General features: G+C 44.1%; 1 protein-coding gene across 1 annotated transcript; it reads left to right on the top strand.

Moving 5' to 3' along the window:
• Positions 1-31,094: 31,094 nt before the first annotated feature.
• Positions 31,095-57,191, top strand: LOC134499852 (cytochrome P450 2J4-like). The gene is made up of 9 exons (XM_063306720.1): positions 31,095-31,268; positions 35,369-35,531; positions 38,613-38,762; positions 41,672-41,832; positions 42,914-43,090; positions 46,754-46,895; positions 48,552-48,739; positions 50,651-50,792; positions 56,704-57,191. Exons 1-9 carry the CDS (start codon positions 31,095-31,097, stop codon positions 56,880-56,882), a joined length of 1,476 nt encoding a protein of 491 aa, XP_063162790.1. The 3' UTR covers positions 56,883-57,191.
• The last annotated feature ends 14,898 nt before the right edge of the window (positions 57,192-72,089 follow it).

Raw genomic sequence — 72,089 nt, 5'->3', positions numbered from 1 at the left:
TTATTTTTCCCTCATTATTTTTTTCCACCTGAAGTCAATGGCCCATTAAATAGGAATGTGAGTTGATGTTATATCTGGGACTGCTTTTAATGCATTTCTTTACTGCTCTAAATGGAAATCTTAATGCATCTGATCATTTCAAATATTGAACCAGAGTATTTTATAAAGGGGGAGCAGAGGAACTATCCTGGATAAAAATGGTTTAGGGAGTTTCTTTCATTTTATTCTCACAACCCCCCTGCAAGGTAGGTTGGGCTGAGAGAGTGAGTGATTAGCTTTCTATATTTTGGGATGTCCATTCTGCAGCACTGAGACAAAAGACTTAGCCGCCATGCCTCCTGGTTAACTCATCACAATTTCCCCAAATTTGCATAATGACTGATGAAAGTAAACCCAGCTCTGCCCTGTTAAATGTTCAACAGAGCACCTTGCCAAGTCACTTGCTTAACATCAGCAGCTAATTCTGACTTTTGGTAGCAAGGCTAAGACTGAAACAACTGGCCAGTAGAGTGGAGGCGGGCCTCCTTCTGGGTACAGTTGGGGAAGTGGCTTAAAACATTTATTTTCCCCAGGATTTTTAGAGTTCTTCAGAGTTTTCTTTTTAAAACTGTGTTTCAGTAATTTGATTTCCTGGGATTATTTGTAAGTGACCCAGAATCATCCTGCTGGGAAGCACGGCTTAAAACATTTATTTTCCCCAGGATTTTTAGAGTTCTTCAGAGTTTTCTGTTTAAAACTGTGTTTCAGTAATTTGATTTCCTGGGATTATTTGTAAGTGACCCAGAATCATCCTGCTGGGAAGCATGGCTTAAAACATTTATTTTCCCCAGGATTTTTAGAGTTCTTCAGAGTTTTCTTTTTAAAACTGTGTTTCAGTAATTTGATTTCCTGGGATTATTTGTAAGTGACCCAGAATCATCCTGCTGGGAAGCATATCAGTGCTTAAAGTCCATTTATGCACATCCACATCCATTCCAATGGTTTATTTTTATGCCTTTCTTTGTTTAATGGAGTATAAGTGGCCATATTCTTGCAAATTAGGCAATTTTTTCAGTAATTAATGAGGGAAGTAACCATGCAGGGGTGAGTATCCAGAACCTGGTCACAATTCCCCCAAAGTGATGCTAACATTTTGCCCCATTTTGTGTCAAGAAATTCATCAGAACTGCCCTGGGACCTTTGAAACAGGCTGTTCTTATGGTCAAGTCAACCCTGATTCCTGGCCACTGCCTGGATACATCTCTGCAGTTTTCTTGCCAAGATTTTCAGAAGTGATTTGTCTGCTTCTTCCAGGGGCTGAGAGACAGGGGCTGGCCCTAGGTCATCCAGCTGGCTTCGTGTCTAAGGAAGGACTCAAACTCAGGGACTCCTGGTTTCTAGTCTGGTGCCTCAACCACTGCACTAAATGGGCTTTCTGTAAGCCAGTTTGTTGTTATTGTTTATTCATTTATTCGTTTCCGACTCTTCGTGACTTCATGGACCAGCCCATGCCAGAGCTTCCTGTCGGTCGTCAGCACCCCCAGCTCCCCCAAGGACGAGTCCGTCACCTCTAGAATATCATCCACCCACCTTGCCCTTGGTCGGCCCCTCTTCCTTTTGCCCTCCACTCTCCCTAGCATCAGCATCTTCTCCAGGGTGTCCTGTCTTCTCATTATGTGGCCAAAGTATTTCAGTTTGGCCTTTAATATCATTCCCTCAAGTGAGCAGTCTGGCTTAATTTCCTGGAGGATGGACCGGTTTGATCTTCTTGCAGTCCAAGGCACTCTCAGAATTTTCCTCCAACACCACAGTTCCAAAGCATCGATCTTCCTTCTCTCAGCCTTCCTTATGGTCCAGCTCTCGCAGCCATATGTTACTACAGGGAACACCATTGCTTTAACTATGCGAACCTTTGTTGTCAGTGTGATGTCTCTGCTCTTAACTATTTTATCGAGATTGGTCATTGCTCTTCTCCCAAGGATTAAGCGTCTTCTGATTTCCTGACTGCAGTCAGCATCTGCAGTAATCTTCGCCCCTAGAAATACAAAGTCTTTCACTGCTTCTACATTTTCTCCCTCTATTTGCCAGTTGTCAATCAAGCTGGCTGCCATAATCTTGGTTTTTTTGAGGTTTTGCACTTTCTTCTTTCACCTTCATCATAAGGCTCCTCAGTTCCTCTTTGCATTCAGCCATCAAAGTGGTATCATCTGCATATCTGAGATTGTTAATGTTTCTTCCAGCGATTTTAACTCCAGCCTTGGATTCCTCAAGCCCAGCATGTTGCATGATGTGTTCTGCGTACAAGTTGAATAGGTAGGGTGAGAGGATACAGCCCTGCCGTACTCCTTTCCCAATCTTAAACCAGTCCGTTGTTCTGTGGTCTGTTCTTACTGTTGCTACTTGGTCGTTATACAGATTCTTCAGGAGGCAGACAAGATGACTTGGTATCCCCATACCGCTAAGAACTTGCCACAACTTCTTATGGTCCACACAGTCAAAGGCTTTAGAATAGTCAATAAAACAGAAATAGATGTTTTTCTGAAACTCCCTGGCTTTTTCCATTATCCAGCGGATATTGGCAATTTGGTCCCTAGTTCCTCTGCCTTTTCTAAACCCAGCTTGTACATCTGGCAATTCTCGCTCCATGAATTGCTGAAGTCTACCTTGCAGGATCTTGAGCATTACCTTAGTGGCATGTGAAATGAGTGCCACTGTTCGATAGTTTGAACATTCTTTAGTGTTCCCCTTTTTTGGTACAGGGATATAAGTTGATTTTTTCCAGTCTGATGGCCATTCTTGTGTTTTCCAAATTTGCTGGCATATAGCATGCATTACCTTGACAGCATCATCTTGCAAGATTTTGAACAGTTCAGCTGGGATGCCGTCGTCTCCTGCTGCCTTGTTATTAGCAATGCTTCTTAAGGCCCACTCAACCTCACTCTTCAGGATGTCTGGCTCTAGCTCACTGACCACACCGTCAAAGCTATCCCCGATACTGTTATCCTTCCTATACAGGTCTTCTGTATATTCTTGCCACCTTTTCTTGATCTCTTCTTCTTCTGTTAGATCCTTGCCATCTTTGTTTTTGATCATACCCATTTTTGCCTGGAATTTACCTCCAATGTTTCTAATTTTCTGGAAGAGGTCTCTTGTCCTTCCTATTCTATTGTCTTCTTCCACTTCCGCGCATTGCTTGTTTAAAAATAATTCCTTATCTCTTCTGGCTAACCTCTGGAATTTTGCATTTAATTGGGCATATCTCCCCCTATCACTGTTGCCTTTTGCTTTCCTTCTTTCTTGGGCTACTTCTAGTGTCTCAGCAGACAGCCATTTTGCCTTCTTGGTTTTCTCTTTCTTTGGGATGTATTTTGTTGCTGCCTCCTGAACAATGCTGCGAACTTCTGTCCAGAGTTCTTCCGGGACCCTATCTACTAAGTCCAGTCCCTTAAATCTATTCTTCACCTCCACTGCATATTCCTTAGGAACATTAGTGAGCTCATATCTAGCTGATCTGTGCGTCTTCCCTAATCTCTTTAGTCTGATCCTAAATTGTGCAAGAAGAAGTTCGTGATCTGAACTACAGTCAGCTCCAAGTCTTGTTTTTACTGACTGTATAGATGTCCGCCACCTTTGGCTGCAAAGGATGTAGTCAATCTGATTTCGGTGTTGTCCATCTGGTGAAGTCCATGTATAAAGCCGTCTCTTAGGTTGCTGGAAGAGTGTTTGTTATGCAGAGTGAATTGTCTTGGCAAAATTCTATCAGCCTTGGCAGAATTCTATCATGTCCTGCTTCGTTTTGTTCTCCCAGGCCATGCTTACCTGTAATTCCAGGTGTCATTTGACTGCCACCTTAGCATTCCAGTAATGTAAGCCAGTAGTATACTATATAAGACTTCATAGGTCATTACTAGCACTTTGCAACGGGCCTACTGGAATTAGAGCCCACCCCTTCCCTTCCCTTCCCATCCACCCCTTCCTTTTGTCCCATTTAATCCTGAATTTTCTTTTTTTGTTATTATTACTGCTGGTGGAGGAATTAGGTACGTTTGTGTAGGTATGTAGACTGCCCAGAGTTGCTGGGAGTCAGGCAGCATATACATTTAATACATTATTAATACCTTTCTCTGTATGAGATTGGTTGACATATGTAGGCAGAATGTTCAATATACCCACTTGGGGAATCAGTAAATGTTATAAATGGGGCACCTTATTTTCCAGACTGTTCATTTTAACTAATAGTTACTAATTCAATTTTTTTTCTTTCTCCTGGCCATGCCATGTTTTGGAGTGAGTGCATGTGTCTCTGTGTGTGTGTATGTCACCCAGCTGGCTTTTGAACCTAACTCTCCTGGATCCTCACCCAGCACCTTTAACCCCTACACCCATGTTTCTTAACCTCAGCAAGATGTGTGGACTTCAACTCCCAGAATTCCCCAGCCAGCATGTGTGGACTTCAACTCCCAGAAGTCCACACATCTTAAAGCTCCTGTGCTTGAGAAACACTGCCCTACACCAATCTAGCTATCAAAACTGGTTTAGCATCACTTTAAAAATATCCCCAGGAAAAAAACTTGCACTTTTGAGCCCTGCCCACATGCTGTGTGGTCTGACCACATTGATTAGGGTCCTTCTGCTCTTCAAAAATGTAAAACAGATCTCCGGCCCTCAACGTTGCCCAGTCCACACCAAGTCAAGGGAGGATGATGGAGGATGATAACCCTAACCCTTGATTTGGTTAACTTAAGGAAAAGCAACTGTCATGCGCTGCCTACTACTGAGTAAAACACAGACACTAATTTAGGGAAGATCAGGTTCTGGTTTATTTCAGCATAGTGCATAGCTAGAAAAAGCTGAGAGTGAAGGGAGCGCGCCGGTACGGGGTTTAAATAGCCCGCGCCGGTCAGCGCCCCCCCCCACCTTGGGTTGTGTCATCCCCCCAAGTCCTGTATGCTTCGTTGCCGGTAGGTGAGGGGTCGCGGGGCCCCTGCTGGTGCCCCGGGCTTCTCTCGTAACCGTCTTCTTCCTCCGGCCTGTGATTGCTTTCAACTGGGCGATATCCTTTGCATTCCTGCTGACAGCTCCAGGCGTGCCTCGTGATCCGCCCTGTCTTTGTCGCTCTTTCTTCCCCCTTTGCGTTCTTTTGACTGGATTTTCCGGCCGGGGTCGTTCCCTTCTCCTCGGGGCCTGTGTCTGTTGTTGTGCGTCGCTTTGCTTATCTTTTAATCCCTTGCTCTTGTTTCCGTGGTATTGTTATGTGTGCCGTTGTGCTGATGCATTCAGCTCAACGGTGCTCATGACAGCAACCTTTTTGCAGCAAAAACTTGAGCAGAAGTTTATGGTTTCTCCATTTTTTCGGATTTTTGGCAGGTTGGGTTAAATTAATTAATTAATTAATTAATTTTCTGTCCCTTTATTATTTTTACAAATAACTCAAGGTTGTGAACATACCTAATACTCCTTCCTCCTCCTATTTTCCCCAATTATCCTCCAACTATACCAATTACCTTCCCATTATACCATCTACACCTGCAGCTTTGTAAAGAACGGTTGCAACATCCGCACTGCGTTTATCACTTGCTTTTCACCCATTTTTTCTCCCGGACATTAACATTTACAGCATCTATTTCAATTCTGCTGCCACTCCCATACAAAGCTCTAAAATGCTCCTTCTACCTTTCCTACACTTCAGTTTCATCCCCAATCATTTTATTTTTAGGAAGATTTTTAATTCCATTCATTCTGCTGGATGTGGGTGAAGTGTCAAAGGTTGGTTTACAAACCACAGTCTGGAATTGTGCAGCCTGCTAACCCAGAGTTAAACAACATGCCAACTTTGTGCAATGTGTAAACCAGGCCTGGGAATCTGTGCCCCGTCATATGCAACAAAGGGCCAAAATAAGCCCAAGTTTTAAAATTTAATCCCCAGTTCTTCCCCCACCACTGAACTTCTGATGCCCATCCTAGGAGGAAGTAGAGATGCCGCATTTCCATCTCACCTCCAGTCCTGGGGAAAATACAGACCCAGAGAGGAAGCTGATATTGTAAAAGGAAAAGCGATCACATAAATCTAAGACTTACAAGGAACAGCATTCTGTGACCGTTTATGTTTTAAAAGCCTGCTTAAAACTCTGTGTTTCCCTTGGAACTGTCTTTAATCGGCACCTCCCCAAAGACAGATACTTAATACAGTACTAATAAGGATATTTAATGCCGCTTTTCTCTGAAGAGATACTGAATACTCCGCTAATAAAACCAAGTGTTGCATGAATGGTCCACCAAAGCAATTAAAATGTATTTTTTCCTGTGATTCATATTCACCTGGTGCTCCAGAAACGTTTCTGCCTTTAAAGGATCACACGCTCTGCTTTACTTTTGGGAGCCCACAAAACTTGGCTTCTGCTGCCTTTTCTGGCTCCAATTCTGCACTTGTCCAGATGTAAGACGATGCAATAACCAATCTTTTCTTTTCATAAATAGCTGTGGTGAAAAAGGATTTATGTGTGTTCCTGAGTCATTTCACCCACCCCAGTAGAAAAATCTATCATACTGGGGCCTTTGCCCCCAAACTGGGCATGTCTATATCTTGTTGGCTGTGTCAGGCAATATACTAAATTTGTCAGCTAAAATACAAATGGAGGCATTTGCATAAGATAGTAAGATAGTTAGGATTAATCCCAATGGTGTGTGTCTGATTTTTGCGGCTGTTCAGCTCCATTGTTTTGTTTATGTGTCACTGTTGAACAAAACCCACAAAGCAGGTGAATTCAGTAAACAAATTAAGTGTGCAGAAGACAGATACAGATAGTCCTCACTTAACAACCATTCGTTTAAGGACAGCTCAGACTTACGACAGTGCTGAAAAAATGAACTTGTGACTGGTCCTCACACTTATAGCCTCCACAGCGTCCTTATGGTCACATGAGTGCGATTTAGGTGCTTGGCAATCAGTTTGCATTTATGACCATCGCAGCATCCCGTGGTCGCATGATCGCCATTTTTGACCTTCCTGGCCAGCTTCTGGCAAGCAAAATCGATGGGGAACCACATGATTTGCTTAATGAACATGTGATTCACTTAACACCTGCTGTGATTCACTTAACAACCTCCACAAAAAGGTCATAAAATCAGGTCAGGTTCACTTAATGACCACTTCACTTAGCAACCGAAATTCCGATCCCAATTGTGGTCATTAAGCGAGGACTACCTGTCGTAACAAGATCTTTTAAAAATATTTCTTTTAATCATATACAAAAAGAAAGTAGAGGAAGGAAGGGAATAAAGAAGAGGAAGTAAAGAATGAAGGAACCCTACAAAAATATTTAAAAATTTTAAACCTTCTTTCCCTTTGTAATATGATTGCATTGGCTGCTGGCAGCTGCTTAAGAGTAGCTTTCGCTGAAGCCGTTTATAAATTCATAAATAAATAAACACACTTTTGATCTACTGATTTAAAGTAGTTTCACAGATGTATTCATCCCCCACCTGAAATTCCCAGTGATATATACTAATATCAAAGGAACATCAAGATCTACTATACAAAAACCCCTATGAATTTTGTAAGTGCCCTGTCCACATTATAAAATTTTGGGTGGAATGATACTTTTTCTTTTATAAGGCACCCTGATAGGATACCTATTTTTCTGTCTTGAACTGTTCAGCACTTTTGTCCTTGGGGCTAAATATAGACGCTACTCTCCCTGTGCTACTCTTCCTCGGCTTTCTTTTCCTGGCACACATGAGACTTTCTTCAGGCTGTCTGAACAGGTCAGACAAGATCTCGTTTTCTTCAACCCTCCCCTGCCAACAGCTGAAATCTCTAAGCGCATCACTTTTGGGTTCAGTGTTTTTTAGATAGTCCAGTGTCTTTTTCCATCCCATTGTACTCATTTACCCAAGTGTAAGCAGGAAAGGGTTTTTACTTCTGAAAGCAGGAATAGGGCTGGGGCAGAGAAGTTGAGATGGGGGGCTGTGCTGGCATGACTGAAGCCCCACATGGTTGCTGCTGCCATCTTGACTTTTTTGACCGACCCCCTGCTGAAGCCCCTTCTGGCTGCTGCAAGACCTGTTAAGGTCCGAATCCTGCACGATGGGTTCCAACCCGTATCTTTTTTTGCTTTTCATTACCAGTTCCGTGTTATTGACGTTTCACAGCCTCTCCGCCTTCATCAAGTCCAGCAGTGCCTTGCACGAATGATCCCTTTTTCCAACAGGGATTCTGTCTTTCCTGCAATTTTACCCTTCCTGTGCTTCTACAAACAGCTGAAGCACGGGTACCCAGGCAGAAGGGGACCATGTTAGCAAACTCAGAATAACTTCAATGTTTACTGGGATCAAGGGAAAAATAATCCTTTAGGGTGGGAGAACCGTCCCCCTCCAAACACACTGTTGTTGCAACAGCACAGAAGGCGGACAGATTTTAAGAAATAAGTCACAGAGAAGGCACAGGACGTGAGCAAGAAAGCTCTTCATGGCACGCCATCTGGCACAGTTGGGCAGAGTAGTGTGCTCTGGGTCCCTTCAGTTAAATGTGGCCATCTTGTGGGAATGGAGGAAGTGTGTCTTCTGGGTCATAGTGCCATCGGTTGGTTCTGTTCCCAGGCCGGGGGTGAGGATGTTTGTGAGCCCTGGGCTTTTTTTTTTTTTTTGGATTTTATTCAGGTGTTTTTGTCCAGATGGTTCAGGTTCCTTTAAAATAATAATTGAAAAAAAGTATTGTTTTAAATATTGTAAGCCACCCATACTGGGCTCGGCATCCAATAAATAGACAAACAAGCAGATAAAATAGTTGTCATATTCTTGTTAAATACTGCCTAAAGCAGAACGTGGTGGAGCCATTCTGACTGATCCAGAGACTGATGCAACTGACTCAAAATTAGGTCTGAATCTAGCAAAACCTCTAGGGCAGAGTTTCTCAACCTTGGCAGCTTGAAGATGGGTGGACTTCAACTCCCAGAATTCCCCAGCCAGCAAGGCTGGCTGGGGAATTCTGGGAGTTGAAGTCCACCCTTTTTCAAGCTGCCAAGGTTGAGAAACACTGCCCTAGCTTGTCCTGCTGTAAGTGACCTGCTACCCATCTTTATATGCACTGATTCCTCCCATCTAAATTTAGGTCTTTACAGGTAGTCCTCGCTTAACAACCATTACTTATGACAGTGCTGAAAGAACAACTTACGACCGGTCCTCACACTTATGGCTGTTGCAGCATCCCCACAGTCATGTGATCATGATTTGGGTGCTTTGCAACCAGTTCATATTTATGACCCTTGCAGCTTCCCATGGCTAGGTGATTGCCATTTTCTACCTTCCTGGCCAGCTTCTGGCAAGCAAAATCAATGGGGAACCACATGGTTCACTTAATGACCATGTGGTTTGCTTAACCCCATGGTGATTCACTTAATGCCCGCTGCAAAAGTTGTAAAATAGGGTTGGATTCACTTAATGACCCCTTCGCTTAGCAACTGAAATTCTGGTCCCAATTGTGGTTGTTAAGCGAGGACTACCTGTACTTCTACCTCTCTCAAAACTCATTTGGGTTATCTTTTAGTCTGCCAAGGGAATCTTGAATCATAATTTCCAAGGTGTTTACAGTACGGTTTTGTTGAAAGTGGTTAAACTCTACAGCGCGGAACTGTTCACCCCCCCACAGCCCCCTTTGCAGCCATCAGCAGCTATAAATTTCTCTAACTGCCTCTAACTAGGTTGCCAACAAAAATTTGGGTGGCCTCCTTTCAGCATAAGCTTTGCTGAAATAATAATAATAATGATAATGATAATACTACTACTACTTTATCCACATTTCCCAACATCATCAGACCTGGAGTGTTAAAGGGATGATGGCTTCCAATTGTGAAACCTGTGCTGATCATGCATTTTTGTTCCTGAATTACAAAGGGACTGCTTAATTATCAGTAAAGGAGGAGTCACTGAGCCTGGGAAGAAACGAGAAGTCACAATGTCCTGTATCTCCATTACCAAAACTTTGTGGATCTGTGGCTCAAGCTGAAGAGCAGGAGAAGACTCAGGGAAGCTGGATCCTTTTCACATGTTCATCAGGTAATCGAGAAAAGAGATGTCTGTACAGGTAGTCCTCACTTAATGACCATTCATTTAGTGATGGCTCCGACTTACGACTGTGCTGAAAAAAACAACTTACAACTGATGTTCACACTTACAACCATTGCAGTGTTCCCATGGTCATATGATCACAATTTGGGCTCTTGGCACCCAGTTTGCATTTATGACCATCGCAGCATCCTGTGGTCACGTGTTTGCCATTTTCAACCTTCTCAGCTGGCTTCTGGCAAGCAAAATCAATGGGGAACTGCAAGATTCATTTAACGACCATGTGGTTTGCCTAATGACTGTGGTGATTTGCTTAATGACCACTGCAAAAAAGGTTTTAAATCCGGATCAGATTTGCTTAATGGCCTCTTTGCTTAGTAAGTGAAATTCTGGTCTCAGTTGTGGTCATTAAGCGAAGACTTCCTGTATAAGGACAGCTCCAGCAGCTAATGTCACATCAAAACCAAGCTGTGGGTTAGTAACCTTTCAGATTTTCAGCCTCCGAATGACCCTGTGAGAGAGACCAAGACTTATCACATAGAAAGAAGATCTGCGGGGTTCTGAACCTGCATTTTCCAGCCCAACACAAACTGTAAAAGCTGGCTAAAGAGTTTTCAGATTTGTCTAGTCATCTAAATGGTCTTTTGCAGACACTGCATGAAATGTTTGCCATTGTTATGCCCGCTACCTGAGGAAAAGACCAAATGTTTTCATGGATCAGATGGCAGGGTTGCTCGTCCATTTCAAGGGAATTAAGTTGGGCATCCTTTTGAGTCTGCCAGTAGAAATGCTGCAGTTGCCATGCCTTTCTCTAATCTGCAGTCTATGCCCCGTCCCTCATTATTTTCCCTAACCAGGATCAGCTGGCTTTACCTGTAAAATCTGCAATATAACCCCTTTTACATCAGAAAAATCACAGCCAGGCTTCTGTAGGTCTTCCAGACAAAAAGTTGGTGGTTTTGGGGTTTTATTTATTTCATTTATATTGCCACCCACTCCACACGTGACTCAGGGCAGCATGCACAATTACAGAGAAAACAGTAATAATAAATGGCAACCACCAAAAATAAAAAGTATAATACAATATAATATGACGGAAATGCTTAATTGATATAATTTCAGTTAAGATGGAAAAATCCCAAGGCTGGTCTTTTCTTAAGAACCAGCATTGTTTACCAAAAGCAGTTTTTCAAGACACAGCCCGACTTACCTTGCAGGGTGGTTGTTCCTGTGAGGGAAAATGGGAGGAGGGAGTACCATGTATCCCAACATTGGCTTGAGTCCTGAGTGAAAAGTGGGACATAAATCTAGCCAGTTAATCATTCAATCAATTACATATTGTTTTTGAAATTTTCAATGTATTATAAAAGCAAAGGATTAAAAGGAGCGAGAAAAATCCACATGGGGCAATACCATTGCAGTATCAGGTCGACCTGAAATTACATATGTAAATTTGATGCTCTGTGATGGTGGCTTGGTCCATCGACATGAGTGCCTTTTTCTGGCTTCTTTCCTCTCGATAAACACCCCCTTCAGCAAAACATAGTGGCAAGAGAGTGAGATTTTGCTGGCAGCTGATCTGCTGAAGCAGCAAGTGCTGTGCTTTGCTAAGGAATTCTCACAGTGGAATTTACCTGCTGAGGGGAATCTCATCAGCTTACAATGAGGACTAGTGACCTTTTTTTTTTTTTACGTTACGAGGTTCAATTTTAGGAAATGCTTCTCCAACATTAACTTAGTGGCAACATTTTCAGACTGAACATTCTTTTAGAACAGTCTAATTTCCAGGATATTGGGCTGCAGGTTTTTCTCATCTTCTGTGTTGCATAAGGAACTGTAAGAGGGAACTTCTGAATTTATTTCCATCTCATTTATGACTTGCAAGTTTTCTCTCCCTTCTCAAGATAAGATTTGTTTTGTCTACTCAAGCAGGACGCTAAAGCAGTGTTTCTCATCCTTGGCAAGTTTAAGATGTGTGGGTTTCAACTCCCAGAATTCCCCAGCCAGCATTCTGGCTGGGGAATTCTGGGAGTTGGTCCACACATCTTAAACACTGTTCTAGAATAATTCAGTCTCTAAAATGTATGATGGGTTTACAAAGCCAGGTCAAGCACACATGGGCATGTTCAGTAACTCTACACAGGCAAGACCTTGAAACAGAAAATATGGTATATTTATAATTGAAGAACAAGGAATTACAGGAGTATAACATCATTGGTTACCAAAAGTTTAAGAAGGATTCTTTATGCTGTGTTGCACCTGTTAAATGCCAAGCCACAACTCCCCGCTAGTTCTAATTGTCTGACCAACTTCCTCTTGAAATCTAAGGCAGAGATAAAGCAATGCTAAAAGCTTGCTAATTAGTGTCTGCTGTACTTAAAACTCTTGCTATGCTCAGGAGCTCCATGCTAAATTATTTACTAATATTAAAATTGCTTCCATTCTTCCACTGCAGCAACCTCCCCACCACCCAAACATTTGTGATGAAGACCCATTGCAGGGTTGGAAAATAAAACGGTTGTCCAGCTATATTTTTTCCAATAAGCGTTGTTTTATTTGGCCTATGCGTTGTCTTTGTACGTCATTATACGTATTTTGCAGGGGGTATGCTAATGCAAAGTTTCCTTATAATTCCACCCAGAGTTGTTTTGGATGGTGCTTAATTCTAATTCACGTATTAAGAGAGTCACTCTTTGAGTGAGATGGGCCGTGACGGAATTCGAATATAAATTAATTAAATTTTAAAATAGTAGCTGAAAAACGAGGCATTTTAGATTTTGGAAACTGTCCAGGGCAGATCACGGCACACCTTCTTATCTCCTGCTTCAGGCCTCTAGTTTCAAGGTTCTGGCCATTTCTGAATTTCTAATATGCTAAAATTTTAGAAATAGCATTTGAATGGCTGTTCAGGAAATGTGAATATTCCTTGGCACTTCTCAAGAATTCCTCCGTGTTGATGGGCAGCCTGTCTCTAAAGCTTTCTTCCCGACAGGAAAAGCCCATTTTCCCCAGTGTTCTTAGTCTGCTTGTGCTTCTCAGTGTGGTTGTGGCAAATAAGTCCATGGCTGGGAAACTGTCAAAAGTGGGTCAAGAGATGGAAAAAACGAGAATGCTAACTTTTAAAAAATGTTAATGGGAATAGTTTGCCCCTTGAAGGGATCATCCACAGGCTGGGATGGAATTACTAAATTAAACCTTTCTGAGATTCATTTATGGACTTGCTGGGGATTACATCACAGAAATTCTAGCTTTTCCGTGGCAGGGGGGACCAAAACACATGCCGAGACACACTCCTCCTTTTGTGGCTGAGAGATAAGGTGTTCCAAATGGAGCTACAAAACTGTCACTAGCAAAATGGAAAAAACGATCACTGGAACTATGTCAGAAAATTATTAACCATCCCTGCCTCCCCCTGAAGGAAGTCAATATATAAGGCACCCCACTCTAGAAAAAAACTAGCTGTAATAAAGCAGAGAAAGAGATTGCTAAGAAATAAATTGGCTGCTGAAGTAAGAGACCAATTAGTCAATTTCAATTCTTCTGCTCCACAGGAATAGCTAGTCACAGGGAAGTCCAAGCAGGGAGGGGGCAAAAAAGTCAAGTTGGTGGCTGCAATCATGCCATTGAAGCCCCCCTTTTCGTTACCAACTGCATGTTAAAAAGGGGTAGGGCTTCAATTAGTCATAGCCGCCATCTTGACTTTTTTAATCCCCCCTTCCAGCAGATGCTCCTACCTAGTTGCACAACGCTAGAATATTCTGCCTCCTTTTACCCTCTAGCTGGTTTCTTTGTTCCATGTGGTTTTATCTTGGGGATGCCGAGATGGACGTGGCAGACAAGCCAACCAGGAGATGCCATAGTAGTTGGAAAGCCATGTTAAGTTTATGGGAACAGAACATCAGGAGGAGTCTGATAGCACTTTTTCTGACAAACACGTTTGATTCAAAGGCATGTGTTTACATGAGCTACAGCTTGCCAGAAAATGTGTTTGGCAAAAAAGGTGCTCTCAGACGTCTCCTGATGTTTTGCGGCCTAGAGAAGCCAGCCAGGGTCCTGATGTCCATTCCTACTACAGTGCTAGGGTTGGGGGATGCTTCTTCCTGCTGGTTGGCGACATCATGCTAAAAGGAGCAGGCAGCAATCCATCAGGGCAAGCTCATTCAGGAGTGAATCAGAGCAGCCCCAACAGCAGCCGAATAGGGATGGGCAAGGGGGCACTTACTTTTACACTGTCTGACATTGCTTCATGCTGACTTACGGGTGGATGGAGAACACTTTAATTCAGCAATGTCTCTGCTGCTTGCTATAAGGATGCAATAACCAGTAATACTTTCCCACAGCCTTTCTTCTCTTTTGACTGTCACTCAACTTTCTGTATCTAGGACAGTCAGGATTTGCATTATGAATTTGTTCTTTCTAAAGATCTTGGTCTTTGGAAGTTGGTTGGCACCTTCCTCCAGTTTCTGCTTGCTTTGAATCCAATCCTGTTTTGACATACCCTCTGGGTTCCCATTCAGATGGTCCCACCTGGACATTAAAATAATGCAAAGTGAGATTGTTCACTGGTTTGGCTTAAAAGAACCAGAGTCTTTAAGAGTTTAACTACTTGCAATCTATGATTTATGCAACCGTTTTGCTTCAGCCTTTTGAGCGTTAATTAGTATTTTACCCTGTAGTCTCTTTGGAAAAACCTGCTTGACAACAGATTTGCACTGTTAGTATTTTAACAGTCTCCCTCTTACGTTTTTGTTTAGCTATCATGATGGTTTATATTATTTGGTGAGTTTATCTTCTGGGAAGCACCCCAGGCAACTGATTGCTTCTGATTAAGGCGGAATTAATACCATTTGCACCATATTGTGGATGTAACTTCTTTTCAGATATGTAGTGCACTGTTTCAGACCTTTATTTGGAGAAATTCTCCCCCACTTTTTTCCTTCAACAGACTTCAGTGGTCAGAGATTTCCAGATTAAACTTTATACTCTGAGACATACCTCCTTTCCTAGGTTAATGAATGGCCAATTTTGCCTACATACTTTGACCATCTTGGGCAACTTATTTGACATCCTATGGAGGCTGCATGGCCATGCTATAGCACTAAAATTCTGGTTTCGTTCTCATGATCACACTCGGTTAACTTTCTGGGAAGGTCAGGGTTACATATGGCAAGGCAATCCTTTTATTGGCAGAATATAGACTGTATATCTTAGATTTTCATGCCTAAAATTAGTTCTTGAGTGTTTCTTATGAAGAACTGTTACACAGACTCATTTGCTAATGATGCAGGAGAGTGATGTCTTAAGTACAGTCTTTTTCTGACATCTAGATTGTTGGAATTATCAGGGGTCAACTCAGCATTGTCTCATAAGCATAAGGGGTTTTTTCTAGTAAACGCATCCCTATTGTGCTTGTGAGATGTCACATGGGTCACCTGATTTCCACTTCCTCCTTCTTCTTGGGTTTGGGGATTAACGATCTCCATTACCTCTTGGGCACACCCGCAAGCAGGAGGTGCTGCAGAATGCAGCTCTCGTCCTTTCATCTCGCTTGCACCCAGACATTTCTACAAAGAACCAGTGATGAATAAGTGCTTTCTACTATGAAGCTACTTGTATCCAGATCTACTTTTTTTCCTCTTCATCTAACTACCGTGTGAAGACTGAATTCTTTTCTGAACGCAATTAAGCTTAATGTGCAAGTTTCGTTTTTTGGTTCGCACTTCTACTTTGCAAGTTTGTTGTTAGCTGCTTGGAGTTCTTTTATTAACCTTTAAAACTCCATCATAGATAACCCCAAGCATTTCCCTATTCCTCTAGTACTAGTACAAACTAGTAAGGTTATAATAATTAACTATAGAGAATGATTAAAATGTACCATATTTGTTAAGGAGGCACGGCATAAGGAATTCCAGTGTCTGGTACAGGAATGCCAATAGAAGATCATTTTTATGTCAATATGCCATTTCTGGGGCTAACATGACACACAAATACCATTTACAGGTAGTCCTTGTTTAGTGACCACAATTGGGACTGGCAACTTGGTCATTAAGCAAAGTGGTTGCTAAGTGAAACTGCAACTGTACTTACAATCTGGCTTCAACTTTCTTTTGCTTTATAGACCTGCAAAGGTTGTAAATGCAAGGATTGACGATAAAGTTACTTTTTCATCACCATCATAACTGCGAATGATTGCTAAACGAGGCAGTCGCTAAGTGAGGACTACCTGTAATGTCTGCTGGGCACCTTGGTGTCAAGAAGAAGTTGATAGGTTCAGCCAGTTATGACACAAAATGCAGCTTTGGCTCTTACTTCATTGTCCTTTTGCATATTAATTTTGTTTTGGAAGTCTCATTGGCTTTTGTAGATCCTCATGTTCTTTGAATGATTATACCAACAGTTTAGAATCGAACAGGAAAGCAACAGAAATTGATATGTCACATTTTTATGAACCCTGACGTCACAAAAATGGCTGGACATTTCAATCTCCATCAATTTTTCAGTGACCTGAAAAATTCACCTCTTTTTCTACACATGACAACATCAGATACCACAAACATCTACTATATTTTATGAACTGCTCAATTCTCAGCTGATTCAGTATTGGCAGTGACTGTTGACTTGTCCATGCAACAGTAAAAATCAGTGTCAAATAGGAGAAGAAATATATTGTTGAAAAATCTAGCAGCTTGCGATAACAATCAAATGCAGTAGTGAAAGAGTTGAAAGGACGTGTTCAAGCAGAAATTATCAGATGGTTTCATTGCACTGAATACATTGAACAATGAAAACTTAGTTGAAGCTACCTGCTGTGGTTTTGTGTTTTAATCCTGGTACGCTGCCCAATGTTCCTTCAGCAAAGGATTGTTACCTTCTCGTGGTGCTGGAGCTTGAACACCTCAATGATGCCATGAGCTAAACTGTGAAGGGCCACCCAAGACGGGAAGGTCATGACAGAGAGGTCAGACTAAATGCGATCCCTGGGGAAGGTAATGGCAACCCACCCCAGTATTCTTGCCATGGAAACTAAATGGATCAGTACAACCAGAGATGTGTCAGTATACCATCGGAAGATGAGACCCCCAGGTCGGAAGATGGTCAAAATGCTACTGGGGAGGAACAGAGGATGAGTTCGACTAGCCCCAGACGTGATGACGCAGCTAGCTCAAAGCCGAAAGGACGGCTAGCGGCCGACGGTGCTGGTGGTGAACGGCGAATCCGATGTTCTAAGGATCAACAAACCATTGGAACCTGGAATGTAAGATCTATGAGCCAGGGCAAATTGGATGTGGTTATTGGTGAGATGTCAAGATTAAAGATAGACATTTTGGGCATCAGTGAACTGAAATGGACTGGAATGGGCCACTTCACATCAAATGACCACCAGATCTACTACTGTGGACAAGAGGACCACAGAAGAAATGGAGTAGCCTTCATAATTAATAGTAAAGTGGCTAAAGCAGTGCTTGGATACAATCCAAAAAACGATAGAATGAACTCAATTCGAATTCAAGGCAAGCCATCTAACATCACAGTGATCCAAATATACGCCCCAACCACAGATGCTGAAGAAGCTGAAGTAGAGCAGTTCTATGAGGATCTGCAGCACCTACTGGACAACAGGCCTAAAAGACATGTTATTTTCATCATGGAAGACTGGAATGCTAAGGTGGGCAGTCAAATGACACCTGGAATTACAGGTAAGCATGGCCTGGGAGAACAAAATGAAGCAGGACATAGGCTGGTAGAATTTTGCCAAGACAACTCACTCTGCATAACAAACACTCTCTTCCAACAACCTAAGAGACAGCTTTATACATGGACTTCACCAGATGGACAACACTGAAATCAGATTGACTACATCTTTTGCAGCCAAAGGTGGCGGACATCTGTACAGTCGGTAAAAACAAGACCTGGGGCTGACTGTAGTTCAGATCACAAACTTCTTCTTGCACAATTTAGGATCAGGCGCTGCGGGTTAAACCGCTGAGCTGTCAATCGGAAGGTCGGCGGTTCGAAACCGCGCAGCAGGGTGAGCTCCTGTTGTTAATCCCAGCTCCTGCTCACCTAGCAGTTCGAAAACATGCAAATGTGAGTAGATCAATAGGTACCGCTTCGGCGGGAAGGTAACGGCGTTCCATGTCATCATGCTGGCCACATGACCTGGAAGTGTCCTATGGACAACGCCGGCTCTAAGGCTTAGAAACGGAGATGAGCACCGCCCCCTAGAGTCGGACACGACTGGACTTTACGTCAAGGGAAACCTTTACCTTTACCTTAAAGAGATTAGGGAAGACCCACAGATCAGCTAGATATGAGCTCACTAATATTCCTAAGGAATATGCAGTGGAGGTGAAGAATCAAGTTAAGGGACTAGACTTAGTAGATAGGGTCCCGGAAGAACTCTGGACAGAAGTTCGCAGCATTGTTCAGGAGGCGGCAACAAAATACATCCCAAAGAAAGAGAAAACCAAGAAGGCAAAATGGCTGTCTGCTGAGACACTAGAAGTAGCCCAAGAAAGAAGGAAAGCAAAAGGCAACAGTGATAGGGGGAGATATGCCCAATTAAATGCAAAATTCCAGAGGTTAGCCAGAAGAGATAAGGAATTATTTTTAAACAAACAATGTGCGGAAGTGGAAGAAGACAATAGAATAAGAAGGACAAGAGTCCTCTTCCAGAAAATTAGAAACATTGGAGGTAAATTCCAGGCCAAAATGGGCATGATCAAAAACAAAGATGGCAAGGACCTAACAGAAGAAGAAGAGATCAAGAAAAGGTGGCAAGAATATATGGAAGATCTGTATAGGAAGGATAACAATATCGGGGATAGCTTTGACGGTGTGGTCAGTGAGCTAGAGCCAGACATCCTGAAGAGTGAGGTTGAATGGGCCTTAAGAAGCATTGCTAATAACAAGGCAGCAGGAGACGACGGCATCCCAGCTGAACTGTTCAAAATCTTGCAAGATGATGCTGTCAAGGTAATGCATGCTATGTGCCAGCAAATTTGGAAAACACAAGAATGGCCATCAGACTGGAAAAAAATCAACTTATATCCCCATACCAAAAAAGGGGAACACTAAAGAATGTTCAAACCATCGAACAGTGGCACTCATTTCACATGCCACTAAGGTAATGCTCAAGATCCTGCAAGGTAGACTTCAGCAATTCATGGAGCGAGAATTGCCAGATGTACAAGCTGGGTTTAGAAAAGGCAGAGGAACTAGAGACCATATTGCCAATATCTGCTGGATAATGGAAAAAGCCAGGGAGTTTCAGAAAAACATCTATTTCTGTTTTATTAACTATTCTAAAGCCTTTGACTGTTTGGACCATAACAAATTGTGGCAAGTTCTTAGCGGTATGGGGATACCAAGTCATCTTGTCTGCCTCCTGAAGAATCTGTATAACAACCAAGTAGCAACAGTAAGAACAGACCATGGAACAATGGACTGGTTTAAGATTGGGAAAGGAGTACGTCAGGGCTGTATCCTCTCACCCTACCTATTCAACTTGTACGCAGAACACATCATGCAACATGCTGGGCTTGAGGAATCCAAGGCTGGAGTTAAAATCGCTGGAAGAAAGATGAACAATCTCAGATATGCAGATGATACCACTTTGATGGCTGAAAGCGAAGAGGAACTGAGGAGCCTTATGATGAAGGTGAAAGAAGAAAGTGCAAAAGCTGGCTTGCAGCTAAACCTCAAAAAAACCAAGATTATGGCAACCAGCTTGATTGATAACTGGCAAATAGAGGGAGAAAATGTAGAAGCAGTGAAAGACTTCACATTTCTAGGTGGGAAGATTACTGCAGTCAGGAAATCAGAAATCAGAAGACGCTTAATCCTTGGGAGAAGAGCAATGACCAATCTCGATAAAATAGTCAAGAGCAGAGACATCACACTGACAACAAAGGCCCGCATAGTTAAAGCAATGGTGTTCCCCGTAGTAACATATGGCTGCGAGAGCTGGACCATAAGGAAGGCTGAGAGAAGGAAGATCGATGCTTTGGAACTGTGGTGTTGGAGGAAAATTCTGAGCGTGCCTTGGACTGCAAGAAGATCAAACCAGTCCATCCTCCAGGAAATAAAGCCAGACTGCTCACTTGAGGGAATGATATTAAAGGCAAGACTGAAATACTTTGGCCACATAATGAGAAGACAGGACACCCTGGAGAAGATGCTGATGCTGGGGAGAGTGGAGGGCAAAAGGAAGAGGGGCCGACCAAGGGCAAGGTGGATGGATGATATTCTAGAGGTGACGGACCCGTCCCTGGGGGAGGTGGGGGTGTTGACGACCGACAGGAAGCTCTGGCGTGGGCTGGTCCATGAAGTCCTGAAGAGTCGGAAGCAACTAAATGAATAAACAACAACACGTTGCCCACATGAGTCACGGTTGTCAGATGGACGGTTATGTAAATCATTTAAACAAATCAACAAATAAGTAATTTTGACACTCTGTTATCAGCAGGCACTGTAAATGATGGCACCAAGAAGGACAATCGAGAAGGCAGTGCTGTAAGGACTTTGGTGTCCAGCCATATAAGGCACTAGAGGCCAAAACTAGCACTTTGAATTGCAGCTGGAAACTTATTGGCAACCAATGCATTGGCAGGAGCCATAAAACAGGTGTTAGATGACCATAGAGATGTTGATTTGCTCATATACAGGCCTCCACATTTTGTACCAGTCACAATTTCTGGTACTCTTCAAAGGCTGTCCCATAGAGAGTGCCTTGTAGTAGTCCAAATGGGTAAGAGCATGAGTCATTGTGGCAAGCTGCCCCCCAAAGCCATAAATCCACCTGCCTTCAAGCAATAACTATGGGTCTAAGAGGATCCCTAAGTCATGGACTTGTTCTTTTAGTGGGACTGCCATCCATTCAAGACTTATCACTGGAGATGATGAAGATCCATCCTGCACAAATGGCAACTCCATCTTGACTTGGGTTCAGCTTTGACTTGTTTCATCCCATCCAGATCCAAACAGCCTCCAACTTGTTCAAGACTTCCAGTACACCTCCAGCTCAGCCCTGAGGGGGATGTATAGCTGAATATCATCAGCATACTGTGGGTATCTTACCTCGCACTGAGAGGTGACCTCTCCTAGTAGCTTCACATATAAGAGAATCAAACCTGATGGGACCCCACAAATGAGGCCTCACAAGGCTGACTTTTCCTTCCCCACTGCTACTGACTACCATCAACTACTCAGGTGGGAAAAACACTGCAGCATAGGGCCCCCATCTCCAAGTCTTGTAGTCAGTCCAGGAGGTGGCCCTGATTGATGGAATCAAAAGCTGCTGGGAGGTCTAAAAGGACCAGGAGGGGTGCGCACTTCTTCCATCCATGTCTCAATGGTAGTAATCTACCAGAGCAACCAAGGCTGTTTCTGTCTCATGGCCAGGTCTGAATCCACACTGTAATGGGTCTAGCTAATCCACTTCCTAAAGAGGGTTCTGCAGTTTGCAACACATCATTTTCTTAGCCACCTTTCAAAGAAAGGGGAGGTCGAAGAACTGGCAATAGTTGCCTAAAACTGTCAGGGATGGCTTCGTAAGGAAATAACCTCTTTCAAGGCTGATGGAAACATCCCCTCTCCCAAGGTGGCAATGACTATCCCATAACTCAACTTATCATGTACTTCCTGGCTCCTTGAAGAAGCCAAGAGAAGCATGGATCAAGCGCACATGTGGCAGATGTCATACCTCCACAGATTCCACAGCTGAAAAGAATCCCAGATAATATGGCAATGGATTTCTCCAGGCAATACATCACCTCCCTTTTCCAAGCAGTGACCAGATCCTCAGCAAGATCGCCTACCAGATTGTTGGGAATCTCCCTACAGGAGGTTTGGAAATCATTGGGGCCCCATCCACCCTGAGATGGACTGTATCCATGGGTTTTACTGACCTGGGGAGCTCCTGGGGAGCCTTAAGTCCCATCTGGACTAGAAAGTGATCTAACCACAACAAAGGACTCAGTCTAATGTCCTCCATCTCCAGATCAACAAGGGGTACATTTTAAGGAGGATAGGAAGTGGACTACAATGCTTAAAATGGCAAATTGTCTAAGAACAAATGAAGCTGAAACCCTCAGTTTTAGGTTAATTTTTTAATTTTGGGAAGCTTTTGTAATTAAAAAATGGATATATGGAGGGTCTTCCCTCCTGCCAGTCACCATCTGCAAACTGAAGCAAATACAACAGTCTGTATGCTTGCTGGTAGCAACATTCACAGAATTGAATCAGATGGCCTTTCTGGAGACACTGGAGATGAAGCCTGATGCATCTTCCAAAGAAAACTTTTGCTAAACTCTTGAGCTAGTTTCCATTCCCACGCATAATGATGTATGTCTGAACCTTTTAATCTAGGATTTTCCCACTTACGGCAACGTGGGCTTGTCTGGAATTGATTACTTAAGTGCTTGTAAGGAGCAAATAGCCCCGAAATCTGCTGTGCTAGGATAGATTTCAAACCTTGATGAGATATTATCGTTATGTATGAGCTTATGTCTGAATTAAGTAGCACGTATTATAGCACTGAGTAATTAGGGAGATGGTGTTCCTGGGTTAACTCTAACTCTGAATGTACTGCTGAAAGAAATGATCTCTCTGTTCCCCAGTCATAGGCCAACTAAAAATCTCGCCCCTTCACTGGCTTGAAGTTTTAGGGGAAAAAAATCCCATCGGTGCCAAATTTCCTCTTTGGGTGCGACAAGGAAGTGGAAAGTTAAGGAAAGTGACCAACGTGTGGTCTCGATGGGTAAGATGCCGGTCAGGAAATCTCTAGGTACCTTAGCTGAATTAAAGGTTTGAGGGCCCGTGTGTTCTCAGGAGCCAAAGAAAACCTTGTGTGTAAAAGCCACTACTGCAAATACGGCTGTGGCACCTCTGGAACCTTCTCCAGAATGTAGAACCTTCACCCTACTGTATCCCTCAGAGTATTCTTCATATTAAAAACAGACTTGGAGCAAACAGCTACTGAGAGAAAGGATCTTCAAAATGAAGAATTGCTCATAAAGGAAGACACAGCATTATCTGAACTTTGGTCTGTAATATCTGCTATAAGTGTTAGGGCTTTTTCTCTAAACCCCCACCCCCCATCTCATGGACCTTTAATTAATTCATCATTTTATTATATATTCCCTTTACCTATTATACCCCTCTGTTTTCCATCTAGAGCAGGGGTCCCCAACCCCTGGGCCGCAGACCGGTCCCGGTCCGTGGCCTGTTAGGAACCGGGCCGCACAGCAGGAGGTGAGTGGTGGGCGAGCGAGCAGATTTACAGCCTGAGTGTGTACAGCTGCTCCCCATCACTCGCATCCACCTGAGCTCCGCCTCCTGTCAGAGAAAGCAAGCCCATTGGCTGCTGTCTCCAAACGGCCCGAAGAAAAAAAGAATAAAAGGTTGGGCAAAAGAGGAAGCTCTTGAATCATCCCAAAACCATCCCCCCCTCGGTCTTCCACAAAACCGGTCCCTGGTGCCAAAAAGGTTGGGAACCACTGATCTAGAGGACAATATTAAAGGACAGAACAGCAAAAGAAACAAAGCAACTTCATTAGAATATTAATCGATTGATTATGTGCCATCAAGTTGGTGTCATCTCTTAGTGACCACAGAGATAGATTTTGCCTGTGACATTAGGATATACAACCTGACATTGATGACTGAAAAAATAAAGCACTCAGATCTTTATGGTGTAATAATTTGTAGCATTACGACATAGTAATAATTAAAGTGGAGGAAGATTCCTACCTTCTCTGGTCTGTGGATTGGTGTCTTCACAGCTGTATTTCCCTCTTACTCAGCCACTTGTTCAATCTTGCAAATGCTCTAGCAGCATTTTGAGCAATTAGCGATGAATATGCAATTAAACACACACTAGTACACATCTGAGAAGTAACTTGCCACAACTTGAAGACAAGGCAATGTCTTGCAGAGGAAGATTTAATCAGGAAAAACGGTTTTCTCCTTTTACCTGAATACTTTAGGAACTAAGATTTATTGGATTGATGCAACTTAGATCTTACCTTTCTCTCCTCAAGGCACGCGGAGTAGTAGGTAGAAAAGGAGAGGTAAGAAAATTGGGAGGGGTATGGAGAAGCAGAGACAATGGATCCAGTGGGGTGAAGAGGTTCTGGAGAAGTTATCTGCCCTCCACATTTTGGGACCTCACTCTACTTCTTTCTTTCCCCCATCCCTCTGCCCCTCAGGGAGAAAAGGAAGATCAGGAGGACAGGATCCCTTCTGAAGTTTGAACTGTTGAAACTTACCAAGTGATTAAGAGCAGAAACTCAAGGCCATAAACATGCTTTGTTAGTGACTGAAACTTCCAGCAGATGCCATGCTGGCCATAAATGCTACTGTTCCTGCAGAGCTACTGTTTTTTTTTTTTTATTAAGAACTTTATTCAATTTCAACATATATATAGTTACAAGACAATATAAAAAATATAGAAAAGCAAGCAAAGGTAGCTAAAGAACAAAGAAGAGACTGTAAAAGTGAAGAAACGAAAGATGGTTTCTGATTTCTCCAATACAGGTATAAGTACAATTTGAGATAGAATTCCTTACCCGTAATTAGGCCATATTAATATTGTTCCTTTCAAAGCAAACCATTTAGTCACTAAACCCCACAATTAAAGCTTCATTCTTTTCCATCACACGCAAGTAGTCTAAAAGTGGTTGCCAAGTGGCGATGAATCTGGAGACAGTATTCTGTCTTATTAAAGCTGTTAGCTTCGCCATTTCGGCCAAATCCATTAGTTTAGTAATCCAATCTCCCACTGTAGGCATATGTCGCTCTTTGGCTTGTTTGTTGGCTGTCTTCATGCAACAGGCTTGACCAAGTCTTAGTGGCTGCATTGCTGCATGCTCAGTGATCTCATGGTCATGCCCACCATCTTGAGGTTTCTGGCTTCCCCTGCTGACACCCCTGCTGGTTGGACATCTCAGAGGAACAGTCTGGGAAGTTTGAGGGAAGCGGGAAGAAAATGGAAGAGATGGCACCAGTCACTTGATACATGATCAAACCTTTTATAAGAAAGATCGTGACTGTAGTTAGTTAAAAACTGATTTCTCTTCTGATGTCGCCCTTCGTGGGTTTCTGGAAGGGGACACAGCTCTGGAAGGAGAGGCACCCATGCCATGCAGAAGTCCAGTTTGCAAATCATTCCCGCTTACACCACAAACACGGATATTGGGAAAGGCTTGGAAAGGTCAGAGTGGGCCCTCCCCTGCCTTCGTACTGGTTAGCAAAGCTAGTAGTAACACTGTAGAGCAGCATTTCTCAACCTTGGCAACTTTAAAGTGTGTGGATTTCAACTCCCAGAATTCTGGAAGTTAAAGTCCACACACCTTAAAGCTGCCAAGGTTGAGAAACACTGCTGTGGGGGAACCTTTGATTCCCACCAGAAGGCAAAGAGGGGAAGTTTTGAGCCTTTTTCTGCTGTCATCTATGAAAATAAGCCTGATTGGTTCCATCCAGCAGAGTCCATTCATTGCCAGTTGTTCCCCTGGCTCAGCTGAATCAATTCAGGCTCTGCCTCACTGCTGGGCTTGAAGTTGCCTGTTTCCAAGATGTACTAAATCTTATTTGGGAACCAGGGTGCAATGTCCTTCTCCATTCCTTACCTCAAAACAAGGTTTTGGTTGAGGTGGGACAAGTTTTTTGGGTTTTCTACTGGTAACATTTTTTTAAGCCATAGGAGTATTGATCTCTTGCTCTGGATGATTATGGAAGATCAAGAGATCATGCTTCACTTGGTGAAAGATAGCCCCCCTGTCCATGTACTGGAAGCTTTCAGTATTTAAGAGAGGTCATCAGTAGCATTTTATGAGAGATGTACTCAGGGTTCAATGGAAAAGAGCCCTGGAAGAAAGGCATATGATGGTTCCACGTATATATCAGCCCCCACTGTGAGATATTGATCCCCAGGATTTTGGTATTTGCAAGCCAGATGTTCAGTTTCTCTTGCAGCCAAGATAAAGTGTGAGTAGTGTCCCAGCCACAAGATGCAGAAGTGGGCCTGCCCAGGGCAGAGTGGCTGAGTCAACTGGAGCTGAGTAGATCACTTTCCCCGGCTGGGTCACCCCCACTAGGTTCCTCACCTTCTTACATTGTTGGGACTGCCAGCTTTGCGTAGGGTGAAGAAGGAATACACTATTCCCAAACCAGGACATCTAAGGATGGCCTTAGGCTGCCGTAGCAGTGGGCTGGGAAGGAGATGGAGGTAACTCATGAGGATGGGTCCCTCAAAGCCAGTAAGGCATCTTCATGCCACAGCAAGCAAGATGTCACTTTCATTCATTGATTCCTCAAGCATCCACGGTTCAGGCTCATGTGGAAGACTGAAAAAAATGCGATCGCTTTAATGAAGAGTGGAAAGGGGCTGCATATGCGCTTGTGCAAGCTCCAAGCATTTCCCCTGAAGCATTTTTGAAGTAGGCATAGCCCTATTTTCTACCTTGTTGTTCTTCTCTAAAGTTATTTCCATTTGTCTGATTCCTTCTTAAAGTGTGGTGGCCCAAATGTTCAAGGTAGGATCTGACCAAGCTGTTGCCAGGAATGTCCACAGGGTGTGGTGAAAAAAGTCACATGGCAGCTGCAACAGGGTGATCAAAGTTTTGCTTGTTTTTTTAAGTGCATTGCACATGCGACACACATATCCTACAGATACCCCCACTAGTTCCCATGATTTGGACAGTATACACCTGATGATGCAAAACAGCCTCTGCCATTTCTGCAACCACAGCTTATATTTGATTCGTGAACACCTACACTTCCAAGATCTTTCTCACAAGTCAGCTTATGAAACCAGTCATCTAATTTCTCTTCCTTAAATGAAGAATGTTGCATTCTTCTCTATTAAATTTAATTAGGTTCATCCCATAGATAAGCTATCAAGATCATTTTTAATTTTTATTTCTGTCTTCTGAGGGATTAGCTATCTAACCTTAAGTCAGATGCAAAGACAATAAACTGCTTTCCATTTTGTTTTTATGTTATGCTGCAGTAATTTGGAAAGGGAGAGAGAAAGAAGAGTTTTTTGGATTTATTTATTTATTTTATTTTATTTTATTTATCTAACTTATCCCTGCCCGTCTCCTCCCATCGGAGGCCTCTGGGCGGTTTACAACAATCAATTAAAACCATCACAATAATACAAAAAGTAAAACACAGTAAAAAATACTATAAATAGAAATAAAGAATAAAGAATAAAAAAATCCAAGTGGTGAAGCATCTAAAACAGTCCACGTGTGGGAGGAGTGGTCTATAACAACCATCCCCATGTAACTCTATTCCCCTCTCCACCCCAAGCGAGGTGGCAGAACCAGGTCTTCAGACTCCGCCGAAAGGCCAGGAGCGATGGGGCCAATCTCACCTCTGGGGGCAGCATGTTCCACAGGGTGGGAGCTACTGCGGAGAAGACCCGCTTCCTGGACCCCGCCAGATGAAATTCTTTTACAGACGGGGTCCGTAGCATGCCCTCTCTGCACGATCGGGTGGGACGGGCTGATGTAATGGGGAAGAGGCGGTCCCTCAGGTAACCTGGCCCCATGCCATGTAGGGCTTTAAAGGTGATAACCAACACCTTGAATTGGACCTGGAAGCAAACTGGTACCCAATGCAGCTCGCGCAGCAGTGGTGTTACATGTGCCCTTCTGGGGGCACCAAAAACAGCTCGCGCAGCTGCATTCTGGGCCAGCTGAAGCTTCCAGATACTTTTCAAGGGTAGCCCCATGTAGAGCACATTGCAATAGTCTATCTGAGAGATAACAAGGGCATGAGTGACTGTTCAAAGGGCCTCCTGGCCCAGGAAGGGGCGTAACTGGTGCACAGCACGTAGCTGCACAAAGGCTCTCCTGGCCACGGCTGCCACCTGCTCTTTGAGCAGGAGCCATGAGTCCAGGAGGAACCCCAAGTTACACACAGGTTGCACACGCAGTGCAACCCCATCCAGAACCAGAGATGTTAATGTCCCAGATACAGAAGAACCATTAACCCACAGCCACTCCATCTTACCAGGGTTCAGTTGAAGCCTGTTGTTCCCCATCCAGGCCCCCACAGCCCCCAGACACTCGGAGAGGGTGGTCACGGCATCACTTACTTCACCCAGGATGGAGATATACAATTGAGTATCATCAGCATACTGATGATACCTCATCCCATGGTGACGGATGATCTCACCCAGCAGTTTCATGTAGATGTTAAAAAGGAGAGGGGAGAGTACTGATCCCTGTGGCACCCCACAAAGAAGGGGCCGCGGGGCCGATCTGTCCTCCCCTATCAACACCGACTAGGATCGGCCCTGGAGGAAGGAGGTGAACCAGCGTAAGACTACGCCGCCCACCCCCAACTCCCTGAGCCACCCCAAAAGGATACCATGGTTGATGATATTGAAGGCCGCTGAGAGATCAAGGAGAGCGAGGATGGATGCACTGCCTCCATCCCGCTCCCGCCAGAGATCATCCATAAGTGCGACCAATGCCGTTTCCATCCCATAACCGGGCCTGAAACCTGACTAAAAAGGGTCTAGATAATCCGTTTCTTCCAGGACCCTCTGGAGCTGCAAAGCCACCACTTTCTCAACCACCTTCCCCAGACTGGACGAAAATTGTCCAGGACAGTAGGGTCCAGCGATGGCTTCTTGAGGAGGGGGTGTACCAACGCCTCTTTAAAGGCCGCCGGAAACACCCCCTCTCCCAAGGATGTATTAACCATCACATGGACCCAACCACACGTGACCTCCCGGCCTGCTTTTACTAGCCAGGAGGGACACGGGTCTAGATGGCATGTGGTGGCGTTTACTGTCTGTAGGATCCTGTCCACTTCCTCAGGTCCAACAGGATCAAACTGCTCCCAGATAACTGGGTAAGCCTGTTCCCCTGGTATCTCTCCAGACCACACCTCACGCCTGGAGTCCAACCTGGAGCGGATCCGAGCGATTTTGTCCTGCAGATGCTCAGCAAATTCCTCTGCACGGCCCTGTAGGTGGGTCACTGAACCCACCTTCCCCAAAAGGGATCGAGTGATCTTAAACAGGGCCATCGGGCGGCATTCTGCAGATGCAATAAGAGTGGAGAAATATTGACGCTTCTCCGCTTTTATCACCAAAAGGTAGGGCTTAATGGCGGCTTTTACCTGTGTTCGGTCAAATTCAGTCTTTGTCTTCCTCCAGTGGTGTTCTAGGCAACTCTTAACCCTCTTCAGCACCCTCAGCTCCTCCGTAAACCACGGGAGTGGTGGGTTCGATGAGACAAGAGAGGCCACACAGGCGCAATGCTGTCCAAGGCCCCGGCCGCCTCCCTATTCCAGGCTGCTGCTAGGGCCTCCACTGGACCGTGCAGCAGATCACCGGGTATAACCCCCAGCTCCTTTTGAAACTGCATTGGATCCATCAGTTGCCAGGGGTGGACCGATCAAATAGGTCCTGCCTCCCTGCAGAGGGGGGTGGCATATGAGAATCCCAAGGTCACCAGGGCGTGACCTGACCATGACAAAGGGGAAAGATCTATCTCTCCCCTCAGATCACATTGCCACTGCTCTGACAAGAAAACCAAGTCTGGGGTGTGACCACTGTCTCGAGTCAGGTCCCGAATTATCTGGGACAGGCCCATGGCTGCCATGGTAGCCATGAACTCCCAAGCTGCCTCTGAGGCACGCCCCAGGGATGGCAGATGGAAGTCCCCCAGTACCATAAGCCTGGGGAACTCCACTGCCAGCCCTGAGACGGCCTCCAGCAGCTCAGGCAGGGAGGTTGCCATGCAGCAGGGAAGCTGGTACAGCAGCAACACTCCCAACTGTTCTCGGGAACCCAACTTGAAGAACAGGGTCTCACAACCAGCCACTTGTGGAGCAGGGCCCCTGAAGGCCACTAGAGACACTCTGATGACAACAGCCACCCCTCCTCCCCTGCCCTGGGATCTCGGCTGATGCCATACCGTAAACCCAGCTGGGCACATTTCTGAAAGGGCACCCCCCCTTCCGCGCCCAGCCAGGTCTTGGTAATACATGCCAGGTCTGCCCCCTCCTCAGGTATCAAGTCACATATGAGGGGGGCCTTGTTATTAACTGACCTGGCATTAAGAAGCAGCAGCCGGAAACCAGGGCCCCTATGGATCTGCTGACCAGGGCCTGGGTCTGAGTGCAGAGGGCCGGAACACGCCACCGGTAACAAACATCGGGGGCGTCTTCCCCGAAGATGGCCCGCCCTCCGGCTCCCGCCATAATGTCCCCTACCCGTGACCACCTCAATAATGAGCCCCGCCATGTAGCCCCCAGTGACTCCTGATCCATTAGCCCCCACTCCTGGACCTCGGGAGTCTCTGGCTCTAAGTAGGGCTTCCTCCATCCATTCATACATCCTTATTTACAATCAATCTCCCACAGGGTGATGGTAGGCCCTCCGGCGCACCAGCTTCCGCTCTCCACGCCGTCAGAGCCCAACCTTCACCCCTCCAAAGGATTGCTTTCCTCAGACTATGAAATTCTTTTCTTAAGAAACTTACCCCCTCATATTGGTTTCAGGCTTGTGATATTATTACTAATGATACTAGTAATTAGTAATTTTGCTGATTTTATTAATATTCTTTATTTTTTCTCTAACTTGTTTATTACTTCTTGGTTTTTAATGTGATCAACTTAACTCTCTTTTTCATTTTGAAATAAAATGTGTTGAGTTTTTTTTTTACTGATCAAACAATGGGATAAAATATTTAGAAGCAAAGAAATGAAGGCATGGAAGATGCCACTTTGGGAGTAAATATAGCAATGTCAACTAAATGTTTCCCTTAAGCCAGAGCAGCGTAAGAGGAGTTACTCAGCTAGGCATGCAGTTTCTTTCATTAACCTTATAACACAATTTTCTGAGCAGGCTCCAACCTACAAGATGCCCTGAGCAGAGATGTGGAATGGGAAGAGGATGTGCCAAAGAGGGAGGGAAAATGGAAATTCTCTGCGGAGGATCCCGCCCATGGGAACAAAATTAGAAGAACAGAAGTGTTCTGTGGGTACATCCCAGCACAGAGCACACTCCTCTGGGAAGCTGCACAGAAATGCTTGCTCTAGGCTCCATTTTTATCCTGTTCGTTCTGTGCCTTCTGGTTGTCCAACTGGTGAAGCTACAGTCCCAAAGAAGACTTTATCCACCGGGACCAACTCCCCTGCCTTTCATTGGATGCTTATGGCAGCCCAAATTCTTTCGAATACACCGTGAACTCTTGACTGAGGTATTTATTTTCTAACCCTTTCATCAGCTGATTGACTCACGGCAGAGATTTGATTGGTAGGAGAGGTGAAGGGATAAGTTATGGCTAAATGACTTGGTGGCTTTTGGGCGGCCAAAGAGATTGTGGCCAAAACTATTTTTTATTTTTTTAGTAAGGGCTACTGTTTACGCCCACCATGTCCTCCAAATGCAAAAAGGTTGATCTTTTTTGATAATTCTAATGAAAACGAAAAAAACACTGAGTTAATGTTTGGCCCCTTCCATTGGCCCTCTCTTTGGCCTGCCCTCTTCCAATGCCAACATCTATGCTCAAGTCATTTTGTACGTCGGAGCACATTCAGAACACTGTAGAATGGAAGTTGGTAAAAGAAAGGGTACCCCGTGTCATGAGTACTGATGGCGAGCTGGAAGGGGCCTCTATCCAGGGGGGAAAACGCATGCGTAGTACTGAGGAATTAAGCAGCCATTCAAAGAGACACAGATCAGAACTGCCTTAACTTTTGGTGTTTATCTGTCTGGGTTTTTCCCACGCTTCTTCAGTTCGTTAGGATTCTGTTTTATGTAGCAGTAATAAACACTGGAGACCTACTCCTTGTCTCAGTGTGATTTCTGGCTGTTAGGATACCCCGTCGCATAAGACCTTTCATTCTTGAGAAACCCTGTAAAAATCCTCACGAACGATAAGGCTGGGGGTAAGGCAGTGTTATCCCAATCAGCCAAAAAAAAATGGAAGATTTATGGAACTCCAGACTGGGGCATCTGACTTGGGCAATAGGAAGAAATCAGACCAAATTCTAAAGACCTTAATTTGTAAGTCTCCTGGTAACCATGTAGAGATTAGTGGGACATCACATAGATTTGCCAAACCTAGAAGCTGTTAGAGTAACATTTATCATTTTTTCTGATCAGTTAGAAGCTTAACGTATTGTTAAAAAGCATGTGTTAAGCTCCACATCATATTTTGTGTTCCCAAACTCATTGAAGGTGAGTTATGGGATAGTTGTACAGTTAATATAGACTAGCTGACCTTGGCTGATCTCAAAGGAATCAAAACAAGGTAGGATCTGGGCTATAGGAGACCATCAAGATTTGATGGCTAGATTGGGAAGCCAAACAGATAACCCAGAAGAACACGGTGGCAAACTTCCTCGACTGTTGCCAAGAAAAAACATGGATATTCCATGAAGTTATCTGGAGTTGAGCTTGATCTGAGGGAGGCTTTACACTTACAATAGGATATAGTCTAATTGGAAAATGGTATCAGAGAAGAGTCCCTTGATCTTAAAACATGAGGCCCTTGGGCACTCTTGAAGTCCTGTCCCATGAGAATACTGTACCATACTCTGAGGCTTTCTTCCTTTTGTGTGATGTGTTCCAAAAAGAAGTTTGTGAGGAGCCTGAAAGGATTGAATTGTGGCAGCTGGAAGAAGTGAAGTTGCTTCCACTTGATGCGGTGGATCTGATGTCCTGGAAATGATGATCTGGGCTGGGTGCTGTGCATGTGAAATGTCAATGTGGGTGTTTAGTGGATATTGCCATTCTGTTTCTGGGTTCAGTTCAAAGTGTGGTAGTGACCTATAAAGCTCTTCATGGCATGGGGATGGGTTACTTGTGGGACCATCTCTCCCTGCTTATATCTACCCATCCTGTTAGATCCAGAAGAAAAGGCATACTCTAGGTCCTGTGGATTGGGATGTCATACAGAGGGATCCAGGAACAGACCCTTTTCTGTTGTGGCACCCACCCTCTGGAACATCATCTCCCTAGAGATTAGTTCTGCCCCAACCCTTGTACCCTTTCATGAGGCCCTAAAGACCTGCTTTTGTTACTGAGCCTGGGCCCAGGGCCCTTAGCCATATCATGGCTGTGCTGATTGTGCTGGTTGGTTTTATCCTGCCTGCTATATTTGTTAATGTTTTCATTGTGATGTGCTGTTATTCCTCCTTAGCTCCCTAGAGTAATTGGTTTGAGATTGATGGCCATATAAATTGGATTAATAAAAATAAATAAATAAATAATTTTCCCAACTTGCCTCTCTGACCCTCCATATTTTAAGATCTTTCAGTATCTGCATTAGATACCATTAAGTCAGGTGCTGCAAATCTTTGTTCCTCTGGAAATCTTTCAGAACGTGTTGGAGATGCATTTAGACCTCCAGCTGGATAAACCAGGTCGAAATGTGGGATGTATTGTATTAAGAAAATGGGCATACCAGGATTCTTCCTTATCCTCCTGACAAATCTTTACAAAGATTGAGAAGCTACTTAAGGACTGAGTTTAAAGAAATCAATGAGGGAGACAATGGCATTTGCAGTTCCCATATCTGTTTCATTTATTTAGGAAATATACTAAGAGAATGGCAGGATTGGAAATGATGGCATCTCCCAACTGTTGCAGTCAATACCAGAGGCTGGAATACTAACTGTCTGAGATATGCAGATGACACCACTTAGATAGCCAAAATTAAAGGAAATGTAGCTTATTATGGAGAGCCAGTTTGGTCTAGTGGTTAAGGCAAAGGGATAGAAACCAGGAGACCGTGAGTTCTAGTCCTGCCTTAGGCAGGAAAGCCAGATGGGTGACTTTGGGCCAGTCACTCTCTCTCAGCCCTAGGAAGGAGGCAATGGCAAACCATTTCCAAAAAACCTTGCCAAGAAAACTGCAGGGATTTGTATAGGTAGCCGCCGAGGATCGGGCATGACTGAATGGGAAAAAAAACAGCTTATTATGAAAGTAAAAGTGGCAAGTGGGAATTCTGGGTTCAGGTTAAATATTAAGAGGACCAAGGTAATAACAGCCTGCACGCTTAGTAAATATACAGTTGACAATGAAGGTGGAAAGCCAATTTGGTTTGGGGGAGCTCAAGAATAATGTTGGCCTTTGGTACTAAAACGTAAAGAAAAGATTAATCTTGGGTAAGAAGGCAGTAATGAATTGAGACAAGGAGATTTCTCTGATGACAAAGATAAGCATAATTAAAAGACTTGTATTTCTAATAGCCATGTATGGCTTTGACACTGAGAAACAGCCAGAGAAACAGGACAGACAATGAATTATTGATGTAGACCAGAGTTCCTCAACCTTGGCAACTTTAAGAAGCATGGACTTTTCCCCCAGCATGCTGGCTGGGGAATACAGGGAGCTGAAATCCATCTTAAACTTGCCAGGGCTGAGAAACACCGATTTAGAGCTTATTACTAAGGTACGACAGATTGCAAGAAGAAATTGATCAACTGGTCCTGGACCCAAGGCCAATTATTCCCTGCAGGCAATGATCAACAAGCAGCTATATCAAGCAGAAGCAATATTTGTAGCTCAGGGTTATATATAAACTGAGAGCAAGGCCCACTCCCTCTTCACACTGAAGATGTCGCCTAGTCTGGCAATGAAACGTCTGCAAGAAAACAGCAAGGCTCAGAGAGCACCAGGGACTCCAAAGCAGATATATATCTGGGGCATGTGATGCAAGCGTGCTTGGTAAGGTTGAGGAGGCAGGCAGGTGAGGAGGAGGAGAAGGAGGTGGTGGAGGAAACCGTTAAGGTGTCATCTATTCACGTTCCTAGAAAAATGAACATTTGTCCACTGTCCAGTGTTATCACAGAGATCTACTTTAAGTCTGCATTAGATAATACCTTTATTAAGCTAAACAATGATCACAAAAGAATGTGCAATTTTTTCAATTCTCCAGAAGGTTTCATTGGGTTAGGTCAGCCTTTCTCAAGCTTTTGACCCTGGAGGAACCCTTGAAATATTTTTCAGGCCTCAGGGAACCCTTGCCCATTCAGGCTCAAAGATAGGCCAGAAGTTACAAAATTATTATCTTCGTTTCATGGGTAGGCCTGTTGATATGCATTAATAGTGTTCTTAAACTGAAAATAAAGAATGAAACTTGCCTCTTTAATGTGAAGTTAAAGCAGGGGGAAGGGGCATTAATTAACAAAAAAATTGGCTTGTGCTGCAAACAAAGTAAAATGGAATAAGGAGACATTCAGTTTTGCTGGAAAATTACTGTGGATTATTAAAATGAAAATAAAGTAAAATAGCTACTGGACTAGACAAATGAAAAAGACAAGACTCTGTATGCGGTCATTTTTCTAACAGGTGGCAAAGACCTACGGGAACATCTTTACTTTGTGGTTTGGGCCCTATCCTATAGTTGTATTAAACGGTTTCCAAGCAGTTAAGGACGGTCTCACCAGCCATCCTGAAGATGTTGCAGGCCGGCCTATCATTCCCCTTTTTAAAGCCGTGGCAAATAATACAGGTAAGATTAATCAGCTTTTTGGTGGGGGGCACAAGGCACAGGACAATGCCCATTTCCTTGGTGTCACCTTTCTTGTGGTAGAGCTGCAATACACAAAGTAAAGTCCTTTTAACTTCAATGTGCTCTCAATTTTATCCATATGAAATTTGCCTTTTTTTTTGCTTGGAAAATTATTGGCCTCTTGTTTTAAAAATTTTGGTGAATTAGAATAATTATTCCATGGGGATAATTCACAAAGATTACAATGACATGAATTTTCAGGGCTTTTTCCCCCCCCTAGTTTAACAAGAATTTATACCCTTAAATATTGACATACTGAGCAGATGGATTTTTAAGAAATTAAATAAATCTTCCAGGAATTTCAACAGCACTGAAAGGAGATTTAGCTGGATGCCTTAATGTTAAGGAAATTGATGACACTGTTGGTATGATGGAATTTGGAAAGGACCCAGGGCCAGGCAGAATAACTGCAGAGCGCTACAAAAATTTTAAGGAGAGAATAGATCCTATATTATTGGAGAAATCTTCTTAAAAAGAGGTCCTGCCAGCTTTATATTATGAACCTTGAATAACTCTTAGTTTGAAAGGTGGAAAGGACCCTGTGAATTGCACAAGCTCTCATCTGATACTGTTGCTAAATGCTGACACTAAGATTTTAACAGCTGCCTTGGCAAGAAAGTTGTAGAAGGCATGAGCTACGATCAACAGACTTCAGATAATATTAGGGCAGTGCTCCTCAACCTTGGCGAGTTTAAGATGGGTGGACTTCAACCCCCAGAATTCCCCAGGAATTCTGGGGGTTGAAGTCCACCCATCTTAAACTCGCCAAGGTTGAGGAACACTGCACTAGAGTCTTGGACATTGTACCATTCTTAAAAATAACAAATCAAAAGTTTTGGCCTTGCTGGATGCAGAAAAAGCCTTTGTTCTGGTACAAATTACATTTTTGGTTCAAGTAGCGAAGAAGCGTAGCTAGTAAAAATTTACAGAATTTTACCAGGGAAAAATAACTTACAGTAAAAGGGCTGAATGGCAAAATGTTTGGCATGTTCATGGTTCGGCTCCCATGTCCTCAAGGCACCGAGTGTATCGGAGGAGCCTTCCCTGAGACTAAACTGAGAATGTATTACTATCATTTGTTGTTGTTGTTTATTCGTTCAGTCGCTTCCGACTCTTCGTGACTTCATGGACCAGCCCACGCCAGAGCTTCCTGTTGGTCGTCAACACCCCCAGCTCCCCCAGGGATGAGTCCGTCACCTCCAGAATATCATCCATCCACCTTGCCCTTGGTCGGCCCCTCTTCCTTTTGCCCTCCACTCTCCCTAGCATCAGCATCTTCTCCAGGGTGTCCTGTCTTCTCATTATGTGGCCAAAGTATTTCAGTTTGGCCTTTAATATCATTCCCTCAAGTGAGCAGTCTGGCTTTATTTCCTGGTTTGATCTTCTTGCAGTCCAAGGCACTCTCAGAATTTTCCTCCAACACCACAGTTCCAAAGCATCGATCTTCCTTCGCTCAGCCTTCCTTATGGTCCAGCTCTCACAGCCATATGTTACTACGGGGAACACCATTACTTTAACTATGCGGACCTTTGTTGTCAGTGTGATGTCTCTGCTCTTGACTATTTTATCGAGATTGGTCATTGCTCTTCTCCCAAGGATTAAGCGTCTTCTGATTTCCTGACTGCAGTCAGCATCTGCAGTAATCTTCGCCCCTAGAAATACAAAGTCTTTCACTGCTTCTACATTTTCTCCCTCTATTTGCCAGTTGTCAATCAAGCTGGTTGCCATAATCTTGGTTTTTTTGAGGTTTAGCTGCAAGCCAGCTTTTGCACTTTCTTCTTTCACCTTCATCATAAGGCTCCTCAGTTCCTCTTCGCTTTCAGCCATCAAAGTGGTATCATTTGCATATCTGAGATTGTTAATGTTTCTTCCAGCGATTTTAACTCCAGCCTTGGATTCCTCAAGCCCAGCATGTCGCGTGATGTGTTCTGCGTACAAGTTGAATAGGTAGGGTGAGAGGATACAGCCCTGCCGTACTCCTTTCCCAATCTTAAACCAGTCCGTTGTTCCGTGCTCTGTTCTTACTGTTGCTACTTGGTTGTTATACAGATTCTTCAGGAGGCAGACAAGATGACTTGGTATCCCCATACCGCTAAGAACTTGCCACAATTTGTTATGGTCCACACAGTCAAAGGCTTTAGAATAGTCAATAAAACAGAAATAGATGTTTTTCTGAAACTCCCTGGCTTTTTCCATTATCCATCGGATATTGGCAATTTGGTCCCTAGTTCCTCTGCCTTTTCTAAACCCAGCTTGTACATCTGGCAATTCTCGCTCCATGAATTGCTGAAGTCTACCTTGCAGGATCTTGAGCATTACCTTAGTGGCATGTGAAATGAGTGCCACTGTTCCATAGTTTGAACATTCTTTAGTGTTCCCCTTTTTTGGTATGGGGATATAAGTTGATTTTTTCCAATCTGATGGCCATTCTTGTGTTTTCCAAATTTGCTGGCATATAGCATGCATTACCTTGACAGCATCATCTTGCAAGATTTTGAACAGTTCAGCTGGGATGCCATCGTCTCCTGCTGCCTTGTTATTAGCAATGCTTCTTAAGGCCCATTCAACCTCAGTCTTCAGGATGTCTGGCTCTAGCTCACTGACCACACCGTCAAAGCTATCCGCGATTTTGGTTTGCTCGTTTGTTTCTAATGTTTTTCCCCTTTTCTTCTTGTTTTGTTTTTCTTAATTCTTTTGGCCCCTGTTTAGTTAGATTGGTTTAGGCTAGTGTTTCTCAACTTTAGCTAAGAGGTGTGGACTTCAACTCCCAGAATACATACTGGCTAGGGTATTCTGGGAGTTGAAGTCCACGCCTCTCAAAATGGCTAAGGTTGAGAAACACTGATTTGGGCTTTCTTTTTATGCATGCAATTTCTCCAGAGCCCTATGTGGCAGAGTTGGGCTTCAGGTTTCAGAGGTAGCCTTCTATCACAAAATTCTGGGAAGTGGATTCTGTCTGCCTGCTGGATCCAAGGACTCATTCAAGGCTAATAACATGTCATTGTGGTTCTGTGTCATCAGGGATTTTACTGGCCACTGGTCGCAACTGGAAATATCAAAGGCGATTTTCCATGGGGGCTATGAAGACCCTTGGCTTGGGGAAGAGCATTCTGGAGTATCAGATCCAAGAAGAGGCACAATCTTTGGTGGAGATGTTTAGGAAAACTAAAGGTACTACCAAGATGAAGTCTTTACTTTCTTGCCAGAAGTCTGTTTTTCTTTTTTTTAAATTTCTTAATTTTTAATTTAAAAGCTAAGCCCAAAAAGAGTCTGGAGTCATTTCTAACAGGGGTCTCTGCAAAGAAAGGCAAAGTGTTAAAAAGGGTCAAGATGGAGGCTCCCACATGACTGGAGCTCTGGCCCTTTTTCCATGCGGTGTGCAAGGAAACGTGTAAAAAAAGGGGCGGGGCTTCAACTGCACAGCTGTGGCTTCCATCTTGACTTTTTTGAACCTTTGCAGACACCCCAGCAAGAAGAGCTTTTAAAAAAACTTCATGAAGCATTTTCATTATATGCCTATTCAAATACATTTATGACTTATGACCCATCTGATTATCTACAGGTTACCCAATGCAATTTATCTTCTTGCTGAAAGTGTGTCAAAGCCTGTTTTATCACATCACTATGTGGTTGGGTTTATGCCACATGGCTAACTTACTTTCTGAATTAACTCCTTTTTCTGGATTAATACAATACCTGTACTTAGTTTATTATGACCTAAACCAGTGTTTCTCAACCATGGCAACTTCAAGCTGTGTGGACTTCAACTCCCAGAATTCCCAAGCCAGCCCGACTGGCTGGGGAATTCTGGGAGTTGAAGTCCACACAGCTTGAAGTTGCCATGGTTAAGAAACACTGACCTTAACGAAGCAAATGATTGACTTCACACAATACAATAATCAACCCCTCGAAAAAACCTAGTCAAAGTTAAAATAAGAAAGCTTCACACATTGACAAATGCAGCTACTGGGTTTTCCACTGAGGTGGTTCAAGTTTGTTGTCTCGTCACTTTCAAATTGAGTTTGGTCAACCGAAATAACCTAGGATCCCAAAGCAAATGTAAGATGAGGTAAACTAATATAAACTGATCCAAATGTGAGAAAGGTAGCAACTTCTAAGATTTAATAAGGGTTAGATTGCTATAGTAATACTAAGCATAAAAGTAGATAATTTAAATGTTTTTTTAAATGTGTTTATAATTTGATTGTTAATATAGTGGCCAGAAATATATAGAATAGTGGTAGGAGGGAAACATTTCATAAGTGGGTTTCTGGGGGGGGGGGAAGTTGATTTGGAGGTTTATATATCTGTTTATTTTTCTTTATATATAAGGGGAAGAAGCAATGTACTGATTTTTATAATGCCTATGGGGTGATTTACAGAAATAATGTGGTCTTGGTTAGATTTAGAGTAAGGGACTAATTATGGAAATTGCTGTATATTCTTGTTGTTAAAAGTTGGAAGTCATCTTGTCATGTAATCTTCTAAAAAATCTTTTTTCATTTTCATTTTCTTTTCCACTTTTTTCTTTTTTCTTGTAGTTTTTCTTTTTTGTGGTTTTTATCTTTGTTCTAAATTTAATAAAGCGTTTATTAAAATAAATAAATAAAAAACAGGGGCATCCATGGAAGAAGGGATGGGTGTGCATGTATGTGTCGGCCCTTCAAGATAAACCAGACAAGGATGCCAGTTATGCATGCTAATACTACTTTTATTATAAGTTACAGTAACAGAATTTTGTAAGTCTGAATGTGCTTCCCTCCTCCCTGCCTTTATCTTCACGAGAACCGGGACGGTCTTGTCTGAGACACCTTCTCAAATTACATTTCTGCTCTGGACTCAGTTTTCTTTTATCTGACTGTTGTCTTGGTTGCATCTCTTCCTCCTGTTCCTCAAGGTTATTCATACTGTCTGCTACAATACGTACAATACATGTGCGTGTTTAAAAAGTCAAGATGCATGTAAAAAAGGGCGGATCCTCAATTGCACAGTCATGGCCACAGTCTTGATTTTCTTTTGGCTTGCTTGCAGACACCCCTGTCTAAGAACATGTTTGTTGGAACTCATGACCCTAAGGTCTCTGTCCCCATCACAATGTGCAGGTCTTTAAAAAGAAATTAGTGCTTTTACATTTTTAAAAATATTTTCCCCTATTTTTTATTCTGTTTAGGTTTCTTTCTTGTGGTTTATTAGGGGTTTTTTTTGTATTTCATTGTTCTCTTTTGAGTTTTTGTTTATTTTTTGTAAACTTCTTATAAAATATAATAAAATGGGGAAAAGAGAAGAAATGTGCAGCTTTAGTTTTAATCATTTTTATCCTAGCCCGCCCCCCCCAAAAAAAATCACTTGATTTTTTTACATTCCAGATGTGGTCAAGTGGAGGGAGGGCTAAAACAGAGACGTTGATAAAATATCTCGAGATCATTAAATCGATATCCTCTCTTTCCTTGGGAGAAATGGTGACCAAATGTCCATATTTATTTATTTATCGTATGGCACATTCACATCGCAGTTCAATAGTATAAAAACACAGGAAATAAAACACAAGTTATAAAATACAGAGTATAAAATTATAGACATATGTCTAGATTACAAATATAATTTTTTGCTTCATTTGTCACAGCCAGTCACTCAATCACTTGCAGAAGATGACTTCAACATCCACAATATGTGGAAACAGTATTGGCTAGAAAATTGTCTTCCACAATGTTGAAGCTTACCTTGCACCTCAGAGAAACCGTCTGGATTTGATCAGCCCCGTGCGATATGGACAACATTGAACACAATCCGCACGGTCCGTGGCAGATGTGCTGATGTCCTTTATAAGTGAGCAAAATGACATCACCGAATTGTGACCGTGCGGCTGAAAAACAAACTATTCAACACATACTGTAATGACAGAGTGCCAAAGCAGAGCCTATAATGGAGGTTTCGCCGATTTCCTGGCTGTTGCCCATGAATAAAAAAAGAATATAGCCCATCTGGCATAGTGAACCCACAGCTGCCTATAACTCTTCTGTATGCCCTGCGCCATCTTTGCAAAACGCACACCAGTTATGAGTCAATCTTTCTATTTGCAGGGAAACCTATGAATCCTTCTTTTGCCCTCAACCTTGCGGTTTCCAATGTGATCTGTGTGGTCGTCTTTGGACGTCGCTTCTCCACAGAGGACAAAACTTTTCATCACCTCCTGGAAGCAATGGAGAAGATTTTCAAAGTTCCTGGCACCCTCACACACACTGTGAGTGAATCTCTACTTCCCTTTATCTAAGGAGACAAGCACCAACACGTTAGGGTTGCTGAACAGGCCTGGGGAGGGGGACCTACGTGGGAAGCAGGGCTATCTGCAGGGAGCGGGGTCAGACAAGTCAAGATGGCAGACACGACGGTGCAATTGAACTCCTCCCCACTTTCTTTGTGGATCAAGCATGTGGCACAGGTATAAAAGGGAAAGTACTTGGGTCACATTGTGGTGCCATCTTGTTGACCCCACCCTTGTTGTCATCCTTGTTGGTGGATGTTGGTTGATATTCCTGTATTTATGACAGCTGTCTGTTTCCGATTCCTTTTAGCTAATACGCTGGTGTGCAAAGGTGCCTGCCTACAGTATTTTTAAATCCCCTAACTCTGAGGTTTTGCACCAAACAAGGACAGCCAAATTTTTAAGGTGAAAATCCTTGATAATGATACTCGAAAACGTTCCCTCTACGGGGAAGAAACGATACTCTCAGACCTTAATCTAAGTGGCACTTGGATTAATTTCAAACTAGACTTAGTGGTCTTGTGTCTCCCTCCTTTATAGGATGATATATTCCTTTATTTCATGGGGTGGGAGCTGGAATTCTGCCCCAGGGTTTTGTGTTCCACTAAAATAAAAGGAATAAATTGCCTTGGCGTTCTCAGCAACCCTGAAAGGAGAATACAGTGTGGATATGTTGCAAATAGAACAGAAAAATGAAAAGACAAAAGCACCGTCAAACAGAAAAATAAGAAAAGAGCGCTCATTGGGACTCAGAACTTCTCTTATGCCTTTTCCTCCAAAGATTTACAAAACAACGAGTGTTTAATTCATTCTGGAGCTGAAAGAGGGTCCAGTGGGCCTCTCCAGGGAAGGATGTCCTTGTTGCATCATCTTAATAACTTCTGCCAAGGCCATTCGCAAGAGAGCGACCTCCTGTACAGAGACCTTTCCCTAGGGTTTTGCTCTCAGATCAGTTCCTATTCCGTTTAATAATGTATTTATGATACTTATGTGGCCGTCCATCTCACGTGATGTGATCCTGGGCAGCGTGCGAGCGTTTCTTCTCTTCCCTTCCCTCCAGCTATATGATATTTTCCCCGGGATAATGGACTGTCTCCCAGGACCTCACAAGACAGCATTATGCTCACGTGACTTTGTGTGGGCATTCATAAGAAAGGAGATCAGGAAGCATCAAGATGCAGGCACTCAGGAAAAAGGCCACGACTTCATTCAATGTTACCTTGCTGAAATAGAGAAAGTAAGTGGGTGCTTTTCTGTGTGACTGTTAGACACCTTATTATTTATTTATTTGTTTGTTTGATTTCTACAGCTGCCCGTCTCAGCGAGTGACTCTGGGCGGCTTACAACAATAAAACCATAAAACAATTACAATTAAAACAGTTAAAATATAAAAGAAATACAAAATAAATATACATGGCTGCCAAGGGAGCAATGCATAGATATTAATACAGCCAAGAGATGGGACCATCCACACGATCGAGGCCCCAGGCACAAAGCCAGGTCTTCACGGCCTTACGAAAGGCCAGCAGGGTTGGGGACACCCTGATTTCTGGAGGGAGGATGTTCCAGAGGGCAGGTGCTATGGAAGAGAAGGCCCGCCTTCTAGTTCCTGCCACCGACACTCCCTGGCTGACGGGACCTGCAGCACACCCACCCTGCCAGATCTATTTGGATGGGTAGAGACAACTGGGAGAAGGTGGTCCCTTAGGTAACCCGGCCCCAAGCCATGAAGGGCTTTAAAGGTGACAACCAGCACCTTGAATTGCACCCGGAAGCACACCGGCAACCATTGCAGCTCCCGTAGGAGTGGTGTTACGTGTGTCGAATATACGACACCATTTACTATCCGTGCAGCTGCATTCTGCACCAGTTGAAGCTTCCGAATGCTCTTCAAGGGCAGCCCCATGTAGAGCGCATTACAGTAGTCCAGATGGGAGGTCACAAGGGCATGAGTGACTGTGAGCAAAGCTTCTTGGTCTAGGAATGGGCGCAGCTGGTGCACAACCCGAAGGTGTGCAAAGGCCCTCCTAGCCACGGCTGCCACCTGCTCTTTGAGCAGGAGCCGTGAGTCTACGAGGACCCGCAGATTGCGCACCGGGTCTGTCTGTGGCAGTGCAACCCCATCCAAGACCAAAGGTGGAAAAACCTTGTCACCAGGAGGCCCCAAACCCAAAGCCACTCAGTCTTGCTTGGGTTGAGTCGAAGCCCATTGCACCCCATCCAGGCCCTTACAGCCTCCAGGCACTGGGTCAGGACATCCACGGCATCACTCAGGCGGTCTGGGGTAGAGATATAAAGCTGAGTATCATCAGCATATTGATGGTACCTCACCCCAAACCGTCGGATCACCTCCTCCAACGGTCTCATGTAGATGTTAAATAGGAGAGGGGGGAGAATCGAGCCCTGAGGTGCCTGACAGAGTAGGGGACGTGGACTGGACCTCTCCCCCACATCAACACCGACTGGAACCGACCCCGGAGGAAGGAGGAGAACCAGCACAACACTGTGCCGCCCACCCCCAACTCCCGACACCGGTGCAGAGGATACCATGATCGATGGTATCGAAGGCTGCTGAGAGGTCAAGAAGAGCAAGGATGGTCGCACTGCCCCCATCCCGCTCCCGCCAGAGGTCATCTAAGAGTGCGATCAATGCCGTCTCAGTCCCGTAACCCGGCCTGAACCCTGACTGAAAAGGGTCCGCATAATCCGCTTCATCCAGGGTCCTCTGCAGCTGCCACGCGGCCACTCTCTCCACAACCCTCCCCAAAAAAGGGAGGTTGGAGACTGGACGAAAACTGTCCAGGCTGGTTGGGTTGAGCGATGGCCCCTTGAGGAGAGGACGCGCCACCGCCCCCTTAAGAGCCGGCGGGAGCACCCCCTCTCTCAAGGAGGAATTAACCACTGCCCAGACCAATCACGTGCCTCCTCCCGGGCAGCCTTGACCAACCAGGAAGGGCACGGATCTAACACAGAAGTGGCCAAACTAGTAGCTGCGAGGGCCCTGTCCACTTCCTCAGGTGCAACCAGATCAAACTCCCCCCAGATAACCATGCCAGACTTTGCCCCCGTATCCTCCACTGGCCCTGCCTGAAAGCTGGAGTCCAACGCAGAGCGAATGCAAGCAACTTTATCCGCCAGATGCGCAGCATATTCCTCACAGTGACCCTGCAGGTGAGGCTCAGTATTGCTCCCTCCAAGGAGGGACCGAGTCACCCGAAATAGGGCCGCCGGACAGCTATCTGCAGATGCAATAAGGGCGGAGAAATAACGCCATTTCGCCGCCCTTACCACCACAAGGTAGGCTCTAATAGCAGCTCTAGCTCATGTTCGGTCGTCTTCTCTCCCTGTCTTCCGCCAGCGGCGCTCCAGGCATCTCTTAGCCCTCTTATAATGGCATCTTGTTATTTTCAATTGTAAAGGCAGTTATATTATGCAGGTTGGAAAATTACTACAGGTAGTCCTTGCTTAATGACCACAATTGGGACTGGAACTTTGGTTGCTAAGTGAAGCAGTCATTAAGCAAACCTGATCCGTTTTACGACCTTTTTGTGGCAGTCGTTAAATGAATTACTATGGATGCTAAGCAAACCACTTAGTTGTTAAGTGACTCACAAGGTTCCCCATTGATCTTGCTTGCCAGAAGCCGGCCAGGTAGGTTGAAAATGGCGATCACGTGACCACAGGATGCTGCGGTGATCATAAATGCGAACTGGTTGCCAAGCACCCAAATTGTGATCACATGACTGCAGAGACACTGCAATGGTCATAAATGTGAGAATTGGTCATAAGTCATATTTTTCGACACCATTGTAAGTCCAAGCTGTCACTAAACAAATGGTTGTTAAGTGAGGACTACTTGTATAGCATGATGTCCTGAGAGAAAGTTTGGTGAACCCAGATATCAGTTTCAGGTGTGAACTCAGAGTGTGACCTGCCAATGGAATCTATTCATTTCCTGGGCTTGCACACTGAACCCTAAACTAAATAGGGCTGGATCCACACAATGTTCTATGCCACACAACTGGCAACCAAGATTAACACTAACCATGTTTTGCATGTGGTACAAAAGCAGCCGCTACCCCTTGCCTGATAATAATAAATCACCTTCAAAAACCTTCACATCAGAGTGACATTACTACAAGTTGCATGTAGAAGGATTGGCAATTTAAGAAGGAAAAGACAAAGAGCTTCATTTGTTTTATCATATGCCATGAAGCACGGTGGCAGTGTTGATGAAAAAGAAAAAGAAAAAAGTGAGTGATTACAAAGAGAACAGAAAGAGAGAGAGAAGAGATGAAAAGTCAGTTTGGGAAAAGAAAATAAATCATGATGCAAAGAGAATATCAGGCTGAAACTGATAAAGACCTTTTTTACAATGACATCAGGCAGAGTAATTAGAAGCAAAGAAGTGAAATAAAGCCCAGCATCCCCTATATAAACCTGATTTGACCCCCAAGGGCTCATTCCTGAAGTGTGAGAAACCACTGGAGGTCGTCTCGAACATGAGAGCAGGGGGGGCTGCGAGGTGGAGGGAGTTGTGATGGCATTTGTGACCGTGGGATTAAAGCTCTGCCCCTCGTTGCATTTTTGATCCCGCCTTCTGGATGCCCCTGTGTGTGGAGTGCAATATTGGCTGTTGGGGAGAAAAGCAATAAAGAGCTATGGGAAAGAGGATGGGCCTTGAGCATCATCTTCACTGGGGATTGTGACAATGCACCATTTGGAGGGGACTGTCAGGGCTCTGAGGACCAGAGGAGCAAAGGCTGGCCTTTCTGGGCACTGCCTGCGACCCACTTCCCTGAGGGGAGAAGGTTGAAGCCGTTGAAAGCAGCAAGGACTGGATGGAAGAGGTGACTTTCAAAGTGTCACAGGCATTCGTTTCTCTGTTTTCGTTCTGTAGATGAAAGACCAACCCAAGCTGCCCTACAATGAGAAGAACATGGTTCAGAGCATCTTTGATCTCTTCCTGGGTGGAACAGAGACATCAAGCACTACTCTCAACTGGGGATTGTTATATATGGTGCTTTATCCAGACATCCAAGGTGAGAAAAGAATCGTAGGAAGGATGAGGGAGTGGGAACCTTTGTAGTCCAACCTAAGCTCAGTACCTGAAGCTGCTAGAAGCACCTTAACCTGTAACTGACAAGTATTACTGGGAGAATTCTTTGGTCCTCAAGGTGGTCCAAATGACGAGATGTTATTTCTCACACAAAATATCAGATGATCCAAGCAGGGCTAAACCTTGTCTGTTTGGGCCACCTAAACTGGAAGGATGAGAAGATTCAGAGAGGGTGAAAGTCATGTGAGGTATTAGGGAAGACTACATGCTTACTCTTGAGTAAACCCAGCAGATGTTTAGGGTGTGCCAGGCACACCGAAGGTACACCTCCCTTTAGCATCCTAGATCAATGCCAGTGTATATCTTGATTAACACTTGTTTGTCTGTTCTCAACATTCAAAGGCCATGGCTTATCTGTAGCTTTTGATGTAATATTTGTCCTAGCTTCACCCACCTGAAATTACAGACTGTTACATAATATTACAGTTGTGTATGCTTCAGAAATTACTCAGAAGTGGGTAGGAACTTAGGTGAGTGCAAGCATAGCACCTCTCAGCTATTCCCTAAAACACTGTTTCTCAAAGTATGGTGCTATGACTTTTGGGGGTCCCCCAAGACCCTTTCAGGGGTCCAGGAAATCCAAATTATTTGCCAGCCTAAGTTGAAAAATAATACAATATTAAAATCCCATCAAACAATCCTGAGAAGTGGTAGCAGCAGCAAATTCCTTAATTTTTGTTTTTAATCAGGAAAATATCAGTAAATATAACCCATACAAAGAAAAGCTCTTTTGGGGTCCTCCATAATTTTTAAAAGTGGGAAGGGGTCCTGAGAGAAAAAAGTTTAAGAAACACTCCCTTAAAGCATGTGAAGGAGGCTGCCAACGGAATGACAGGCTGACCTGCACGGAGGTGGGCAGTGGAGCAGAAATAGGTTTAATGCTCTTCTAGAAGAGCACTAAACCCATGTCCAGAAGAAGAAGTCATCTGTGCAAAACACTTGTACAAACCCAGAGCCAATTCTGACAGATGGCTAAATGGGCCAAGCTAGCCATCTGTCGAAATTTGTCTGCTCCCCAGCCCCAGCCTACCTTAAGGAGCGTGATAGATGGATGTTTTCCTACTGGTGTGTCATATTTGGTGAGTGGAGAGTGAGGAAGTGCCAGGAGAATTCAATAATCTGTATCCTTAATGTGCCCTGCACATAGTAAATAAGGATACAGTCATTTGCTGCGCTGAGCCTGTGGCTGGGTAAGGATCAGTAGTAGGAGTAGCAAATTATACGTCGGTAAAATGTTCTGTTGATTCAAGGATTGTTGGGCGACCATAGCAAAGAACTGGCAGTCTCTGAATGAGCAGGAACAATGATACAGAATGGATGATGCCCATTCCTTCTTCAGATCCTCTGTGCCCTTCTTGCACACCACCCCGATGCAGAGAAGCCTTAACTTTTATTCCTCCCTCCCATCTCCCAACAGTCGCATGTTTACATTCTTGGCATTCCTGCTTTCCTGTCTAGACAATTCCCTCCTGCTAGGCTGAGCCTCTGCCATTAATAGACCATGGACAGCTGGGGCCACACCTGGACGTTTATTGAATCCTAGCTCTAATTAATGTGCAAAATATTTGTTTCTCCTCAGCCAAAGTTCAAAAGGAAATGGATACAGTCCTACCTCCCGGGCAGACAATCTGTTATGAGGATCGCAAGAAGCTCCCGTACACAAATGCTGTGGTGCACGAAATCCAGCGCTTCAGCAGTGTTATTGCGGTTGGGTTGCCCAGATACTGCATAAGAGACACAATGATCCAGCAGTTTCTCATTAGAAAGGTAACCAAATCCCTGTGGTCTAGAGTCCTCCTTTCTTCCGCTCACAGTATTGCTAGATGAAACACACACAGTACAGGTAGTCCTCGGTTAACTATGGCAATTGGGACTGGGAACTCCATCACCAAGCATCGTGGTCATAAAGTGCAATGTCACGTGACCATGCTGACTTACAACGGCAGTTCTAGTTACGGTCATTAGGTGCGACATCACATGATCACCATTTGCGACCTCCTCCCGGCTTCCCCACTGACTTGCTTGTTGGAAGCCAGCAGTGAAGGTCTCAAATGACAATCACATGACTGCAGGACGTTGTGACTGTCATAACTGAGAGCCGGTTGCCAAGCACCTGAATCATGATCAAGTGACCATGGGGACACTGCAAGGAAAGACCTTGGGAGACTGGGCAAAGAGATGATGCCAAGGGAACAGTCAGATAAGAGAGGGCATGGCCCGCAGCTGGATAGTGGGTGGAGAAAGAGGCTCAGAAGGGACCCTCCCTAGGTTCTCGGGCTGTAAAGGAGACGGGGGGCGGATTGTACTTTCCGACTTGCAAGATTCTATCAATGGAGCTTTACAATACAGTAGAATTAGCTCATCTGGTCGTGTTTCCTGTCTGGTTTACCCCATGAGGCTGACAGTAAATCTCCTCATTCAGCACCGCCGTAACCGCAAATGTCGCTGAACAAATGGTAGTTAACTGAGGACTACCTGTATTTGTATATGTTCATAACCCCAGCTGTTGTCCTCCAGATATGTTGGACTTCAGTATGACCAGAACCTGGAGCAGCGTGAGAGAAGAAGCCAAGTACATTTGCAGGGTGCCAGGTTGGGGAAAGCAGCAATAATGATTGGCCTGCTGCTTTTATACCTACAAGATCATGTCCAAAGCCATTCCCGAGCATCAAACAGTATAATAATTATCACAGTCTATTTGTTTTATGACTTTTGCTATCTCCTGACACTCCTTTTCACTGCTGCAGAGCAGAGAAAATGAGAACAAAAGAGTGACAAAGTGGGCATCATCCATCATGATGTCCCTTATGTGCCCATCATCCAAAGTTCACAGGGGGGAAGCTGTCTCAGGACACTGTGATGCATATTATGTCATTTTGTCATCCTTGGGGTTAGCTAGGGGCTGCGTCTGTTTCCAGTGATTATTCTTCACTCTGATTTCTTGACTAGCTTGTCAAGTTAGTCCTCATCAGTCTATGAGTGAAGTTAGGCTCATTCTTCGTTAGGCTGAAGCACAAGCATTTAAGATACACGTAGCCCGCTTTTTCTTCACACACAAAAAGTGGATGTTTGATCTCTTTTGAGTTGAGCTCAGCTCCTAGGCACTTAATAGAAACATATATATCATACATACAGTATGTCCAGAAGAGTGCAGTGCTAGGAACAGCTAACATACTACGCAGAACCCTCAAACTCCCAGGCCTCTGGTAGGTGATCCGAGGTTGAGGAAGACCCATACCACCCATACAGGTGAGAAGGGGATTTTTTTATATCATATAGATCCAAAGTGGTTCGCCATTACTTTTTCCAGGATGCATGTCTTTTTTCAACTGCTCAGCCTAACACTGATGTCACATAAATTTCCTGGTGGTTTCTCATCCATGAGGTCCACCCTGCTTAATCTTTTGAGATCAGCCAAGGTCACCTTCAAAAGTTAGAAGGTTTATTAAGATCCTTCCTCTTTTTTTGAAAAAAGTATTTAAATTACTGTTGTTTAATTACTATTTGCATTTTTAAGGAGAGTGATCTTTGAAGCCATGTGTCTAAACTGATTATGTACTGTAGTTTCCTATTGACTTCTCGCCTTGGACTCTTTGACCATCAAATATGTATAATAAACTATCTTTGTTCCCTTAGGTTGAAAGGCAGAACTTAATTGCTCCTTCTCTTTTTTGGCAGGGCTCCATCCTTCTCCCAAACATGGCTTCTGCCTTGTATGATCCCAACGAATGGGAGACGCCTCTGCAGTTCAATCCAAACCATTTCCTTGACAAGGATGGGAATTTCACCTGCCGAGAAGCTTTCATCCCATTTTCTTTAGGTGCTCATTCAGCTTGTTAAAATTTCATTGATTCTTTAATGGCATGTACTCAATGTTCCTTCTTCGGCCATCACGATGGCAGCCATGATGGTGCAATCAAAGCTCCACCTGGTTTGTATATTCTTCAGTCGTACTGCTGTGGCCGCCATCTTGAGTTTTTTTAACATATCCTGTGGGCACCCTGTTGGACACTCCTCATCCCAGTCTTAGCTGGTCTGCAGCAGTAGCCTAGTTCAACTGAGTTGTTATATTAATGCATGCTGTGGATCAGCTCCAGCTAAGAGCAGGAGATATTATATGTTAGGAATATGTAAACTGATTATGTAAATATGTCCGTATGGGTGTGTGTTCCAAAAATGCTGATAGATATCTCAGCCAAAGAACAGATGAGGCAACCAACTAAATAGATAAAACTTTTGTGAACTGGGGAAAAAAAAAGAACAAAATGGTGGGTGCTTACAGGTTCAGGTTTAATGTCTTGATCCTACTAAGCAACCAAAGATGAAGTGGCTGAGTTCATATGTGTGAGAGATTGTGGGGAGGCTGGGAAAGGCATGGAAGGAAATTAGACATAAAGAATCAAGAGACAGAAAGGGAGTTTCTTGGTGACTTGTCTCATAAATGAGACTTGACTCAGCCCAGTTGGCGAGAATCTGGGGATCAGTGTTTCACATCCTTCAAAGAGACTCCACCTTAATTCATTCACTATCAAGGAGGGTGCTAAATCCTTGCACTTTCCCAGATTCTGTATTTACCTCAGATAAGCATTTTTTTTTTTTAATCTAATCATGTCTGATTCTCAGAGACTGCCTGGACCAGTCCCTGCAGTTTTCTTGGCATGATTTTTGGAAGTGGCTTGCCCTTGCCTCCTTCCTAGGGCTGAGAGAGAGTGACTGGCCCAAGATCACCCAGCTGGCTTCATGCCTCAAGCGGAATTAGAAATTATGGTCTCCCAGTTTCTAGCCTGATGCCTTAACGGTTACACCAGACTGGCTCCCAGATAAGCATTATACTGTAGATCTCTTATTATAGCAATGGGGGTAGTTCTTATTCTGGTGATTCTGCCCAGCGACGTGGGGCTGGGCAGTACGAGATCGTGAACCTGGCTTGAACCTGATTTTGTGGACTCCCCTCCCAATTCCTTCCATCCAAGTCCAAGGAAGCAACCAGTATGCTCGAACAGGGGCACGTGCAGAAAGGATTGGACGAGGAAGAATAAACAAAACTTAAATCCAACCAGTTAGGACTTTGGGACTGAAGTTCAGCCTGTTTTGGATGGGGTCGTACTCCCCTTGAGAAGGCAGGGTGTGGACAAGAGTGTCCAAGGGCACAGGTCAAAAAGTCAAGATGGCGGTTGCAGCTGATGATTGGAGCTCCGCCTCTTTTGCAGGGCTCTGACATCATACGCATGTGCACAGGGGTGGGCCTTCAATTGCACGGCTGCAACTGCCCCCTTGACTTTTTTGACTCCCCCTGCAGACTCTGCTGCCCGTTGGCTAGAAATACACCTTGCTTCTCCAAAGGCAAGGATTTGCAAGTAGCTGCTGTAGTGAGAAACACCTTTGCCCAATTATGTCTCAAGTAGCAGCTGTGACAATTTCTGAATCTGATGGACGTGGCAACAATTATCCACATGGTGTTTTTATCCGATCTTGATGATTGTAAAAATGGAAAGTCTCCAGAAATGGCAACCATGGAGGCCAACTCCTGCAAAAGGCAGAGATCCCATGACTCCTGGTGGCCAAATGCTTATGATTACAATTTGAGATGCGGGTATTAACCTTTAACCTTTTAAGCTGCAGATGGCTTGGGGCCTGACTGAAGGACCCCCTCTCCCATTACAATCAGAGGCCAGGAACATCTACAGAAGGAGTCAGCCAGGTCAAGATGGCAGCTGCAGATGTGATCAGACCCCTCCCCTTTATCTTATGCACATAAAAGGGGCAGGGTTTCAACGTCATGGCCACCATCTTGAACTTTTTTGAACCTCAGGCGAATGCCCCTGTGAGAGGCCCTTTAGATGATGCCCCTGCTGTCCGAAGCACGAGGAGAGGGACTTTTTATGCATTGCTGCCACTTCCAAGTTGCATTTCGTCCCCTTCTGCAGAGGTGCATCTCTTTGAACAGGTTTTGTTGTTGTTTATTCGTTTAGTCACTTCCGACTCTTCGTGACTTCATGGACCAGCCCACGCCAGAGCTTCCTGTCGGTTGTCAACACCCCCAGCTCCCCCAGGGATGAGTCCGTCACCTCTAGAATATCATCCATCCACCTTGCCCTTGGTCGGCCCCTCTTCCTTTTGCCTTCCACTCTCCCCAGCATCAGCATCTTCTCCAGGGTGTCCTGTCTTCTCATTATGTGGCCAAAGTATTTCAGTGTTGCCTTTAATATTGTTCCCTCAAGTGAGCAGTCTGGCTTTATTTCCTGGTTTGATCTTCTTGCAGTCCAAGGCACTCTCACAATTTTCCTCCAACACCACAGGTCAAAAGCATCAATCTTCCTTCACTCAGCCTTCCTTATGGTCCAGCTCTCGCAGCCATATGTTACTACAGGGAACACCATTGCTTTAACGATGCGGGCCTTTGTTGTCAGTGTGATGTCTCTGCTCTTCACTATTTTATCGAGATTGGTCATTGCTCTTCTTCCAAGGATTAAGCGTCTTCTGATTTCCTGACTGCAGTCAGCATCTGCAGTAATCTTTGCACCTAGGAATACAAAGTCTTTCACTGCTTCTACATTTTCTCCCTCTATTTGCCAGTTATCAATCAAGCTGGATGCCATAATCTTGGTTTTTTTGAGGTTTAGCTGCAAGCCAGCTTTTGCACTTTCTTCTTTCACCTTCATCATAAGGCTCCTCAGTTCCTCTTCGCTTTCAGCCATCAAAGTGGTATCATCTGCATATCTGAGATTGTTAATGTTTCTTCCAGAGATTTTAACTCCAGCCTTGGATTCCTTAAGGCCAGCTTGTCGCATGATGTGTTCTGCATACAAGTTGAATAGGTAGGGTGAGAGGATACAGCCCTGCCGTACTCCTTTCCCAATCTTAAACCAGTCCGTTGTTCCGTGGTCTGTTCTTACTGTTGCTACTTGGTCGTTATACAGATTCTTCAGGAGGCAGACAAGATGACTTGGTATCCCCATACCACTAAGAACTTGCCACAATTTGTTATGGTCCACACAGTCAAAGGCTTTAGAATAGTCAATAAAACAGAAATAGATGTTTTTCTGAAACTCCCTGGCTTTTTCCATTATCCAGCGGATATTGGCAATTTGGTCTCTAGTTCCTCTGCCTTTTCTAAACCCAGCTTGTACATCTGGCAATTCTCGCTCCATGAATTGCTGAAGTCTACCTTGCAGGATCTTGAGCATTACCTTACTGGCGTGTGAAATGAGTGCCACTGTTCGATAGTTTGAACATTCTTTAGTGTTCCCCTTTTTTGGTATGGGGATATAAGTTGATTTTTTCCAATCGGATGGCCATTCTTGTGTTTTCCAAATTTGCTGGCATATAGCATGCATTACCTTGACAGCATCATGTTGCAAGATTTTGAACAGTTCAGCTGGGATGCCGTCGTCTCCTGCTGCCTTGTTATTAGCAATGCTTCTTAAGGCCCACTCAACCTCACTCTTCAGGATGTCTGGCTCTAGCTCACTGACCACACCACCAAAGCTATCCCCGATACTGTTATCCTTCCTATACAGGTCTTCTGTATATTCTTGCCACCTTTTCTTGATCTCTTCTTCTTCTGTTAGGTCCTTGCCATCTTTGTTTTTGATCATGCCCATTTTGGCCTGGAATTTACCTCCAATGTTTCTAATTTTCTGGAAGAGGTCTCTTGTCCTTCCTATTCTATCGTCTTCTTCCACTTCCGCGCATTGCTTGTTTAAAAATAATTCCTTATCTCTTCTGGCTAACCTCTGGAATTTTGCATTTAATTGGGCATATCTCCCCCTATCACTGTTGCCTTTTGCTTTCCTTCTTTCTTGGGCTACTTCTAGTGTCTCAGCAGACAGCCATTTTGCCTTCTTGGTTTTCTCTTTCTTTGGGATGTATTTTGTTGCCGCCTCCTGAACAATGCTGCGAACTTCTGTCCAGAGTTCTTCCGGGACCCTATCTACTAAGTCCAGTCCCTTAAATCGATTCTTCACCTCCACTGCATATTCCTTAGGAATATTAGTGAGCCCATATCTAGCTGATCTGTGGGTCATCTCTTTAGTCTGATCCTAAATTGTGCAAGAAGAAGTTCGTGATCGGAACTACAGTCAGCTCCAGGCCTTGTTTTTACCGACTGGACAGATGTCCGCCACCTTTGGCTGCAAAGGATGTAATCAATCTGATTTTGGTGTTGTCCATCTGGTGAAGTCCATGTATAAAGCCGTCTCTTAGGTTGTTGGAAGAGAGTGTTTGTTATGCAGAGTGAATTGTCTTGGCAAAATTCTACCAGCCTATGTCCTGCTTCGTTTTGTTCTCCCAGGCCATACTTACCTGTAATTTCAGGTGTCATTTGACTGCCCACCTTAGCATTCCAGTCTCCTGTGATGAAAATAACATCTCTTTTAGGCGTGTTGTCCAGTAGGTGCTGCAGATCCTCATAGAACTGCTCTACTTCAGCTTCTTCAGCATTTGTGGTTGGGGCGTATATTTGGATCACTGTGATGTTAGATGGCTTGCCCTGAATTCGAATTGAGATCATTCTGTCGTTTTTTGGATTGTATCCAAGCACTGCTTTAGCCACTTTACTATTAATTATGAAGGCTACTCCATTTCTTCTGTGGTCCTCTTGTCCACAGTAGTAGATCTGGTGGTCATTTGATGTGAAGTGGCCCATTCCAGTTCATTTCAGTTCACTGACGCCCAGAATGTCGATCTTTAATCTTGACATCTCACCAATAACCACATCCAATTTGCCCTGGCTCATAGATCTTACATTCCAGGCTCCAATGGCGTGTTGATCCTTAGAACATCGGATTCGCCGTTCACCACCAGCACCGTCGGCCGCTAGCCGTCCTTTCGGCTTTGAGCTAGCTGCGTCATCACGTCTGGGGCTAGTTGAGCTCATCCTCTGTTCCTCCCCAGTAGCATTTTGACCATCTTCCGACCTGGGGGTCTCATCTTCCGATGGTATACCGACATATCTCTGGTTGTACTGATCCATTTAGTTTTCACGGCAAGAATACTGGGGTGGGTTGCCATTACCTTCCCCAGGGATCGCATTTAGTCTGACCTCTCTGTCATGACCTTCCCATCTTGGGTGGCCCTTCACGGTTTAGCTCATGGCATCATTGAGGTGCTCAAGCTCCAGCACCACGACAAGGTAACGATCCTTTGCTGAAGTTTTAAACATTGTTAAATCATTTTGGCATTAATTTTCATTTTAAAACTTTGCAGCAAATTTCTGAGCTGTTTTCAGTAGGTGCTTTAGAAAAAAAGGCGAAGAAAAAAAAGATAAAGTCTCCCTCAAGCTGAGTTTGAGTCCTGGTGGCTTCAGGGACACTCCTGTGTACGTTTTCTTGGCAATAAAACAGAAGTCATTTGAAACTGCCTTCTTCTGGGATACTTTTTTTTTTAAACCCTCCTGGTCTATTCTACAGCCCTGAGATTTCCTGTTAGTCTCCCATCCAAGAACCAACTAGGCCCGTAGGTAGGTAGGTAGGTAGGTAGGTGGATGGATGGATGAATGATAGATGATAGATAGATAGATAGATAGATAGATAGATAGATAGATAGATAGATAGGCAGGCTTGCTTGGAGAGGGTGTTAATGGATGTATGAATTCCACCTCTTTGGTTAGTTTATAATTCTGTATCTTGCATAAGCCCAGAATATAGGTTAATCCAGCAACAGGTTAAATGCACTGTAACTCCTAACCAGCCACCTCCAGCACTGATTGGTTTTTTCTTCTCCATTCCTAGGTCATCGAGCATGTTTAGGAGAAAATTTGGCAAAGACAGAGATCTTCCTTTTCTTTGGCAACCTTCTGCAAACGTTCACATTCCAATTGGCTGATGGATCAAAAGACATAAAACTTGACCCAGTTTGGGGAGGCACTCTGCAGCCTCACTACTTTGAGATCTGTGTGACTCCTCGATAGGGCCTGTATGACAGGTCTGAATAGCAGCTGTGGATACTGGGACTGGGAATCCAGGCATCTGGGTTTGTGTCCTTCAACTTTTGTCTGAAAACAAAGAGCAAGTTTCTAGCCCTCCTTGTTACAGAAGGAAAGCCTGTATAACCTAGGCCCTTTCTGTAACATGGGCTTTTGAGTACAACCTGGCCAGCAGCATCAGTACTGGGCTGTTCTCTATATCCTTGTCTTTTACCTAGCTCCACTTGCATCCTTATAACTGGGCCCCTAATCTGACCACATGCTTAAAATTAAGTTTTATTATTTGCAAAAAGGAAGAGAAAAAGGAAAAGGAAAACTTCAGATGATGGTTCAACAGATTTTTTTTTATAAGCTTCATATCATACAGCAAACACGTTGATATTTAGTTCAGCCTCCCTGGCTTTAGAAGAAAAAGAGGAGCATTAAAGATATAAAATAAAAGCAGACCAAATTTTGCAGTAACCTTTCAGATGAGTCTCCCTAAAAAGGAATGCTAATTATTGCTCTGTTCTAGGAGGTGTCCTTTTTTCCTGCAGTTTGGTTGAATTTTCTTTGCTTTTTTTCTTGGTGCTTTGGATCTCGTTCACAGAGCTGCCTTTTGGGGGGAACCCAGATTTAACATCAGGATCATTGATAAAGCAAGGAATGGAGATTCCACCTTTTGCTGTCTTCTACCATCTCTGGGGATGCACTTTTTCCTGCCTTCTAGATACACTTGGCAGTCTAGAATTGCATATTTTGAGTTGCTGTTTTATCAGACTTAGGCTAGAATAGGACGCATTACTTAGCCAACTTCAACTAGTCTCAGTAAAGCTTAGGAGGGTTAGACTTGGTTAATACTTACATGGGAGGCCAGCACAAAATCCCAGGATAAATTGACTTACACCGGGTAATAAAAAAAAATCCTAGAAGAAAACTACATGGATATTAAGGAGTTGATCTTGACTTGAGAAAGTCTTAAGTCAGACTTCAATTACTCTGGAGAAGCCAGAGAGGGCACAAATGGTTTACTCAGGAGTAATACCTCACTGTATCCAATAAGAGTTATTCATGCCTTGATTATATCCCATCTTGATTATCTAAATCCAAACTTGGCAGCCTCCTGATGCAATATCCATCTCTACCAATAGATGTCAGCCACACACTGCTTTTTAAACTTCTCTGACCCTTCATGGGCCTTTATCAATTCTCCTTCACCCAGACCCAATTCATACAGCAGTTGGCAACTGAAAAGTATCTGCTAGGCTTAATGCATGCCTCTTCCCTTTGGCTTACTCCGATGTAGCTATCATCTCAGAAATGAGCGAGGGAATCCTGTAAATATATGCAAAGTCATTTTTTTTTAATGAGAAAAACAGTCTGTGGAGAATTTTATATTATAGATTTTTATATTATAGATTTTAAGAACAACATGGAACTTTGATGTTCTAAAGAGAAAGTAGGAGCCAATATTAAATATCAGTTTTAAAAAAATCCCATTTAATATTTGGAATATGTGGTGTTTTATTACTAAGCGTCCCAACCCTCTATGAAATGCTAATATTCTAATATGCTCTATGAACTAGGTATGTTGCAAAATGTCCAGTTCCAGGAAATCTGGAACGTTCCATTCTTTCCCGGGTGTCCACATGGGTGTGTGTGGATATGCATGGGCAGGTAGGTGTCAAAATAAGCAGGATGGTGGAAATGGGATTGCAGTGCAAGTCCTACCCTAAGCAAAAGAGGTAAAGCTTGCATCACAAGGCCACATCCACCATCTTGCCTGCACTGACTCCACTTCTCCACAGATGCCGCTGGTTCTTCCTCCAGACCGTGACTTTCGGCAGGGTGGTGGTGGTGAAATCTGGCAAATAAAACTTCCAGAACAGGAAATAATTTATAGTGTCTTGGAACGCAGGGACATTTCAGACTAATTTTACTTCTGGAAAACTGCCAGCCCATTTCAGAACTTGCACCACGTGGCAATTTGCATTGCCCAGAATGGAACATTAGATGCAATGACAAGAAGAATGTTTAAAGGCTTCAGGACTCAGATGCAAGTCCAGGGGGATCCTCAAACTGAGCGTCAGATCTGTCCGGGGGAGTGTTACCTGTCTAGAGTCAGAGACATCAACTCTCCCGATACTGGAGGGCCAAAACCTGCAACTGCTAACTCTTCTCAAGGTTGAGCCAAAGTCAGTTGCTCCCCATAGAGACCCAAACAGCCTCCAGACACTGGGTCAGTACCTCAACAGCTTTGCTTGTACAGTCCAGGGTAGAGATGTAAAGCTGGGTATCATCAGCATACTGATGGCACCACACTCCAAATTGGCATGTGACCTCATCAGTGGTTTCATGTAAAAGTTAAACAGGAGTTGGGAAAGCATCAAACCCTGGGGCACCCCACAAGTGAGGGGCCACGGGCACAATCTCTCCTCTCCCATCAACCCCGACTGGAACCAACCACTGAGGAAGGAGGTGAACCACTGCAACACAGTGGCTCTCACTCCCAACCCAGCAGTCGGTCCAAAAGGATACCATGGCTGAGGGGATCAAAAGCTGCTGAGATCAAGGAGCACAAAAATGGATGCACCACCCTCATCCTGGCTCCAAGACAGATCATCAACAAGCATGACCAATGCATTCTCTAGCTTGGCTGAAACATGTGTTTCTAATCTCATGGAGGGCAGGGGGGAAAGGTGGTGAGCTCAGAGGGGGCTCTGGAGCAGGAGAATCCACACAGCAAGTAAATGATATCATGGGTGTCATGATGTCATTGTGGTGCCTGCCAGACACCTATGCTTAGAGACTACCTAAGAGCAGCTTGGAGAAGACATGTCCACAGACCATCTTTTCCTGACATTCAAGACCATCTTCACAATGATCAGCTGGAAGTCAGCTTTATCTTGGGGGTGGGAGCACTTCTGGAGCTTCACCTTATTTAAACGGTGGAGTACAAAGGCTGCCAGTGGGAACTCCTGGTTCTTCACTGCGGAAGGACCACCTGCCTGAGCAGGTGAGAAACACCTGTGCTCCTTCCTCCCCTCCTTCTTGGCCTGCCCCCATTGCCAGGACAACCCAGCTGCCAATCACACAGCAGCAGCCAATCAAACAGCAGTGTTGGGTAGGGGAGGAAGAGGGAAGACAAGATGGCTGTCCGGGAGCTCTGTAGTCGCAAGCCTGGTGAAGAGGAGGCAGAATAAACTCCATAGAAAAAGAAATATAGCTCTAAAGAGAGTGTTAACTAGAGATATTTAGGGATTAAGGCCATGGAAGTATATTGCTGATCATAAAAGTCAGCAATAAACAAACATATTGGAGATATAGAATAGAATTTTTGCAAGGAGGCACCACAGATGGAAGAGTTATGAGCGCCATGTCCACCAGGGGATGGCAAAAGGTCAAGGCAGTGATTGCTGCCATGTAATCCAAGCCCTATTTTATGTGCAAGGTGGCTTCATGATCAGAGCCCTGCCCCGTTGTATCTGCATTATGTAACGTGTCTAAAGAAGGGAGGGGCTTTCACTGCCTGCCCACAGCCGCCATCTTGGCCTTTCTGACCACCCCCCCGATGCCCCCAGCTGTGAGGGGATGCAAAAAATGAGAAATGGTGGTAGTGATGTACCTCTTCCACTGGTACACCACCCAGAGTCATAAATCATGAGGTTGGTGGCTAAATTAAATTAAATTAATTTAAATTAAAATACACCAGCATTTTCGAGAAGGAAATAATCCTAAAGTGAAAAGGGGATGACTTTTGGTGAGGAAGATGAAAGCTTGAGAACTTGGAATGGTTTGGAGGAAAAGTTAGCCTTTCTGCAGTAGCTTCCTTTTTGCTTGCTTCTAATTAAGAAAACCCTAATTACTTTTGCATTTCTATGTCTTTCTCTCTGCTTTAAACCTGCCATAGATGCTAGCAGCCGAGACGGCTACAGTAAGGGGCTAAATGTGACCCGCTGCCTCCCACAAGGGCTCCTAGGAGCGGCTTGTATATCACCCTAAGCCACAGCTTAGCTTCACGTTTCCCGCTGTGGTAAACAGGAGTCCCTCCGCTAGGAGGAGATGGGCAGTGACACATTTGATAGATAAATCAAATAAATCAAATAAACAAATAAATAAAGTCCGGCCCTGCTGGGGCATGGTCTGAGCGAGCAGAGCTCGCCTTTCGTTCTCAGCGGTCACTGTGCGCCCACGCTTGGTGAAGCAATCGCTGCATATGTCTAAGCAAGCAAATCTGCCAGGAGCTGTTGGCTAAAATATCACATTCAGACTGTAGGATTCCATGCATCAAGGGACGAGGACAGAGAGTTATATTCAGCCTGCTCGTTTTCAAATAAATTGTTGTTGCTCCTGCTGCTGCTGTTATTATTAATATTCTAGAGCAGCCATCACTGGCTAGGGAATCCTGGGAGTTGAAGTCTGCACACCTTCAGGTGGCCGAGGTGGAGAAACGCTGCCCTGGAGGCATCCAGGTCGGCCAGAGTGGAGGCCAGGTTCTCATTCCTCCTTGAGGGTATAAGGTGCCACAGGAAACGCCTGATAGGAATCTTCATGAAATGAGATGTGGGTTCAAGATTTTATTTTTGCCCAATAAATTCTGAAACAGCTTTGGATCAGGACACCTAGCAGATCTTCTCCCCAGTATAGATCCAGTTAATCACTAAAATCACGGGGGGGGGGGGGCTCATTTTGCTTGTGCCCCAACTTTCATATTACCGTTTTGAAAAGCAGACTTTCTCAGCAGGAGCATCCAATTTCTCTCCTCCTTTTCTCCCTGATAGTGTGATTTTATTTGCTGGTACTAATTTTAATGGTGAACCATATTTTTAGGAGTTTTAGTATAAGAATGTCACATCCTAATGTATTCAACAAACCAGCTAATAGAGGAATAAAAATGAAAAACTGATTCAAAGTCTGCACACACTGGGATTAGGTGCTCATGAAAAAACGGTATCCTGGAACAAGGTCGACGTGCTTTCCCGACCCAGCCGTTCTCGCTGACGGACCACAGGCGACTTTCTACGTGCCTCTAAGAATTACCTCTCAGGCTGATAAGCAGTGGCATTGGGAGGGGTGTGGGTCAAAAACTGCAAGAAGGTGGGTGCTAATTTCTAGAATTTATTTTAAGAATTGTTCCTCTTGAGGCATGTATCGTGACCACACAGGACCTCTTCTCTCTCTTTTGTCCGTGAGACTTAATGCCTTGTTTTTATTTCTTTGTTTGTTTATGCAATTTGGAGGTTTGGCTCCCGATGGCTTTCAGTGGTAAAAGCAGGAAAGCAATGAGAGAGTGTGAGAGGTAAAGATTTTAATGTGTCAATAAGTTCAAGCCAGTGAGCAAAAGCAACGCCATGTTGAATACTTAAACCAACACGAAGTCAGGAGGAGATAGTGGGGAAAACCCATCCAATGATAAGGGCTAAATTCATCACTTATCATGGCAATGGCTAAACTCATCATCTGGTAATGGCTAAACCCATCAGGGCAACGGCTAAACACATCACCTAATGCGATAATGGTTTAAAGCAAAGGCGGCCGGAAGATTGTAAGTCTGAGAGTACCCAGCCAATGGGGAAACGGATAAAGAGGAGCGACGGGACAGGAAAATGTATAAAAATAAACTTGAAATATTGTATGGGGTGGCTTTTCCTTTGGACACGTGGCCTCGTGCTCCTGGGAAGTCCACCACGCTTTGCAAACCGTAGAAGCTCAAAGAGAGAGCGAAATAAAGTCCTTTTCTATTTCTAAACTCAAAGGCTGTTGGAGTCTAATTTGTCTCGGGTTTTGTCGCTAACAAGAGTAAGAACCTAGTTCGTGTGCATACAGAAGGACATTCTTCATGTTCTTGGGAAAAGCTCCCACCAATGCTAGTTCAGAACATAAACCAACTGGCAGAGCACCAGCGGTGTATACGGGTGAACCACCTGATCTGTAGGAAGACTTGCAAGATGGATGTCCCACTAAGTACCTACGGATATTGGCTCTAACAGCAGAATCTTCCAAGTCGGATTGTGCTGGACCTGCCCTCCTTTCCCCCAGTGAACCAAGGAGCCTGAGCCACTTCCAAATATTATCTTGTTCTCCAGGCTTTAAAGAATGTTTCAGCCCCCTCTGACTAGGTTCATGCATACTTCTGTCAAGGGCACCTCCCTTACTCGCTACACCAGGCTTTCTCAGCCAGCGCTCCCTGGCACCCTTGGGTTCCATGAGAAGTCCCTAGCGGTTCCCTGGGAGATCACAATTTATTTAAAATACCCCTGCCTCCTTTTGTGTGCCTCTTGCTAATTTCTGCCCCTATGTTCATGGGTGTGTGTATGTGCGTGCTCATGTGGCCTTAATCTACCCCCTCTTTGCTCTTTGTTTGACGCTACCTGTTAATGCTTCAGATATGCAGATGGAAGGCTGAGAGTGGTCTTTGTATACCAAGTCCCAGTTTATCAGATGAGCTACACCTACAGTAACCACCTCAACAGCTACTAACAATCTCAACCCCACAGTGCGCAAATGTGACATACAGTTGAGCTATTCTGAAGGGTTAGACTTTGTTTCCCTACTTCCTTGTAAAACTAGTAAAAGGAAAAGCATGCCAGCAAAAGCATGCTTGAACAATAAATTGAACTAAGCTGGTGAAAGGAAAGGGAACCACCGAGTATAGCCAATGGGCAATAAATCCAAATAAACTTTAACCCATATAGAGTAACTATCTTCTACTGCAGCTGCTGGACCGTGGATATTATATTTAAACTTACAAATGACGATGTGCTTAAATACAACAGTGCTGCTGAAAATAACAGCATCTCTTCACCTCTGAACCTTTGGTTAAGTGAACTGTCCTTTCTTTCCTAAATGCCGATGTCTGCTAGCACTTTAAGCTTCTCAAAAGGCTTCTTTATCCTCTCATTTCTGAGTCACTCATTGCTTTGTACAGGACCTCAATGCTTTCCCCTTAACTTTCTCTTCTCTGGCAAGTTTATGGACTTTGACTTTTCTCATCAAGATTCCACCACAAAGTCCTGATGGGCAGATTAAAGGGTCACCTCCCTTACTCGCTACACCAGGGTGCCAGGAATGCCTAAGACTAACTAAAAGACTCAGACTCTAAAGCAGGTTTAAGCGCTGGCTTTATTTAGAATAGAATGCACACCAGTAGAAAGCTGAGAGTGAGGGAAGCGCGCCAAAAGTTGAATTAAATAGTCTCGCGCCAAACAGCGCTCCACCCCCACACTCCCCGGGTGAGCCCCACGAGTTCCACGGAGTGACAGGCCATCAAGACTTGATAGGTGAGAGGTCGTCCAGCCCCATTCGCCCCGGGCATCGCCCCGTTTATCTTCCTGCGAAGTAATGGTCCATTACCGGGCGATTAGACTTCGGTATTCCTCGAAAGCGCCCGGACGCGCCCTTCCGAACCTCGCCCTGATCATTTCCTTGACAATGGTGTCAATGGTCGATTACCGGGCGATGAGAGCTTGTAGATCTCCCAAACCCATTACCTTCTTTGTCCGGTTTATCGCCCGCCCCTCTCCAGTCATTGTCAAGCCTCCGCGCTTTGTCATGCGAGCCGTTGCGGTGTCGCCAACATCGCAACGGCGATCACGACGCAGGGTTTCTCAGCCAGGGTTCCCTGGCGTCCTAGGGTTCCGCAAGAGGTCACTAGCAGTTCCCTGGGAGATCACAATTTATTTAAAAAATCATTTCACATTTGGTCAACTTCTCATTCAAGAGGTTTCATTCATGTTTAATTTAAGAACACTGTTAATGTACCTATACAGGCCTGCCCATGAAACGAATAGAATAAAGTGTTGGAATAATGTGTTGGCAGATGCTGGGAAAGCCTTTAGCCCAGGAGTCACACACCAAGCATTTCTATAAAAATAATTTATTTACAGAAAGCAAAACAAAAGCAAAACATATTTAAAGGACTTGGCTCCCTTTGGAGCAAGCCTTGCTTGGCTACATTGCCGGCAGAGAGAAAAAAAAAAGAGGAAGTAAGAAACAAGTCCGGGCAGGTTCCCTTGTTGGCAGATGCTGGGAAAGCCTTTAGCCCAGGAGAGGTCAAAAAAGTCACACACCAAGCATTTCTATAAAAATAATTTATTTACAGAAAGCAAAAACAAAAGCAAAACATTTAAAGTACGTAGCTCCCTTTGGAGCAAGCCTTGCTGAGCTACATTTCCAGCAGAGAGAAAAAGAGGAAGTGAAGGACAAGTCCGGGCAGGATTCCACCCCTCCCCCCAGGCTATTTGCATGAAGCACGTGAGAGGAGACAATCTAATACATCCCCTTCACCTGGCCAAAATGCTTTGATACAATAGCAGTCTTAATCTGTTAGTAGGAAAACCTCAACACTCCCCTTTTTACACTACAGATTAAGATGCAAACCAATCTTCTCTGACACCTTTATATGTCTTTCCATTCACATTTACCATTATCTCCCCTTTGGTTCAACAGAAAGCTACCATTCTTCTTCCTGTGTTTTTCCAAACCTAGGTAATTGGTCACAACTCCAAGGCTTTTTAATATGAAATGGCTTTTCATGCAGGCTTCAAAATCAAGCCTTTGTTTTTCTGTTGATGTGAATAGCAGCAAATCATCAACATAAATGCACAGATACATACAGCCTTGTTTGTCCTTCTTCATACATACACAGGGATCTGCTTTTCCTTTTTCAAAACCAAAATTCTGCAGTTTTTCATCTACTTTTTGGTTCTAGGATCTAGCAGCTTGTTTTAACCCATAGATTGACTTCTGCAGTTCACAGACTAGATTCTCCCCTTTTTCATAGCCAGGCGGTTGCTGCATGTATAATCTGTGGTCTAAATCACCATAGAGAAATGCAGTCTGAATGTCATAGTGGTTAACTGACATTCCCTTGAGTGCAGCAACTTTTAACAGTAATCTAATTGATTCACCTTTAGTAACTGGTGCAAAAGTCTTGTCAAAGTCTCAATCTTTCCTTTGAGTGAACCCTTTTGCAACCAACCTTGCTTTATATTTTTGGATTTTGCCATCAGCATCCCTTTTCAGTTTGAAAACCCACCTACAACCCAGACAGCGTTCATTGGGAGGTAGATTTACCAGTTTCCATGTTTTATTTTCTTTCAAGGATGCTAATTCCTGTTGCATGGCAGAATGCCAATTTTGTGCAATCTCAGGTGGTAAAGCATTCACTTGTTCTAAAGACTCAGGTTCTGTGAATATGTGAAAAGCCTTTACTGTTTCAGCCTGAAAACGTGATGGAGGAACACCTTTATTTCTCCTCTGAGATCTGCGAGGTAATACAGGGCTTAAATTTTGACTCCTATCACTTTCCTGAGAAGCATCTATCTCATCAGACAGATCTTCAGTTTGCTTTTCTGGTTTAATGTCCTCATCAGGCAAAAGATCACCATCAGCAAGTCCTTGCTGTTCTCTTGTGGTGGTCAGTTCAACTGGAGAGCTAGAATTTAATCTCCCCCAGTTTTGTTCAGCAAAAGCAGCGCTTTTGCTAATTATTAATTTCTCTCCCATTATGAACCTGTAGCTCCTCTGGCTTTGTTCATAGCCAACAAAGACGGCTTTCTTTGTTGTGGGGCCTCCTTTCCTTCTCTGTTGTTTTGGAATGTGAACCCATGCAGTGCTACCAAACACTCTAAGATGGCTTACCTTTGGTTTCACACCATAAAACAAATGGAATGGAGTGTCCTGAATCATAGAGTTATACAACCTGTTCTGAACATAATAAGCAGTTGATATAGCCTCTCCTCAGAACTTAAAACATAAGCATGAATCTTTTAACATGCATTCCATCGCATTTTGCAAGGTTCTGCCCTTTCTTTCAGCAACACCATTTTGCTGAGGGGTGTACGGGTTAGAAAGAATTTGTTCTATCCCTTTTTTCACTAGGAACCTTCTGAATTTGTGAGAAAGGTATTCTCCTCCTCTATCACATTGGAGTGCAGATACAGGCCTAGGGAATTTTCCATTTGCCCATGTCACAAAACTTTTAAATTTCTCAAATGCCTCATCTTTATGTTTTAAGATGTAGATAAATGTATATCTTGAGAAATCATCAATGATGGTCATTGCATACCTTGCTTGTCCAAGACTTGGAGCAAAAGGACCAATAATGTCAGAGTGTACAATTTCCAAAGGTCTAGTTGTAACTCTGTCACTGTGCTTACTCACAGGCGCTTTTAGTGTTTTGCATTCTTTGCAAACTACACAGTCTAAGTATTTATCACAGGGTTTTATCTTTAGGTCAGCACACAGCTGTGGCATTTGTGCTATATACTTGAAATTAGCATGACCAAATCTCCTGTGCATCAGGTGTACACATTGGTCATGATATGGTGTGTTGCCAACTGCAGCCTTGCAGCTTGGCTTCCTTGCATTTTGCACAATGTACAAGGAGTCTTTTAACATACCAGTAGCACACAATTTCCCATTTTTACGTATCTCACAACCATTTTTCTTAAATGTTATGATATACCCTGTTGCAGCCAATTGTGCCACAGATAAAAGGTTTGATTGTAAATTTGGCACATACAACACACCTTTTACAGTTTCTCCTAAGCAGGATAAATACAAGTCACCTTGTCCCATAATTTTGGTCACAGACCCATCAGCCAAAGATACACTTTGTCTTTCAGTTTTAGACAGTGACACAAAAGAGCTTTTACAATTACATAAATGACAACTGGCCCCAGAATCTAACACCCATACATCAGAATTACCCTTCTCAGCAACCTGTGCAATTTGGGTTGTCTGAAGAGCCTTCTTCTGTGTTGCCCTTGTGTTCTTCTGCTCTGTCTTTCTACCCTTGGGTCTCATGGCACAGTCTCTTTGCAAATGTCCAGCTGAACCACAAGTGAAGCAGCGCTGGCTGGCTAGTGCTGTGGCCTCAGGTTCCTTTCCCTTCTTTTCCCTCATTTTCTGGTCTTGCAGCTTTCCAGAAGAGATGGGGGAAAATCTTTCCTCTCTCTCCTCCCATTCAGCGAGTAAGCGCTGTGTAACATACAATGGGGTGAGGTCTGTTTCAGGCATAGCCTCCAGGGTACAGATCAGCGTGTCCCACGTTGCATTTAGTGAGGACAGGAGGATATATGATTTTGTGAGAGGTGTAAATTCCATTCCTCTCTCCTGCAACTCAACAAACAGCTGCTGAATATAATGCAGGTGCTCAGGAAGGCTATCTCCTTCTGCAAGGTAGGCTCTGTACAGCTTTTTCGTCAGAGTAACTTTACTCCCTGCTGTTGCCTTTACATATAAGTCTCTCAAAGCGTCCCAAAGTTGCTTTGCAGACTGCATGCCTCACACGTGGACTAGCTGATTGTCCTCAACTCCCAAGATAATGGTGGCTCTAGCCCGCTCATCCTGTCTCAGCCATTCAGCACTGGGATTTGGGGGGTTTTGCTCACCAATTGGCAGCCAAAGATCCTCTCTGCGAAGATACATTTCCATCTTCAGGGCCCAATTCAAATAGTTGGTCTCTGATAGGCGCTCCAGAGGCATCGCTGAGGGCTGGGAGGTAGCCATGGCTTCTTCCTTCTTTTGCAAGTCACCTCAGCTAGCTTCTAAGTCCTGCAGACCGGCAGTTGCTGGAAAATCTCCAGGTGGCTCCAAAGAAAATCTTCACAGGTCTTTGCTACCTGCCTTTAAATTGTGCATGAGGTGTGGAGTTGATCTCTCTTGGTTTTACTGGGTTGTTTACTGGGCACATAACCTGTTGGCAGATGCTGGGAAAGCCTTTAGCCCAGGAGAGGTCAAAAAAGTCACACACCAAGCATTTCTATAAAAATAATTTATTTACAGAAAGCAAAAACAAAAGCAAAACATTTAAAGTACGTAGCTCCCTTTGGAGCAAGCCTTGCTGAGCTACATTTCCAGCAGAAAGAAAAAGGAAGTGAAGGACAAGTCCGGACAGGATTCCACCCCTCCCCCCAGGCTATTTGCATGAAGCACGTGAGAGGAGACAATCTAATACATCCCCTTCACCTGGCCAAAATGCTTTGATACAATAGCAGTCTTAATCTGTTAGTAGGAAAACCTCAACACTCCCCTTTTTACACTACAGATTAAGATGCAAAACCAATCTTCTCTGACAACTTTATATGTCTTTCCATTCACATTACTTTACCATTATCTCCCCTTTGGTTTAACAGAAAGCTACCATCCTTCTTCCTGTGTTTTTCCAAACCTAGGTTGTTATAATTCCAAGGCTTTTTAATGTGAAATGGCTTTTCATGCAGGCTTCAAAATCAAGCCTTTGTTTTTCTGTTGATGTGAACAGCAGCAAATCATCAACATAAATGCACAGATACATACAGCCTTGTTTGTCCTTCTTCATACATACACAGGGATCTGCTTTTCCTTTTTCAAAACCAAAATTCTGCAGTTTTTCATCTACTTTTTGGTTCTAGGATCTAGCAGCTTGTTTTAACCCATAGATTGACTTCTGCAATTCACAGACTAGATTCTCCCCTTTTTCATAGCCAGGGGGTTGCTGCATGTATAATCTGTGGTCTAAATCACCATAGAGAAATGCAGTCTGAATGTCATAGTGGTTAACTGACATTCCCTTGAGTGCAGCAACTTTTAACAGTAATCTAATTGATTCACCTTTAGTAACTGGTGCAAAAGTCTTGTCAAAGTCTCAATCTTTCCTTTGAGTGAACCCTTTTGCAACCAACCTTGCTTTATATTTTTGGATTTTGCCATCAGCATCCCTTTTCAGTTTGAAAACCCACCTACAACCCAGACAGTGTTCATTGGGAGGTAGATTTACCAGTTTCCATGTTTTATTTTCTTTCAAGGATGCTAATTCCTGTTGCATGGCAGAATGCCAATTTTGTGCAATCTCAGGTGGTAAAGCATTCACTTGTTCTAAAGACTCAGGTTCTGTGAATATGTGAAAAGCCTTTACTGTTTCAGCCTGAAAACGTGATGGAGGAATGCCTTTATTACTACTCTGAGATCTGCGAGGTAATACAGGGCTTAAATTTTGACTCCTATCACTTTCCTGAGAAGCATCTATCTCATCAGACAGATCTTCAGTTTGCTTTTCTGGTTTAATGTCCTCATCAGGCAAAAGATCACCATCAGCAAGTCCTTGCTGTTCTCTTGTGGTGGTCAGTTCAACTGGAGAGCTAGAATTTAATCTCCCCCAGTTTTGTTCAGCAAAAGCAGCGCTTTTGCTAATTATTAATTTCTCTCCCATTATGAACCTGTAGCTCCTCTGGCTTTGTTCATAGCCAACAAAGACGGCTTTCTTTGTTGTGGGGCCTCCTTTCCTTCTCTGTTGTTTTGGAATATGAACCCAAGCAGTGCTACCAAACACTCTAAGATGGTTTACCTTTGGTTTCACACCATAAAACAAATGGAGTGTCCTGAATCACAGAGTTATACAATCTGTTTTGTACATAACAGGCAGTGAATATTGCCTCTCCCCAATACTTAAACGATAAATGTGAATCTTTAAGCATGCATTCCATCACATTTTGCAAGGTTCTGCCCTTTCTTTCAGCAACACCATTTTGCTGAGGGGTGTAAGGGTTAGAAAGAATTTGTTTTTGCTGAGGGGTGTAAGGGTTAGAAAGAATTTGTTCTATCCCCTTTTCCACTAGGAACCTTCTGAATTTGTGAGAAAGGTATTCTCCTCTATCACATTGGAGTGCAGATACAGGCCTAGGGAATTTTCCATTTGCCCATGTCACAAAACTTTTAAATTTCTCAAATGCCTCATCTTTATGTTTTAAGATGTAGATAAATGTGTATCTTGAGAAATCATCAATGATTGTCATTGCATACTGTCATGTTACCCATTTCAATGTGCTGTTAACATTGTAACGTTTCACATGTCATCTTCTGTTCCGTGTTCCTTCACCCGGATTTTTCCATTCCCTCGCCCTCCGTTGTTTTGAGGGCTTGGAATGTATGTTTGGGTTTGCGCTCCTGCTCAAGATTACTTTCCCAGGCGCGTCTAACGGCTCCTAGCACCTGGGAGGGGGAGCGCCCTGACGAGGGATGGGGCGGAACTTGCTCACAGGCAAGGCTTTTAAGTTTGTATTTGGCGCGCTTTTGCTCATTCTCAGCTTTCTCTGTATTTGCATACTATTCCTTTAATAAATCAGTTATCTTTAAGCCCGAGCTTGTGAGACTGAGTATTTGGGATTAGGCAACCGTTACATAAAGCTGAGAATCATTTCAACCATTTTCCGCTAGCCCCATCCAATCGCTGGATAAGAGGGAACGCTAGCGATGACCGAACATCAGCTTCGCGCAAGTGATGGGAGCGAGGAAGAGCGGGAGGCGGCAAGGATCCGGCCAGCTCTAACCTCGAGAGCGCAAAGAGCAGCACGTCGGGAGATGCGGGATGCCCAATTAGATGAATTGCTGATATCCATGCAGGAGAGCCTCAGGAGTGAACATAAAATTGTAATGGAAAGAGCACCGGGGAGGGGGTCTCCACAACTATCCTGGGAGCCCGAAATTCGCCTGTCACCGCGGGTGGTGGTAACCAACCAACCCCTGGAAGAACCGGTCACTCCTGCTTGTATGAGGGCGTTGGAGGACAAAATGGATCTAATAGTGACAATCCTTAAGGATCTCCCCAGAGATGCAGAGCCCACCCCGGAGGATTGGGAGGAAGAGCCGTCACAGTACCCCAGGCATAGCACCCTGCCATCCAGGGGGAGAAGCAAGACTCGATCAGCCCGTCAGGCGGGGGGGCGAGAGGCAAGACCTCCTAGGGATCGGCCACCCATGGGGGCTCGGCGTACGCTGATATTCGCGGAACCGCCACAGCCAGCTGAGCCGGCAAGAAACTTCCCACCATTTGGGGTGAAGTTCGATGGGGATCCCACTACGCTCTCCTTCTTTATCACTAATGCCAAGCATTATATGGAAGATTGGGGCCGGAACTTTCGGTCAGAACATGGCAAAATCAATTTCATTGCCAACAAACTGAGAGGAAGGGCAGCTGATTGGTATGTACAACTGTGCCAGGCTGAGGCAACTGAGTTAGAGGACTTCGATGACTTTTTGTGGGCACTTAAACAGCATTTCGAAGACCCTCTAGCCCAAGAAACAGCTAAAAATGCCCTGAGGAAACTATACCAAGGGTCCCTCTCAGTTGCCAATTATGCGCTGGAATTTAAAGCTTTGTCAGGGAAAGTAGAAGACTGGTCTGAGCCAACTTTAATTGAAATGTTTAAGCAGGGGCTAGAACCAGAAATC

This window comes from Candoia aspera, chromosome 6 (genome assembly GCF_035149785.1).
Source record: "Candoia aspera isolate rCanAsp1 chromosome 6, rCanAsp1.hap2, whole genome shotgun sequence".
NCBI classification, from domain to species: Eukaryota; Metazoa; Chordata; class Lepidosauria; order Squamata; family Boidae; genus Candoia; species Candoia aspera.
This window is presented reverse-complemented; position numbering and strand designations above follow the sequence as displayed.

Bases quoted from the DNA above. Each gene is read 5' to 3' on its own strand.
- LOC134499852 (XM_063306720.1), top strand. From the start codon at position 31,095: ATGCTTGCTCTAGGCTCCATTTTTATCCTGTTCGTTCTGTGCCTTCTG. The intron at 38,763-41,671 runs GTACTACCAAGA...TTCTATTTGCAG, and splicing joins GATGTTTAGGAAAACTAAAG to GGAAACCTATGAATCCTTCT. The intron at 50,793-56,703 runs GTGCTCATTCAG...CTCCATTCCTAG, and splicing joins TTTCATCCCATTTTCTTTAG to GTCATCGAGCATGTTTAGGA.